This window comes from Scyliorhinus canicula, chromosome 18 (genome assembly GCF_902713615.1).
Source record: "Scyliorhinus canicula chromosome 18, sScyCan1.1, whole genome shotgun sequence".
Classification (NCBI taxonomy): Eukaryota; Metazoa; Chordata; class Chondrichthyes; order Carcharhiniformes; family Scyliorhinidae; genus Scyliorhinus; species Scyliorhinus canicula.
Genome location: NC_052163.1, coordinates 118,325,335 through 118,390,981, shown reverse-complemented (window position 1 = coordinate 118,390,981; position 65,647 = coordinate 118,325,335). Strand labels below are relative to the sequence as shown.

The following is a 65,647-nucleotide window of genomic DNA, read 5'->3' as shown; positions in this document are numbered from 1 at the left end:
CTCTTTTAGATGAAATACTAAATGTGTTCAAGCGGATGTTTGAAGATGACAAGGGAATCATATAAAGTCATTAAGGCAGAGAAATGAAAATGACTTATTGTCACGAGTAGGCTTCAATGAAGTTACTGTGAAAAGCCCCTAGTCGCCACATTCCGGCGCCTGTCCGTGGGGGCTGATACAGGAATCGAACCGTGCTGCTGGCCTGCTTTAAAAGCCAGCGATTTAGCTCAGTGAGCTAAACCAGCCCCTATAAAAAAGGACGAAGCCATTCAGCCCATTGAGTCCACCCCAGGGCTGGGAGTTTCCAGTCCTGCCCGCTGGCAGAATCTTCTATTCCCGCTGAAGTTAATAGACTTTTCACTGCATCCTGGGACTTGCTGCGGATGGCCTGGTAAATCCAGCCCTCCTCCCTGTAGAGCATTCCAATGAATCCCACTCCTAGAAATCCCCTTGAGTACGTATCTAATTTCCTTTTGAAATTATTAATTTCCCCCACTACAGAGTTCTTCAAATGCTATTGGCTGTTTAGCGCCTCAGGGTATGCTCAGAGGCATATAAAGGCCAAATTATTTTCAAAGTTAGCCAAGGGTTAATGACTCTTTAGGTTTGCATCTCATTCTCAGTGTCTGCTCACATGCGAACAATTCCAGGTCCTGTCTTGTATTCACTGGTTTTGCCTGTGAAAGGGCAGTGTCTGGAAGCGACAGTGAACGTGAGAACAATCACAGACTTCCTCCGTGGAGAGGGGCAGAATGCTGGGAAGCAAAGGGAGTTTCCTCCACACTCGCACCCTCCATGTCACAGTAAAACCTGTCTAATTGTGTCCTTTGTCAGGCTGTGAGAATTTCAGATATATCAGCTATTCAATTGTATACACATTATCCTTTGTCCTTGGAATGAATTGTTCTTTTTTCAAAACTGCTGTTTAATTATGCTTATTCTAAAATATTTGGTGCCACGGCAAGTGATCTTCCATTTAACAAAGACCCCCAGAAAGATTAGATGTTAATTAGGTCTGCTCAGTGGGTTAGCCCTGCTGCGTCACAGCGCTGAGTCCCAGGTTCGATCCTGGCTCTGGGTCACTGTCCATGTGGAGTTTGCACATTCCCCCCATGTCTGTGTGGGTTTTGCCCCCACAACCCAAAGATGTGCAGGGTAGGTGGATTGGCAACGCTTAATTGGAAAAATGAATTGGATACTCTAAATTTATAATTTAAAAAAATAAAACAAAATTTTAAAAATGGGTAGCAGGGTGGCGCAACGGTTAGCACTGCTACCTCACGGTGCCGAGGACCCGGGTTCGAATCCCGGCCCTGGGTCACTGTCCATGCGGAGTTTGCACATTCTCTCCGTGTCTGCGTGGGTCTCACCCCCACAACACAAAAAGATGTGCAGAGTAGGGGGATTGGCCATGCTAAATTGCCCCTTAATTGGAAAAAAAAGAATTGGATACTCAAAATTTATTTTTAAAAAAGGTATGCTCTAAAACAACTTCGTCAGACAAAACTATTTCACCTGTACAAACTTTGATTTAAAATTATTTTCCATGTTTGTTTTTTTTAAATAAATTTAGAGGACCCAATTCATTTTTTCCAATTAAGGGGCAATTTAGCATGGCCGATTCACCTACCCTGCACATCTTTGGGTTGGGGGGGCGAAACCCACCCAAACACGGGGAGAATGTGCAAACTCCACACGGAAAGTGACCCAGAGACAGGATTGAACCTGGGACCTTGGCGCTGTGAGGCAGCAGTGCTAACCACTGCAGCACCCTGCTGCCCATTTTCCATGTTTTTAATTCACCCTCAGCTTTGTGATGTCCTCCTGCCCAACAATTCTCCAGGATCTCTACATTCCGTCATTCTGGCCTCTTGACTATCCACCATTTCAATTACTTTGCCAATGGTGGCTGTACATAGACCCTAAGCTCTGAACTAACCATCCTAAACCTCCCTGCCTCTCTCCCGTTCCCTCCTCCTTGAAGATGCACCTCAAAAACCTACGTCTTTGATTGTTGGTCACCAGTCTAATGTCTCCTTAAGTGTTTCAAAATACAATTACTAATGTTCCTGTAAAGGACCTTGGTACATCTTACTATATTAAAGATACTATATAAATGCAAATAGTTGTTGTTGAGGATTGAGTCTGGCAGCGGGATTCTCCACCGGCATGATTCTCCATTGCGGGGGCGGCATGTGGCGCAGTGGTTAGCACTGCAACTGCGGCGCTGACGACGCGGGTTCGAATCCCGGCCCTGGATCACTGTCTGTGTGGAGGTTGCACATTCTCATTTGCACATTGCACGTGTTTGCGTGGGTTTCACCCCTACAACCCAAAGATGTGTAGGTTACATGGATTAGCCACATTAAATTGCCCCTCAATCGGAGAAAAAAATAATTGGGTACTCTAAATTTTAAAAAAAGGATTCTCCATTGCACTGGCAGCGCACCCTCATCCCCGGGTTTCCCGGCGGTGTGGGGTGTCCACAATGGGAAATCCCATTGGAAGGTGGCGGGAACGGAAAATCCCATTGCTGGCGAGGACGTGCCACCCAGAATCCCCCTGTGTCTTTCAGTGTGTGATTGGATTGGATTGGATTTGCTTATTGTCACGTGTACCGAGGTACAGTGAAAAGTATTTTTCTGCAAGCAGCTCAACAGATCATTAGAAAAGGGAATTAAACAAAATTAAAGAAAATACAAGAAAATACATGAGAATACATAATAGGGCAACACAAGATATACAATGTAACTACATAAGCATTGGCATCGGTTGAAGCATACAGGGTGTAGTGTTAATAAGGTCAGTCAATAAGAGGGTCATTTAGGAGTCTGGTGACAGTGGGGAAGAAGCTATTTTTGAGTCTGTTCGTGCGTGTTCTCAGACTTCTGAATCTCCTGCTCGATGGAAGAAGTTGGAAAAGTGAGTAAGCCGGGTGGGAGGGATCCTTGATTATGCTGTCCGCTTTCCCCCGGCAGCGGGAGGTGTAGATGGAATCAATGGATGGGAGGCAGGTTCGTGAGATGGACTGGGCGGTATTCACGACTCTCTGAAGTTCCTTGCGGTCCTGGGCCGAGCAGTTGCTATACCCAGGCTGTGATGCAGCCCGATAGGATGCTTTCTATAGTGTATCTGTAAAAGTTGGTAAGGGTTAATGTTGACATGCTGAATTTCCTTAGTTTCCGGAGGAAGTAAAGGCGCTGTTGTGCTTTCTTGGTGATAGCGTCGACGTGAGTGGACCAGGATAGATTTTTGGTGATGTGCACCCCTAGGAATTTGAAACTGCTAACCATCTCCACCTCGGCTCCGTTGATGCTGACAGGGGTGTGTACAGTACTTTGCTTCCTGAAGTCGATGACCAGCTCTTTAGTTTTGCTGGCAGTGAGGGAGAGATTGTTGTCGTTACAACACAAGCACAAGGCAGGTGGGGGAACCTTGGCAGCAATTCTGCATATTTGAGCTGAGATGATTAGCATTTTGCCAACTATTTGACTGCGGGGCATTAGACCATAACCCACAAGACAGCCAGCATGGCTCAGTGTATGGTGATCAGGTGCAGCAATCCTAGCTGAATTGCCTTCGGTGACACAGGCCAGTCCCAAAGATCACTGTTTGAGCTGCAATCAGCCAGATCAGCACCGACTAGCAATGGAACCTCAGTCCATTTTCATACACTTGGCTCATTCCCAAATCAGGCAGTGTATTTATCAAATGTGGAAGTTTTGATTTCTTTCTGAGTTTAGACTTTTGCAGGTTGTTAAACGTATGGAATAAGCTCCAAATGGCCCTGCGTTCCATAATGCTACCTCTTGTATGAGTCGCAATGATTTTGCGACGACATGGCCTGCTGTCATTTATTCTTTCAATTCTCCAACGCTAATCTTCGAAAGCGATTGTTTTCAGTGCTGATGTTTGCAAATACCAGCTGAAAGTTATCCTTGAAATTATCTTCTTAACACAGTTGTGTGAAGGTTAATGTTTAGCTGCTAGCTGCCAGTTCTATTGTTTAATGATTACCTGCAAATTGTAGAGTGCTGATATTCATGTGATGACTGTAGGACAAGGGTCACCTCAGAACTCAGCACTGACCTGAACTGGAACAGCTCTAGTGAAGCCAGCACAAAATCTCGTGACCCTTCTAATTAAATGGTCTGTCAAAGGGTGGATAAAAGAAAAAACAGAAAGTTCTGAAACTCGAATGTCCCATTTTAAGGAATGTCCGAAAGCACAAAATGAGGTAGAAAGGTGGAATGGTAAATGCTGCCAGCAACCTATCAACAAAAGCAACTTGTAATCATATATTACCACAGTGGTTAGTACTGTTGCTTCACAGCACCAGGGTCCCAGGTTTGATTACTGGGTTGGATCACTGTGCAGAGTCTGCATGTTCTTCCCGTGTCTGCGTGAGTTTCCTCTGGGTGCTCCGGTTTTCTCCCACAAGTCCCAAAAGACATGCTGTTGGGAGAATTGGACATTCTGAATTCTCCCTCAGTGTACCCAAGCAGGTGCCAGACTGTGGCAACTAGGGGATTTTCACAGTAACTTCATTGCAGTGTTAATGTGAGTCTATGTGTGACAGTACTAAAGATTATTATTATTATTAGGTCCACCTGAGATGGCAGATGTCATAATATCCACTCATGTATATAATGAGATGCAGACAGGCAGTGCTTGACACATAGGATGACCAGTAAGCACACAACTGTACAGCCAATCACCAGACAGGACACTACCACTATAAAGCCAGAGGGCACTAGGTTTCCCGCTCTTTCGGGACCCAGCTACTGAGACAGTCAGAGTCCACGAGCTAGCAAATGCAAACACCATGCGGTAGCTAGTAAGTCTGGTCAGGCTACTACAAGGTCACCAGTCAGATCAGTATAGTGTCGACCCACAGCTGAATATGTATAGCAGTTCTATAGTTGAATAAAACAATGTTGGATCTCCTCCAGTGTTAGACGACTGTTTCTAACTTCCCTGCATCGAATGCAGTCCACATCGAACCAACCTGCCTAACACATCAGCAGACAGGGTTTTGCTTTAATGTTGCATCAAAAAAGCAGCAGTTTACTGGTGGTGTCAGCTTAGATTTGGAATGGGACTTGAACCCACATCCTTCTGATTCAGAAATGGAAGTGCTACCCACTCAGCCACAGCTGAGACCAGGAAGATCCTGAGTCTGTACCGAACTGGATGATCTCAGCTGGGGGTGGCAGTAAGAATAGTGTCCTTGGGCCAGGGAAGTAACAAAGACAGCAGTTTTGTTTCACTGAAGTGTCTAGCAAAGTAAAAGGGCAGAATCATTTTGGTGTTCACTCTGAGCAAGCCAGAATTCAATCCCAGTTGACAGAATTATTTTTGTCAAATTGCAAAAAGTCAGAGCTGGGTATAATTGATCCCAGAGGGAATCCCTTTATACTTCCATTCCCCATGTGTGAGAACTTTATTGGCCCATTAATCTATCTGAAAGACTTGGGGCGAGAGTGGGATCCGGGTTAGAATTGGAAGCCACAGTGCATTGTTACCATGTTTGTGGTGACAAAGATCATCAAAGATTAGTTATCTCTCACTAACATCACTAAAATAGATGATCTGCTTATTACATATCTAATTCAATGTGGGCTCTTGCTGTGCGCAAATTGACCTCTGTTTCTCGCAAGACTGAACATTTCAAAAAGTACTTCATTGGCTTTAAAAAGTTTGCAACATCCTGAATTTGGGAAGAGCACCGAATAAATGCAAGTCTTTCATGCAGCCACAGAGGAATGCATGCTTCCCAATGTATCCATATTTCCCTGGTAACTAAGGTTACTATTCCTTTGGCAAACATCCAACTCTGCGTATTTTATCATCTGGACAATCTATTCCAAAAAAATCATTTTGTGAATCTTGACTAAAGAGTAAATTGGCAATTAGAGATTTTTTTTTCTTTCCCACTCCCATGATTTTCCCATCCACCCTGCATCTGGCTTCATGCCCAAAATGATGTGTTGCCTGAAGTCCATCAAAACAGCCTGTTCCCAGACTCTCATGACCCAGCTTTCCTGGAAGAGATCTCTAGACTTTGCACTTTCTGAAGTTTATTCAATTTCTATGTGACAGCCATTTTTTTTCAAACATTGGAAACGATTGGGAAAGTCACATAATTTTTCCTTGCTGTGCAAAATTGTGGGACCGCTGTTGATCAATGGTGTTCCTCCAAATTACACACAATCCTGGTTAGAGCAACTGTGCTTTGGGCAGCACGGTGGCGCAGTGGGTTAGCACTGCTGCCTCACGGCGCTGAGGTCCCAAGTTCAATCCTGGTTCTGGGTCACTGTCTGTATGGAGTTTGCACTCCCTGTGTTTGTGTGTGTTTTGCCCCCACAACCCAAAGATGTGCAGGTTAGGGGGATTGACCACGCTAAGTCACCCCTTAATTAGAAAAAATGAATTGGACACTCTAAATTTAAAAAAAAACAGTTTTCACTGTTGCTGGATCAGACAGACCCTGGAGATTACTACTGAACAAACTTTGAGAACACCTTCAGTAGATGAACTGCAATGGCTCACAAAGGTCTATCATCACCTTCTCAAGGAATGGGCAGCACAGTGGTGCCATAGTTATCACTGCTGCCTATTGCGCTGAGGACCCAGGTTCGATTCCAGCTTCGATTCACTGCCTGTATGAGTTTGCGCATTCTCCCCGTGTCTGTGTGTGCCTCACCCCCACAGCCCAAAGATGTGACGGGGTCGGTGGGTTGGCTACGCTAAATTGTCCCTTTATTGGAAAAGTATAATTGGGTACTCTAAATTTATTTTAAAACAAGGTAGAACGCGACCTTTTCTCAAAAAAAAACCTTCCCAAGGAAAAAGTATGCATTGGGCAATAAATCCCAGAGGCCCTAATCCTGTCAATTAGTTTTAAAATTTCTGTTTGTGCTTAATGGCTGACCATTAGGAGAAAGGTTAGGCTGCTCTGAAGATTCTGTGTTCTGTCCTATGCAAAAAAAATTAAGTCAGCTCTCCCCTGGAAACTTGTTAACAGAATAGAAACTGCCTCCACCCTCTCCATTTACAGCAGACTTTCAGATTGGAAGCCCCCTCCACACTGACGATCCCGGTCAAGAACACCCTCTGCACCAGCCCTTGAGTTTGGGAGTGTTGAAACGATGTCCCACAGGCTACATTTGGCATTCAAACTCTGGCAATGAAGGCTACGAATTGCAAACAAACTATTTTTACTTTGCTCACGTTAATTATTTCTTGATTTATGGGCCTGGATATATCCCAAATTAGAACATCAAGGTGCGCTTTAATCTGCAACTAGAAATATGCAAAGTATTGGGAGCAGGGATTTCATCGTCATATATTGCCCTCGAGGCTCCATGTGAGCAACTTATGTTGGACACTACTTTCTCTAAATAGTGCTTTGGTGCAGACAGCTCTTTGGTGGCCATTATAGCAGATTGATACCAGTATATCCTACGTATAACATTACGCTGTAGTTGTATCAACTGTCATGGTGTAACATCGTACAAGAGGTAACCAGTATATGTCTCCATGAGGCATCAGATTGTACAGTGTAGCAACAGCACATTCTCAGTGTAACACTGCACCTGATTTATACCTGTACAATATATCCCTTTGTAAAACATGAAGTCTATATCAACACAAAGTGTGTAATGTTATACCGAATTTATACCACTGCATCCTCAGTATTAACTTAACTGAGGTAACATAGTCTGTGGTAAGTGTAACATTATCCTGTACATTCTACAACTTTGCCATAATATACCAAGACACACAGTGTAAAATTCAATCATGCAAACTGAAAGTCACAGATTTGATCCCTGAGCTGAACTGGCTGATTTTAGCAGCAACAAAGGACATTATAATTGGTTTTAGTTCGCACTGGGCTGAGAAGCAAGGAAATGTGTCAGGGTTTTTCCTTCCTGATTGATTTCAGTCCCTACTGGAAAGTGTGTCATTGCTGGCACACAGCTGGACTTGATTGGACATTAAGGTTAAATAACCTGTTGATACTTAAATGTCTACATTTCCTGAAAAGCAGAAAAAGGCTGGGGCTGCTAGTGGTTGGAATTGGGAGGATGGCTTGGATAGTTGGTGGTATTGAGTTTATCAAATGAATCTGATTGCCAAGATAGAAAACAAAGCAAAGTTTAACTAACCTTGAAAGGCTCAAATTACTCATATTAATAATTTTACTGAAAATAATTCATGTGACTAAAGTGGAAAGACGCAGGGCTGGATTCTTCGACGCTGAAATCGAGTTTGGCGATCAGCCGGAGAATCCCCGTTTATTCCAGAATCGAGGGTGGCGCTATATTTGTGATGCTCCGCCCCCTCAAAAATGGCATATTCGGGGAGTACGCCGCACACCGAATAGACGGACCTGAGGCCCTCTCCTGGTGCTCCGCCCCAATGGGCCGAGTCCCCGATGGCGTCGCTCACGTGTGCTCACACCGTTCGGGGACCGCACATGGCAGCAGAGGACTAAATCCAGCGCTGCCACAGTCTGGGAGGAGCCATTCCACTAGCAGTGGGGGGGCATCTGCAGGGACTGGGGGGATTGGTCGAGGGTGGTGAGGTGCTTTAAAAGGGGGTAGTTTTTGGCAAGCCGCCACCGTGTGAATGCGTGCAGTGGGTGGCATGGTAGCACGATGGTTAGCACTGTTGCTTCATAGCTCCAGGGTCCCAGGTTCGATTCCCGGTTTGGGTCACTGTCTGTGCGGAGTCTGCACATTCTCCCCGTGTGTGTGTGGGTTTCCTCTGGGTGCTCCGGCTTCCTCCCACAGTCCAAAGATGTGCAGGTTAGGTGGATTGGCCACGCTAAATTGCCCTTAGTCTCCAAAAAGGTTGGGCGGGGTTGCGGGGATGGGGTGGACGTGTGGGCTTGGTTGGGGTGCTCTTTCCAGGAACTGGTGCAGACTCGATGGGCCGAATGGTCTCCTTCTGCACTGTAAATTCCACGATTCTATGCACGGCCACAGACCCGGCCATTCTCCGACCGTATCCGCAGGTATGTGGCATGGCTGCTAGTCCCCACCGGATGGAGGATCAGTGCAGTGGTGACGTTGACTTTCTGGTTGTAACACCAGATTGTTCCTGCGGACACTGCCGCAGGTTCGGAGAATCCAGCCCACAATATTTTAACTTAATTCCATAGAATTACCGAGGATTTTATGGCCCAGTCTTTATGCTTCAGCCTTCCCCAATTCTACTTCACCTCACCCTAACAGCAAATCCATCTGTTTCTTTCTCCCTGTTTACATAGATTCCTCTTAAATGCATCAAACTAATTACTTGAAGTATTCCATGTAGTAGCATGTTCCACATTCTCAGCACAGTCTGGGGAAATAGGTTACTCCTCAATTCTTTATGGATTTATTTACTATCTTGGGTGGGATTTTCCGTTTCTGTGACTAAGTGTTGATGCCGATGCAGAATTCGTGGACTTCCACAACAGCAAAACCGACATTGCACCTGGACCGATTCAGCTCCTATTAAGGGGCTAGCACCAGTGCCAAGTGGAACACAAACAATTCCAATGAGAAACGGTGTGGGATTTGCGATTATGCGGTTGACAGGAAGCTGACAAGCTGCAGCTGCATTTACATACTGTACTCCCCACCTACACCATCCCAGCCAACAATATGGCAGCAAGACACACGGCTCCACGTTTCGTGGTCGCAGAACTTGAGACCCTCCTGGATGTGGTGGAGGAGAAGCAGATGACCCTGTACCCTGGCCCGGGAAGGTGGCTGCCACCCGCTGCCATTCGCCATGCCTGGACGCAGGTGGCAGAGGCAGTCAGCACCGTGGATAACACGGTCCGGACCAGCAAGCAGTAACAAACAAAACTATACGATCTCCTCAGGGCAGTCAGGATGAGTAGGTAACATTGTGCCCCTGGCACTAGCCCCTGTCCCACACACCCGTAATCCGACCCCCCCCCCCCCCCCCCCCCGGCCACCGTACCGGCCATGGCCGGGTGCCCTGGCCACTGAGGCCACCAGTTAACCACACCACTCAGTTGCATGTATCGGACTGTCTAACACAGGGGTGGGCAAACTACGGCCCACGGGCCGCATGCGGCCCGCCAAAGGTCGTTATGCGGCCCACCAAGTCATTTTTTGTTTAAAAATAATTTTTAAAAAAAAAGTTTTTTCTTTTTTTTTAAGGTTAATGGGGGGGGGCTGTTGGGTTACTTACTGGTATAGGGTGGATACGTTGACTTGAGTAGGGTGATCATTGCTCGGCACAACGTCGAGGGCCGAAGGGCAGGTTCTGTGCTGTACTGTTCTATGTTCTATCTGAGGCGCCCATAATCATAACCGGGTGAAGTAATTATTTTACTTAATATACTATGCGGCCCTTTAAAATTGTGAATTTCTGAATGTGGCCCTTGCACGGAAAAGTTTGCCCACCCCTGGTCTAACAAATAGGGGCGACTGTGCGCATTGCCCTTGAGTGGGCCACTTGAGACACTGCTGGCGGGTGGTGGCCGGTTGGGGGGGGGGGGGATATGGTGGAGGGTGGGGTGCCGAGGTGGGGGCACCCATACAGCCAGTGTCACTCTGCAGAACCATAATGCAAGGTCAGCGGGGTGTGCAGCAAGATGGCAGGCTGCGGCAATGGCAGTCTATGTCTGGGCACTGCCCCAGTCCTCTGGGGCATCACCCCAGCCACTCAGCCTGATACCCCCATCACGCCCCTCCCCCGGCAGCCCCCCCCCCCCCCCGGAGAATTGTAGAAGCCCTGGAGAATACCAGGTCAGGCCCGCGAATGACATGCAAACGGTACACATGTTCCAGACCGCTTTGACACTGCTGTCGAGGAGACGGAGATTTGCGATTTGGCGTCAAATCAGCGCCCGCTGTGATTGTGGTGTCAGAACCAATTCTCCGCCCAATTTCGCTGTCAGCCATCGGAGAATCCCGCCTTATATTTAACAGTGTTTTTTAAATGTTGCTTCTAAAATTTGAGTCGACAAGAATATTCAACTTTAAGGGCTTGTTTGAGAGTTGCTATGCTTTGGCAAAATAATAATATTTTTAACTAAAATAAAATTTTATATTTACGATTCCTGGTTTTGGACTCCCCCACGAGTGGGAAACATTTCTACATCAACTCTAACCCCAGCTGGGCCAGTTTCTTTCCCCTGATAGGCCTCTCCTCACTATTATTCTCCTTCTCCTTGAACTGTGATAACAAAAAATATCGGCATAAGCAATTTCACTCTCTCTCTCTCCCCTCCCCAGCAAAGGCCTGTAATTTGTGCAACGCACACAGGGTTTAGAGGGACTGGAATCTGGCAGCAACTTTCATAACAAAGTGCTGTAAGCAATGGGGTAAAGTTCACAGGCAGGGGAGCTGGGTGTTCTGCAGAGATCAGCTGCTCCAGTCCAGTGTGGGCTGCACCCCATCTGCAATGACAGGGTGGGTGAGGGGGCGATTTCTCTGGGTCGGTGACCCCCCTGAGGAATGACGCGAGAGAATGTTTCAGCTCCCGTCAGTGTCGCTGCAGTCAAGGGCAGCTTGGTGTCTGTCCTGGGATTTTTGAGCTTTGAGTTCCCCCCAGGGACGCTGCTGATGGCCTATTACTGCTGGCACTCAGCCTCTCTCTGCAGGCATGTTTATGTTTTGTTGCCTTTGACCCAACCAGGGAATCGCCAATAAAGAAAAACAAAACAGCTTGTTCTGGCAGTTACAACACAGGGCATTGCATTCGACCCAGCAAGAACTGAACACTTTGTTAAAAGGCATTAATTTGTTATTGCAGCAGACTTATAAGATTGGTCCTAAAATTGATTTAATTATTTTCCATCTGGGTGTTATCACCCAGTCCCTTCCCCTCCCCAGCAGGGTGGGATTACAGCTCTGCAAGCTGTACCTTAGCCAGGGGGTATACTCCATGTGTGAGAGCAGCTCAGACAGTGAGTGCCGTCAGACAGACTCACTGCTGTACCAAGCTCCATCCTGCCTTTTGCAGACACGCAACTTCAGCGCGGCACAGATAAGGATCAGGAGCCGAGTTCCTCTCCCACCCTCGCCCCAGGGCCATTGGATCAGCCCCCAGCCGGGAACAGACTGCAGACTGAACCAGACGAACGCTTTGTGGGTTTGAGTGGCAAACCATTCCCATTACTGTTTTCACATTGTATAGTATTTACGGCACATACGCAGGCCTTTCGGCCCAACACGTCCATGTGTGACATGCATCACCAGTCCCTTTCTCAACCTGCGGGGTGACCAACCATTCAACCATGGGGGCGGTGGGAAGGTGAGTGCTGATGACCAAGGACGTGAGAGAGGGTGGGAGAAAGGGTCCTCTGACCATGATATGGGCGGGGTTAAATCAACTATTTTGTTGAATCACATTATCCTATTTCCCATGGTTTACTCACTCCAGTTACCCTAAATAATTCAGACTCACCCTGGAGACCACCAGCCTCCCATAGGCTGTGCTAAAAATAAGAATGTGTGGCTTAAGAGACATAGGACAAACATTCAAAATAAGGGTTACCCTGCTACCCTCTTACATCTTACTCCATTGATAAATCATTCTCTCCTTCCTCATAGAACAGTACAGCCCCTTCGGCCCTCAATGTTGTGCCGAGCCATGATCACCCTACTCAAACCCACGTATCCACCCTATACCCGTAACCCAACAACCCCCCCTTAACCTTACTTTTATTAGGACACTACGGGCAATTTAGCATGGCCAATCCACCTAACCCGCACATCTTTGGACTGTGGGAGGAAACCGGAGCACCCAGAGGAAACCCACGCACACAGGGGGAGGACGTGCAGACTCCACACAGACAGTGACCCAGCCGGGAATCGAACCTGGGACCCTGGAGCTGTGAAGCATTTATGCTAACCACCATGCTACCCTGCTGCCCCATCATCTTGCTTTCCTTTAAGAAGTGGAAGGAATTATGAGCATGAGATCTAGACGAGAGGATGTTATCTATGGTTCAGCCCTCTCACCCCGAAACCAGGTTATGTTCAAATTCTGCTCCAGAGTCTTCAGCATCTAATCCAGGCTGCCGCTGCTGGTGTAGGACTGAGGGAGGTCTGCAAAGTTGGTGATTTAGACGAGGCTGCTCATTCTTGGTCCCAGTTGTACTGGACTGAAAGGGTAGTCCACGGGTGTATTAAGGTGAAGAAAAGTGGTGCCTACAGACCAGGACGCTCATTCATTGAATCATAGAATCCCTACAGTGCAGAGAAGACCATTCAGCCCATCGAGTATGCACCAACCCTCCAAAAGAGCACCCCACCGAGGTCCAATCCCCTTACCCCATCTAAACTTTGGACACTAAGGGACAATTTAGCATGGCCAATCCACCGAACTGTACGTCTTTGGACTGTGGGAAGAAATCGGAGCACCTGGAGGAAATTATCATTATATCTACTCAGCTAACAGTTCTCAATCAAGGCAGCACCATAAGGTTGCGGCAATTTAATTGGCCTCAGTGTCCCTGAATCAGAAAGTATGTATCAAGGTAAATACCTTTCTCTGTAACAACTTAAACATCTCTCATATAATGCTTCAATGTAAGCATCTTTCCTATGTGACCTGTGAGGATTCCAGTCAATTGTCAGTATCCATAGCAAACAATTACTAAACTATATTGTTCATTCTGATAATACTATCAGTTTTTAATAATACTCTTTATTAGTGTCACAAGTGGGCGGCACGGTGGCACAGTGGTTAGCATTGCTGCCTACGGCGCTGAGGACCCGGGTTCGAATCCCGGCCCTGGGTCACTGTCTGTGAGGAGTTTGCACATTCTCCCCGTGTCTGCGTGGGTTTCACCCCCACAACCCAAAGATGTGCAGGTTAGGTGGATTGGCCACGTTAAATTGCCCCTTAATTGGAAAAAATGAATTGGATATTCTAAATTTATAAAAAAAATAAATAAATAAATAAATTAGTGTCACAAGTAGGCTTACATTAACACTACAATGAAGTTACTGTGAAAAGCCCCTAGTCTGTTCGGGTACACAGAGCGAGAATTCAGAATGTCCAATTCATCTAACAAGCACGTCTTTCGGGACTTGTGGGAGGAAACCAGAGCACCCGGAGGAAACCCACACAATCCTCATTGATTGAGCCTTGTGTCTTCCTTCCAGAATGGTGGCAGCTGGCTGTGTGGTGGAGATGTTCATACTGTGCAGGCGCGCTGCTCTATGCTAAGAGACTGGTGTGCGTGGATGTCCTACTGATGTGGGTCACTGAGGGATGTGTGCCTTTGCCGTGAGCTTGGCTGCATTGTGATGTGGAGCCTGGGTTTAACACCGAGGTTGTGGCAGGGAGTTGTTCATGTTTTCCTGGGCAGGTCCGGGATCCATGCACTCACGCTGTGCGATACCAATGGGCCACGTTTAACCTGCAGAGCCTGGAGAAATCATCTGATCCTTAGGAGTCGGTTGGCTGATAGTCTCACTAGTTCCTCTGCTGTGGAGCTATACATCTGAGCAGTGCAATGAGGTGTGCCAATACCCGGTGGTCTGCCGATTGAGCATGGCCACGCTCATTCCCCTGATCACACTGCTGATACATGAGATTTTCCAGATGGGCGGGAGAGATAGATCTCTACATCATCAGGAGAGCTCCAAGCATTTCAATGATACTTGCAGCAGTCACCAGTTTATTTATTTTTTAATTCAGAGTACCCAATTAAATTTGTTTCCAATTAAGGGGCAATTTAGCGTGGCCAATCCACCTAACCTGCACATCTTTTGGGTTGTGGGGGCGAAACCGACGCAAACACGGGGAGAATGTGCAAACTCCACACGGACAGTGACCCAGAGCCGAGATCGAACCTGGGCCCTCGGCGCCGTGAGGCCGCAGTGCTAACCACTGCGCCACCGTGCTGCCCCAAGCAGTTTAAATAGTCAAGATCCTGTAAGTAACACCTAAAGGGTGAGTTGCTCGTCTTTTACAGCAGAAATGGGAGGTTCAGCCATAGCATGCCAATTGCGAGGGGGGGGGGCACTTTGCCACCAAGTTGGCCCCCCACTAGTCCCAGAGCTCCAGGCATACATCCCTCAGAAAGCCTGAGACAGTGAAATACTTACCTCCTTGCTCCCCCTCAAAGACCAGGGGGTTGTATTCTCCGCGCCCCGCCCCGCCACATTTCTGTTTCAGCACACCGGCGGGATCTCCGTTACGCCGGCTGGTCAATGGGGTTTCCCATTGTGGAGCAGCCCCACGCTGTTGTGAAACCCCCGGGCTGCCGGCAAAATGGAGCATCCCGCCGGTGGGGAATCCAGCCCATTCCTGATCCTTAGCGGCGGGGGGGGGGAGTGGGAGGAGGTTTGGGTGGAGCACGAACACCTGCATGGGCCTTTGAGCAATCTCTGTGCCGTAAATACTTTTATAACACTGTTCAGAAAAGTAGGAAATAAAACAGTGGTGACGGGAGGTGCATTACAATAGAGGAAAAGAATTTGACAGTTGGAATGTGTGACATAGGCAAAGGAGAATGTTGGTCAGAGTCCATCATCATTTACAGTGGCATGAATCCAAATCAACACGAGAACAAAATCAGCCCCTTAGATGGGCAGTTTAAATTTTCCAAATAAAAAGATACAATGCGTTTCAGAGTTGGATTTCAGTTCAACCCCAATATCCAAAACACAAAATAAGTTATTGCCCAGTACAAGGTGACCTAACTGATCTCCAGACAGGTTGAATAACTTGCCTTGGATTTCACCATAAAGAATACAATGGAACTCAGGCAGATCTGAACTCTGAATAGTTTTTACTGCTTGTTGATATGCCAGAACCCCTTGAACAGCTTCACACAAGGTGCTTTTTAAAAATTACTTTATCAGAGTTACAAAGCCAGAGCGCAGACTGTGGACAGGGGCGAACCCCTTATCCAGCTCCTTGCCTGCTCCAAAAAACAATTCAAATTGAATCCAATCCATCGTCCCCGCAAGAGATCCCGGCGTTACACCTGACCTCACGCTCATCTTAGCCAATTGGAAGACTGCAGCCAAAGGCAGATGCTCAGTGTTTTCCATTCCTCAATATAGCACAGTCAATGCACAAGGAACCTGCATCATCGTCGACTCATTCATTTGCCATTGGCTAAATACAGGTTTGTTGACCTGTGTTTGCACACTGATTAATCTCCATATTACACTGGGAAACCGCCATAGGCCAGCACCCCACAGAACGTGGAGAATCTGCAGACATTGTTGGTTGTGGGATTTGCTGTGTACATATTGGCTTCCACCTTTCCTACGTTACAACAGTGATGGCACTTCAAGAGTACATAATAGGCTGTAACTAATTTTGAGGTGTTTTCAGGCTTTGAAAAGCGTGGCATAAATGCAGATCTTTCTTTCATTTATTGTCCAGGATCACAAGTGATTGATAAGGTCAGCAACCATTGACACCAATAAGAGTCAACATGCTCAGGAGCAGAGCGGAGAAAACTGGGGAGGGGGTGTGGGAAAAATGCAGCAATTTAATTGCAATTGCTACTCATTGTAGGTAGCTGCAGGGGACAATGCTCTCTGAAACCTCTGTTGATGATCAGGAGGAAGTTGGGGTTTGGCAAACCTTTGAGCAGTAATCTCATGCAATAAATTGAATTCTAAGACTTGGCAGCTCATACTGTCAGTTTTTCCTTGTCTTGAAATAGTGGTAGATTGCCTTGTATGTTTATGTTTGTTTGAACAGAGCTCAGTGTTTTCTGATTCAGTTACTAACATTGAAGGTTCTATGTCGAATGGAGCAGAGGTTGTCAAGTCCTCCTTTCTCCCTGTTGAACTCAAAGTACATTAAGTTCCAGAATCTTTTGTTCCTCTGTGGTCAAACAGTCTGCAATTTCTCAACAATAAATCCTGATTCTGCATCACACCGTGTGCTTAGTTATTGACATCCTCTTTAATCAACCAGACAACTTGACAGTTCTTAACATTGCTATTTTCCAACTCTGCACAGCTTTCAAATCCTAGCTTTGTTGATCTGCATCTCATCCTTTTCACTTCCAAGTTTTCTTTCTTTTTCTGCTGACTGCTTGACTGAGGTGAAATACCACTATTACTGCATCATCGTGATGACCATTATTCATTTAAGAAGCTTGGACATGGGTGCAGGCTGCTATCCAAAACCTCCTGACTCAGTCCTCTTCTGAGCCAATATCTGTACACGTACACTTCCTTATAAGAATAGAGGAGGCCATTTAGCCCCTCAAGCCTTTCCGCCATTCATGAGAACATGACTGATCTGTAACCTACCCCCACTTGCTGCATATCCTTTGATGAAAATAAATCTATTCATCTCATTTCAAAATTAACAATTGGCCCAACATCACTCGCAGTTTGTGTGAGAGAGTTCCAAACTTCTACTACCCTTTGCATGTAAAAGTGTTTCCCAACTTTGCTCCTGAAAGGTCTGGCTCTAATTTTTAGGTTATGTCCCCTCATCCTAGATTTCCCAATCAGCATATATATATGGGCTGGTTTAGCACACGGCTAAACCTGCTGGCTTTGAAAGCAGACCAAGGCAGGCCAGCAGCACGGTTCAATTCCTGTACCAGCCTATGTCTATCCTAATCTTGAAGACTCAAATTGCTCGACAGATGTAAGAGCCCTGTGAGATTTTCCCTTCTCTCCTAACTTAAGGGTGCTGTGACCCAGAAATCAACTACTTCAGCATAAACTGAGGATTAATCCTCTTTTACCATAAATACACTTTGTTCAAAAGAATTTGCAGAAGTGCATGACATAACAGTTCAAATTTGACATTGCATAAAGTGCAATACTGTTCAATTTCTTTTGTTACGTTATGTGGCGCAGTAGGGTGCCGCACTGCTACATTTGCAAAATACAATTCATGTCAAACATACATTCCGAGGAGTTTTACATGGGTTCCAACCTCTCAATGTACTACTGTGGCCTTTTCCCACTGAGCTTTGCGGTGACTGCCCCAAATCTTTGTGTGTCCCTCAGTACATAGTCCTGGACTTTGGAGCGTGTTTGTCTGCAACACTCAGTCACCGACAGCTCTTTGCTGGCAGACCAAAGAGCGCTTTTCACTAAGTTGATGGTCCTCTGACAGCAGTTGATGTTTGTCTCAGTGTCAGACTGGCAATCAAACTGACACACACCCAGTCTTCACAGCTCAGAAAGCTTCATTTCTTTTTTTTTAATTTAGAGTGCCCAATTCATTTTTTCCAATTAAGGGGCAATTTAGCATGGCCAATCCACCGACCCTGCACGTCTTTGGGTTGTGGGGGCGAAACCCACGCAAACACGGGGCGAATGTGCAAACTCTACACGGACAGTGACCCAGAGCCGGAATCGAACCTGGGACCTTGGCGCAGTGAGGCAGCAGGGCTAACCCACTGCGCCACCGTGCTGCCCACAGAAAGCTTCATTTCTAATCTGTTAGGTTAGCATGTTACATTTCATCTTTGTTGATGAAGGTCAATTCTAGGTAAATTAAAAAGCCCAAGTTTTCTATTACCTCTGTCTATAATTTCTCAATCATATAATCATATTAGCTTTCCTTTTAGCTGGTACTTTTGGGAATAAAGCCAAATGTGCCTTTTAAATTTGTTTCCTGAAAATAAAAAATGAAATGAAAATCGCTTATTGTCACAAGTAGGCTTCAATGAAGTTACTGTGAAAAGCCCCTAGTCACCACATTCCGGCGCCTGTTCGGGGAGGCTGGTACGGGAATTGAACCATGCTGCTGGCCTGCCTTGGTCTGCTTTCAAAGCCAGTGATTTAGCCCAGTGTGCTAAACCAGCCCCTTACATGCCTTCACCTATTCCATCCTTTAAAATTTGAATTTGTTCTAATTTAATACAATCCAAAACCACAATAAACAAACCATTGCAACCTAATAGTTCTGCTCCAGTTATATTTTTCTTCCGAAGATTCTTTTTGAGATTTCTGACAGCCCAACTGACCATTGTTAGTACATGAATGATTCAAGACTCTTCGATTATGGTGGATAACACCACCTATCACTTTTGTTATGTATAAGTACCTTTCCATTGATCACACATCAGTTACAGTGACACATTTGTAGAACCATTGACCGTAGAATCCCTACAATGCAGAAGGAGGTCATTTGGCCCATCAAGTCTGTACCAACCCTCTGAAAGAACACCCTACCTAGGCCCACTCCCCTGCCCTAGTCACATAATCCCACCTAACCTACTGGTCAATTTTATCATGGCCAATCCACCGAACCTGCACATCTTTGGACCTTGGGAAGAAACCGGAGCACCCAGAGGAAACCCAGGCAGACACGAGGAGAAAGTGCAGACTCCACACACACAGCCACCCGAGGTCGGAATTGAAACCGGGTCCCTGGCACTGTGAGGCAGCAGTGCTGACCACTGTGTCATCCTTGGCAGTTACCAATGTTCGACAGAGATGAAGTGGAATTTTCTTCTTTTAGAGGAACATTAGCCTTTGGGATTCTCTCCCCCGGTGAGCAGTGGAAGTTGTATCATTGAATATATTCAAGGGTGAGATAGACAGATTTTAGACTGACAAAGGAATCAAGGGTTATGGGGGGTAGACAGGAAAGTGGAATTAAGGGCACAATCAGATCAGCCATGATCCTAGTAAATGGCAGAATGGGCTCCAGGCACTGAATTACCTACTCAGGCCCCTGCTTCTGATGTTCTTATTATGATCTTTCGTAAGAACAGGGACTCCTTTACTTTTGCTAAACAACACCCTCTGTCACAAAGACCAGAACGTATGATGTTTTGACCCAAATCTTAATTTAAAACCCCTCCACCCTGCTCCATGGGCAGCATGGTAGCACAGTGGTTAGCACTGTGGCCTCACAGCACCAGGGACCCGGGTTCAATTCCCGGCTTGGGTCACTGTCTGTGTGGAGTCTGCATGTTTTCCCTGTGTCTGCGTGGGTTTCCTCCGGATGCTCCGGTTTCCTCCCACAAGTCCCGAAAGACGTGCTTGTTAGATGAATTGGACATTCTGAATTCTCCCTCTGTGTATCCGAACAGGCACCGGAGTGTGGCAACTATGGGATTTTCACAGTAACTCCATTGCAGTGTTAATGTAAGCCTACTTGTGACACTAATAAAGATTATTATTATCTTGTAAGTTACCTCTTTCTTATTACTCTTTAGGTTACATTCCCCTAGCCATCCTCTGCTCAGGAACATGGGAGAATGCAGCAAAATTGGTACACATGGCTAAATAGTGCAACTCACTGTACCACCATTTATTATTATGACCAAATTACTGTACCACCATTCACATACTATAACCAATACAACACATTGCATCACCATTCACAGATTAATGCCTGAAAAGAGTTGATGATCTCACTAACCATTGAATCATTTATGAGAAACACACTCTGCATTTCACACTTCAGTTTCTCCCATTTCCACAGTAACCAGAGGAAGTGTAACTGGTTGCATTAGAGTGAAATAAAAATGAGCTGCTATAGGATTCCTTAGATAAAATTGTATTAAACGGCCAGGTGTCCCTTCATCTTCTGCAATTCACTCCTTTTCCCCCAAAGCACAGCCTTATCTAAGTTGGCTGTTCAGTATTCAATAAGATCATGGTGATGTGGCCTGAACTCCACTTTCCTTCTCTGCTCCCCTCCCCCAACCCCCATAACCCTTGACTCCCTTTGTCTATCAAAAATCTGTCTGCCTCAGCCTTGAATATATTCATTGGCGTAGCCTCCACTGCTCCCGGAGAATTCCAAAAGACTAATGACCCTATGAGAGAAAAAAATCCTCTTCATCTCCATTTTAGACTGGTAACTGCAAGGATAATGTGTCTCCCTAACTGATCTGTGATCAATGGAAACACACCTGCACATGACAGAAATGAGCCTTTAAAGAGAGTGCTTACCTTTGATGATCATTCGGGTAAGTTTTCTGCTGTCCTGTGTAGAATCTGGAGGAGCTGGGTTGCACACCTCATGTCCCTGGGCATCACAAGAGAAGTTTAGACACAGAATACCTAACGACCGCACCTTTACCCTACCAGGACATCCCTGCCCCTCTGACACTTAGTACAGGTCAGCAGCTACTTCCAGAACTTTGGAAGTCTGACAATTACAATCGGTTCGCTAAGCCGGGCAGGTGGGATGCTAACCAAATGACCACTGAAAACTCACTTGCAGTTTAAATCTCCCCCTTGGTCTGCTGAGACAGATAGTTATCGGCTCAAGTTCCACTCCAGGGATTCGGGTACAGAAATCTAAGCTGAAAATCAGACATCGGGTAAGATGTCAAACATGCATTATAACAGTAAGAAGCCTTACAACACCAGGTTAAAGTCCAACAGGTTTGTTTCGAATCACTAGTTTTCGGAGCACTGCTCCTTCCTCAGGTGAATGAAGAGGTGGGTTCCAGCAACATATATATAGACAAAGTCAAAGATACAATACGATACTTTGAATGCAAGTCTTTGCAGGTAATTAAGTCTACAGGTCCAGATGGAGGGACTGGAGAACTCTCCCCAGTTGGTCCGTCTGGACCTGTAAACTTTTTAAAAATAAATTTAGAGTCCCAATTCATTTTTTCCAATTAAGGGGCAATGTAGCATGGCCCATCCACCTAGCCTGCACATCTTTGGGTTGTGGGGGCGAAACCCACGCAAACACAGGGAGAATGTGCAAACTCCACACAGACAGTCGCCCAGAACTGGGATTGAACCTGGGACCTCGGCGCCGTGAGGCAGCAGGGCTAACCCACTGTGCCACCGTGCTGCCCTTCATGAACCTGTTGCGAGGGTGACCCCCACGGGGACTGGGGCAGAGTCCTGGCACGGACCGCCATTGCCATGCCCTGCAAGGCACCCATCTTGCTGCACACCCCACTTCCCACCCATCTTGCTGCACACTCCACTTCCCACCCATCTTGCTGCACACCCCACTTCCCACCCATCTTGCTGCACACCCCACTTCCCACCCATCTTGCTGCACACCCCACTTCCCACCCATCTTGCTGCACACTCCACTTCCCACCCATCTTGCTGCACACCCCACTTCCCGCCCATCTTGCTGCACACTCCACTTCCCACCCATCTTGACTTTGGTACTGCAGAGTGACACCGGCCGTATGGATGCCACCAGCCCCACACCCCACCCACCGCTATCCCCCCCCCACCCACCCCCGGCCACGACCCACCAGCGGGTCATCAGGTGGCCCATCCAAGGACAATGTCCACTGCAGCCCCTACAGGGGCTCCGGATGGGTGTCACGGAGCATACCCCTGGCAAGGGTATCACCAGACGACAGTACCCCTGACAGCAGGGATGGGTGCCATGGTGTAAGGCACTGACAGGATAGGGTTGCAGGGATGGGGGGGGGACATGTGGGGGCAGATTCCACAGTGCCAACCAGGGGCACCATATAGCTCGTTGGACCTGGTTGGGCATGGGGTACCCAACATGCTAATATGTCGGCCTTTCGACCCCTGCAGACAATGGATGGTCTTCCTGATAGCCACTGCAGCCCTGGGGGATGCCCTACGGTTGTACGAGCTGGAGCTGTTCGAGGGGGAGGCGAAAGCTGCAGCAGCGGAGCGTGCAGCAGAGGCACAGGAGACAACCACTGAGGATGGAGAGCGAGCGCCCAACAGGCCGAGGAGAAGGAGGTGCATGAGGCCTTGTCGTACCAGCAACGCCTGTCACTCGAGGATCTGCCAGGCCGGACATGCCATCGAAGACTCCGACTGAGCAGGAAGACAGCACGACATAGCTGCCAGATCATGGCACACCTGGCACCGCGGGGGAATGTGGGAGGGTTATAGGTGAGGGGGAATGTGTTGCCTTCTCACCCTGGCTGCCCTGAGGAGGTTGTGCAGCTTTTTCCTGCATTGCAGGCCAGTCCGGATAGTGTTACTTGTGGCGCTGACCGCCTCTGCCACCTGCGCCCAGGCATGGCGAATGGCAGCGGCTGGCATTCTCCTTCCTGCGCCGGGGTACAGGGTGGCCCACCTCACCTCCACGGTATCCAGGAGGGTCTCCAGCTCAGCATCCGCGAAGCGTGGGGCCGACCATTCTCTACCCCTTTGCCAGGAAGTCGAGAAAGTGCTGCCACCGCCGAAAGAACCCCTGTACCGACCCCCTCAGGGCAAATTTCATCCTCTCCAACTTGATGAACCCGGCCATGACGTTGATCCAGGCCTCCGAACTTGGGGGCCGCGTATCTCTCCACTGTAACAGAATCCTGCGCCGGGCTACTAGAGACGCAAAGGCCAGAATGCCGGCCTCTCGCGCCTCCTGCGCTCCCGGCTCCGAAGCTACCCCAAAGATCGCGAGCCCCCAGCCCGGCCTGACCCTAGACCCAACCACTTCCGACAAAGTCCCCGCCACCCCCCTTCCAAAACCTCTCCAAGGCCGGACATGCCCAAAACATATGGGTGTGGTTGCCGGGCCTCCCGAACACCACCCACACCTGTCTTCCCCTCCGAAGGACCGGCTCATCCTTGCCCCCGTCATGTGAGCCGTATGCAGCACCTTCAGCTGAATTAGGCTGAGCCGTGCGCAAGAGGAGGAAGAATTCACCCTCTCCAGGGCATCCAACCACGTTCCATCTTCAATCTCTTCCCCTAACCCTTCTTCCCATTACGCTTTGAGCTCATCTACTGAGGCCTCCTCCTCCTCCTCCTGCATCAGTTGGTAAATAGCCGAGATCTTCCCTTCCCCGACCCACGTCCCCGAAAGCACCCTGTCCTGCACCCACCTTGGCGGCAGCCGCGGAAACTCCTCCACCTGCCTGTTAACAAAGTCCCTGACCTGCATATACCTAAAGGCATTCCCAGGGGGGAGGTTCCACTTCCCCACCAACTCCTCCAGAGTCGCGAACTTCCCATCCAGGAAGAGGTCCCCAAACTGTCTGATGCCTGCCCTGTGCCAACTCCCAAATCCCCCACCCGTTCTCCCCGGCGCAAAACGGTGAGTGCCCCGTATCGGGGCCCAAACTGAGGCCTTCACTTCCCCCCTATGCCGCCTCCACTGTCCCCAGATTTCAAGGGACGCAACCACCACCGGACTCGTGGAAAACTTTGCCGGGGGCGAGTGGAAGTGGGGCCATCACCAAAGCCTCCAGACTCGTACCCGCACAGGACGCCACCTCCAATCTCTTCCATGCGTCACCCTCCCCTTCCGTCACCCACCTGTGAATCATCGCCACATTGGCTGTTTATCTCACTGGCTAAATCGCTGGCTTTGAAAGCAGACCAAGGCAAGCCAGCAGCACGGTTCGATTCCCGTAACAGCCTCCCTGAACAGGCGCCGGAATGTGGCGACTAGGGGCTTTTCACAGTAACTTCATTTGAAGCCTACTCCTGACAATAAGCGAATTACATTTACATTTACATTCGCCGCCCAATAAGATCCACACAAGTTGGGCAGCGCCAGACCCCCTACCTCCCTTCTTCGCTCCAAAAATACCCTCCTTACTCTCGGGGCCTTCCGCGCCCACACGAACCCCAGAATCGACTTATTCACCCTTCTGAAAAAAGCCTTTGGGATCAATATGGGGAGGCACTGGAAAAGAAACAAAAACCTCGGGAGCACCGTCATCTTAATCGACTGGACCCTGCCCGCCAACGAAAGCGGTAGCGCGTCCCACCTCCTAAACTCCTCCTCCATCTGCCCCACCAGCCTCGAAAAGTTAAGCCTATGCATGGCCCCCCAGGTCCTAGCCACCTGGACCCAAGATACCTAAAGCTCCCCTCAGCCCTCTTCAACGGGAGTTCCCCTATCTCCCTCTCCTGATCCCCCAGGTGCAGCACAAACAGCTCACTTTTCCCCACATTGAGCTTATAGCCCGAAAAGTCCCCAAACTCCTCAAGTATCTTCAGCACCTCTGGCATCCCCCCAGCCGGATCCGCGACGTACAACAGCAGATCATCTGCATACAGCGACAACCGGTGCTCCTCCCCCCCGCACAATCCCCCTCCAACTCTTCGAGTCCCTCAGCGCCATGGCCAGGGGCTCAATCGCTAACGCGAAGAGCAGGGGAGACAAGGGGCACCCCTGCCTCGTCCCCCTGGAAAGCCGAAAGTCCGCCGACCTCCTCCCGTTCGTCACCGCACTCGCCACCGGGGAGCTGTACAGCAGCCTCACCCAGCTAATGAATCCCTCACCAAACCCAAACCTCCGCAACACCTCCCACAGGTAACTCCACTCCACCCTATCAAAAGCTTTCTCCGCATCCATGGACGCCACTATTTCTGACTCCCCAGCCGCCGGCGCCATCATCATAACATTCAGGAGCCTCCGCACGTTGGCATTCAGTTGTCTCCCCTTTACAAACCCCGTTTGATCCTCATGAATCACCGTCGGGACCACATCCTCCACCCTCCTGGACAGCACCTTTGCCAACAACTTGACATCTACGTTAAGGAGCGAGATCGGCCTATAAGACCCACACTGAAGGGGGTCCTTGTCCCGCTTCAGGAGCAAAGAAATAATTGCCCTGGACATCGTTGGGGGCAGAGCCCACCCCCCCCCCCCCCCCCCCCCCCCCCCCCCCCAGCCTCATTCAGGGTGCTCACAAGCAGAGGGCCCAGCAAATCTGAAAATTTCTTGTAAAGTTCCACCGGGAACCTGTCAGGCCCCGGCGCTTTCCCTGTCTGCATACTTCCCAACGCCTCCACCATCTCCTCCAGCTCGATTGGGACCCCCAAACCCTCCACCCGCTCGTCCCCTACTCTTGGGAACTCCAGCGTATCCAAAAAGCGGTCCATCCCGCCCGCTTCCCCGGGGGGTACCGCCTGGTACAGCCCCTCATAAAAGGATCTGAACACCCCATTGATGTTCTTTCCACCCCGCACCAAGTTCCCTCCTGCATCCGTGGCTCCCCCAATTTCTCTAGCTGCCTCCCGCTTCCGGAGCTGGTGAGCCAACATCCAACTTGCCTTCTCCCCGTACTCATACACCGCCCCCTGTGCCCTCCTCCACTGCACCTCCGCCTTCCGGGTGGTTAAAATGTCAAATTATGCTTGGAGACTGCGCCGCTCCCTCAGAAGCCCCTCCTCCGGGGTGTCTGCATATCTCCTATCCACCCTGACCATTTCCTCCACCAGCCTCTCCCTCTCGGCCCTCTCCCCCCTCTCCCTGTGCGCCTGAATAGATATCAGCTCCCCTCTGACTACTGCCTTTAGCGCTTCCCAAACCATCCCAACCTGCACCTCCCCATTATCATTGGTTTCTAGATACCCCTCTATGCCCCTACGGATCCGCCCACACACTTCCTCCTCTACCAAAAGCCCCACATCCAGCCTCCACAGCGGACGCTGATTCCTCCCCTCCCCCAGCTCCAGATCCACTAAATGTGCGCCATGATCAGAAATGGCTATCGCTGAATACTCCGCCCCCACCACTCTCGGGATCAGCGCCCTGCTAAGCACGAAAAAGTCAATCCGAGAGTACGCCTTATGAACATGGGAGAAAAAGGAGAACTCGCTACACCCCGGCTCCAAAAACCTCCAAGGGTCCACCCCCCCATCTGATCCATGAACCCCCTCAGCACCGAGGCCGCTGCCGGCCTCCTGCCCGTCTTAGACTTCGAGCGATCCAGAGCCGGATCCAGCACCGTGTTAAAGTCCCCACCCAGAATCAATCCCCCTGTCTCCAGGTCCAGGATCAGGCCCAGCATACGCCGCATGAAGCCCGCATCATCCCAGTTGGGGGCATAAACATTAACCAAGACCACCCGCTCCCCCTGAAGTCTCCCACTCACCATCACATATCGACCTGCACTATCCACCACCACTTTGGACGCGACGAACGACAGGCTCTTACCCACCAAAATTGCCACCCCACAGTTCTTCACATCAAGCCCCGAGTGAAACACCTGTCCCACCCAACTTTTTCTTAGCCTCACCTGATCCGTAACCCTGAGGTGCGTCTCCTGGAGCATAGCCACATCCGCTCCCAACCCCCTCAAGTGAGCCAAGGCCCGGGATCGCTTCACCGGACCATTCAGCCCCCTCACGTTCCATGTGACCAGCCGAACCCGGGGGGCCATCCCCCTCCCCCTACGCCGATCAGCCATAGCTCTTCCTCAACCCGCAACGCGCCCAGGAAACCCCCCAAGCCCGCTCCCCACGGTGGCAGACCCCCCCATTACCATCCATTCCCTCACAGTCCCTGCAGCAACAACCCGTACCCCCCCTTCTTCCTTCCCCCCAAACCCCCTCACCCCCCCCAAACTAGGCCCCCCCTAGCTGCGTTACCCCTAACATTGTGCTTCCGTGAGTCAGCTGACTTCTGCTGACCCCGGCTACTCCCGCCATAACCACGACCCCCCCCCCCCGACGCAACACAGCCGCCAATCCCTCCCTACCAGCGCTGGCCCCGCCCCCAATTCCTCCGGCGCGGGAAGAAAGCCCGCGCTTCCAACCCGAGCTCCGCCCACCGACCCAACACACGGGAAAAAGACGGACACATGACCCATCGGGACCCCAAACTACTCCCCAGCCCACCAGTGGACAAAACAAAAAAAACACCGCAGTAAATAAACAACAGCCCAGAAAACAACCCCGAAAAAACCAAAATAGCGAAAACGAACAGGCAACATCAATCAGCAAACACAGCCAATATAAACGACAGGATAACCAGGAGGGCAAAGCCACCAAACAAAGTACATTTTTCCCCAGCCCCCCAGCCCTCAGTTCTAGTCCAAGTTCTCAGCCTGGACAAAAGCCCAGGCCTCTCCGGAGAGTCAAAATAGAGCTGGCGGTCCTTGTAAGTGACCCAGAGGCGAGCCGGCTGTAGAAGGCCAAACTTCACCCCCTTCCTATGAAGCACTCCCTTCGCTCGATTGAAGGCAGCTCCTCTCCTCGCCACCTCCGCGCTCCAGTCCTGATGAATCCTAACGTCCGTGTTTTCCCACCTGCTGCTCCTCTCCTTCTTCGTCCACCTCAACACGCACTCCCGGTCGACCAAGTGGTGAAAACGGACCAGCACCACCCTGGGCGGCTCGTTCGGCTTCGGCTTCAGCTGCAGCACTCGATGGGCAGCTCCAGGGGACCACGAAACGGTCCCGCACCCATCAGCGAGTTCAACATTAGGACCACATAGGCCCCCAAATCCGAGCCTTCCAGCCCCTCCAAGAGGCCCAAAATCCGCAGATTCTTCCGGCGGGAGCGGTTCTCCATCTCCTCCATCCTCGCCTGCCATTTCCAGTGCAGCGCCTCGTGCGACTCCACTTTCACTGCCAGGCCCAAAAGCTCATCCTCATTCTCCGAGGCCTTTTGCTGCAGCTCCCGAATCTCCACGGCCTGGGCCGTCTGAGTCGCCACCAGCTTGTCCAGTGAGGCCTTAAACGGCTCCAAAATCTCGGCTTTGAGCTCCTTGAAGGAGCGCTGAAGCAGCTCCTGCTGCTCCCGCGCCCACAGCTGCCACGCTGCTGCTTCCCCACCCGCCGCCACCTTGCTTTTTCTGCCTCTTGCCTTCCTCTGCTGTAAAGCCGACTTTTGGACCACTCCACTGCGAGTCCAGTCCATCCACCAGCCGCTGGGCACACTGGCTGTGTTTCCCCCCGGGGGAAAAGTCGAAACAGCGCCGTTGCGGGCTCTTAAAATAGCCCGAAAGTCCAAAGAAAGCGGGAGCTGCCGAACGTGCGGCTTAGCTCCGCATTGCCGCCACCGGAAGTCAACTTGTTGCAATCTTGTTGGCTGGGATGGTGTGTGTGGGGAGTGCAGTGTGTATATACAGCTGCAGCTTGTCAGCTCCTGAGTGTCAATTGCGAATGTGGCGAATCCAGCACCGTTTCTCATTGGAATTGTTGTGTTCCACGTGGCACCGGTACTAGCCCCTTAACAGTTCCTAAATCGGTCCAGGTACGGTGCCAGTTTTGCTGTCATGAAAGTCCACAAACCCTGCCCTGTCAACACTTAGTCTCAGGAACGGAGACTCCTGACGCCTTTTTTTAAGGTCAATTTGCCTTCTCAGGTGAATGTCTCCCCATGGGTTTCACACCTTCAACCCAAAGATGTGCAGGGCAGGTGGGCTAACTTGCCCCTTAATTGGAATTTTTCTTTAATGAAGAACAAAAGTGGCATTATATAAATGCAAGTTGTTGTTCCAATCGATCAGGGAAGAAAGGAAGAACTTCCATTTATCCAGCAATTTATATATTAATACTTTACAGCCAATGGATTACCTACAAGTGCAGTCACTGCCTTAGTACAGATAAATGCAGCAGCCAATTTGCATACAGGGAGGTCACACAAACAGTAAACGACTGGCTGGATAATCTACTTTTCTTGGAAGCCGTTAAGGAAGGAATGTTGGCCAGAGAAAATCCCTGCTCTTTGAATAGTTATATCAGACTCCAAATATGCAGCACTCCCTCAGCATTATACTGAACAGTAAATTTGGATTACAGCCTACTTGTGACAATAAAGATTATTATTCTTACATGTCCAAGTCTTTAACCTACAACCTGCCAATCCTTCAACAAGGGTGCAATGCTGGTAGTTAGCACTACTGCCTCACAACACCTGAGACCTGGGTTTGATTATTGCCTTGGGTGACTGTGCGGAGTTTGCACGTTCTCCCCGTGTCTGCGTGGGTTTCCTCCCGGTGCTCCGGTTTCCTCCCACATTCTGAAAATGTGCAGGTTAAGCCTACTGGCCACGATCAATGCATGTGGTTACAGGGTTAGGACGAGGCAAAGTTAGTGCAGACCCGATGGGTTGAATGGCTTATTTCTGCGCTGCAGGCATTCCATGGATTGAGTAATAAGGTAAACAAAAGGTGGGGGAAAGCTGGGAGGTGAAACTAGTTTCTAGACAGGCAGTAAATTATTTGGATTTTGTTCCTAGGATGTCCCCAATGTTGTGTGTGCTTTTTTAAACTGCATGAATATTGGGTGAGGTTTACAGAAACTGGGAGATGGTGCATTGGAATCTGTTGGCCTTTGCACAATTATCAAACACATTGGGTGGGATTCTCCATCCCGTGGCATAGGAATCACAAATCGTGATTGGGCGGAGAATTAGACGTCAGCTGAAAATCGATGTCGCCGTCAGGCGCTCAATGGAACGCCATGCTCTGGCACCTCGATGGCGTCGTGAATGTGTTCCATGCCTTGCGCCATTAGGCATGCAAATCATACAGTAACGGCCGTTAGCATATCAGTAACGGGCTCGACCCGGTAGTGTCCAGGCAGCCTCCCATGCTGCTCTGCCTCCGCTAGGCAGAATTGATGTTGACGTGGTTCACATTTGTTTTTTTTTAAATTTAGAGTACCCAATTCATTTTTTTTTTCAATGAAGGGACAATTTAGCATGGTCAATCATCTACCCTGCATACCTTTGGATTGTGGGGGTGAGACCTACCCAGACACGGGGAGAATGTGCAAACTCCACAAGGAGTTGTTCTGGGATGCTGCCTGGCTGCACACAGTCAAAATTTAGAGGAAGCTTTAGTGGGGGATGCGGATACCCCCGTATAAACTTATAACTCCCCAAAGTACAATATACAATAACATCAATAAACAAAAGGAAAAAAAAAATCCTCTGGCAACATACAACAATCATAACCTCTGACCACTACAGATGCAACTCCTCCATCTCACACCAACTCTTAGCTCTCTCTCCCAGTTTATGGTTCCTTATAAAGTCATTAGCCTCTTCTGGTGTTTTCGAACCCGGCTTTCAAATGTGACCCACAGTTTCGCTGGGTAGAGCACCCCAAATCGGATCTGCCTTTGGTACAACACCACCTTGGGTGGCAAGGTGGCGCAATGGTTAGCATTGCTGCCTACAGCGCTGAGGACACGGGTTCAATCCTGGCCCCGGGTCACTGTCCGTGTGGAGTTTGCACATTCTCCCCGTGTCTGCGTGGGTCTCACCTCCACAACCCAAAGATGTGCAGGGTAGGTGGATAGGCCATGCTAAATTGCCCCTTCGTTGGAAAAAATAGGTAAACACCGCCTTTGCCCTGTTAAATCCTGCACGCCTCTTCGCCAGCTCAGCACCAATATCCTGATATATTCGGACACAGTTCCCCTCCCATTCGCAGTCTCGCTTCTCCCTGGCCCATGGCAAGATCTTTTCCTTCTCCACGAATTTGTGCGTCCACACAATCATCCCCCGCTCGGCCTCTGGCTTAAAGACCTGTGGGTCTTGTCCAACTCTGGCGCCTTGTGTAGCACTCCCTGCTCCACCAGCCAGGCCAATATGCTTGACACATATTTTCTGGCACTTGTTCCTTCCACACCTTCCGGCAGTCCTACAATCCATAGATTCTGCTGCCTGGACCTGTTTCCTTGCTCCTCCACCTTCACAGTCAGTGACTTGCATAGGTCCCCCTGGACCCCCACCTCCACCTCCAGGGACGATGACCCTGTCGCTCTGGTCAGACACCACCGTCTCCACCTCTCGTATCTTCGCCCCTTATGCCTCAAGGCACTTCTCCAATCAGTCCATCGACCCTTGCAGAGGTTCTGCTGCTTCCTCGATGGCCTTCGACCAGTCCCCATGCAGATACTTCCTCTGCTGCCGAAATTCGTCTTTGATGAAGGCCAGGGTAATGGTGTAGTTGTGAAAACCAGGGATGCTCAAGGACCCAGAATCAGGAGAGTGAGAGATCTGGGGATTGCAGGCAATGTCCCTCTCTAAATTTATTTTGTGGTGAGTGGCCTGTTCATTTCAATGCGCGGTAGCTTTAAAGGGGACAAGTAATTAGCAACCTGTAATCAGAACAACGATGTGTTCTGAGTTGCTACCTGGCTGCCCATGGGCAAAACTTAGAGGAAACTTTAGTTGCAGAGCTGGAGGAAACTACAGAGGTAGTAAGGTAAGACTTAACGTCTCACTAGACAGTGTATTGATCATAGAATCTACAGTGCAGAAGGAGGCCATTCGGCCCATCGAGTTTGCACTGGCTCCTGGAAAGAGCACCCTACTCAAGCACACACCTCCACCCTAACCTTGTAACCCAGTAATCCCAACTAACCTTTTTGGACACTAATGGCAATTTAGCATGGCCAATCCACCTAACCTGTGGGAGGAAACTGGAGCACCCGGAGGAAACACACGCAGACACGGAGAGAACGTGCAGACTCCGCACAGGCAGTGACCCAAGCCGGGAATCGAACCTGGGACCTGGAGCTGTGAAGCAACAGTGATAACCGCTTGTGCTACCGTGCTGCCCATTGTATCTTTGCGCCATTAGGCTTTGAAACTGAATCTCATATTTAAGTAACGCTAGAACCATCACTGCCTTCACACAGCACTAATATTGATACACCAAGACTGGGTCTGTAATGTGGAATAATCATTCATAATATATCAATAATCGGGTCCTTTTAAGTAGTTGAAGAAGGGTCTTTGAAATGATGAAAGATGCAGGTAATTCAATTGGCAGGTTAGTCAACTTGGAGATCATAGGAGAAGAATGAAACTGACAAGCCTGAAGCAAAACAGAGATTAAATACTTTTTTTTCCCACAGTGTAATTGATATGTGGAATAGGCCCCTAGCAAGCTTTGTCAATGTTGGTTCAGTTAAATTATATTTTTCTCACTACTTCTTTTCTCTGATTTTCCCATACTTGTCCTGATTCATGCTGGAGTTCCAGTTCCACAGACATCAGTAACCCATCGAGAGCCACCCCAGTGCCTTTATTTTTAATTGTAAAAAAATGTTTCTGTATTTTGAATCTGCAGCCACTTAGCCACACAGTAGAGTTGTCAGGACATCAGGAGAGGAGAGGAGGGGCTGGGACTCCAGATTTCAAATGGCTGCGGACAGTAGGATTTGACTAACAGGTGATAACAGTATTGAGGGGGTGACTGAGGTTCAGTAATTTATTAACTATTCAGGGACATTCTGATGAACATAAAATCTGCCGTGCCGCTATTTCAAGAAGAGCAGAGAATTATCCTGGTGTTCTGCGCAACACGCTTCCCTCGATTAGCATCTCCAAAAGTAAATGATCTAGTCATTCATCACATTTGTTCATCATGGGCGCCTGCTGAGTGTACATTTGGCCAAATTGCTCAGAAACCACAAATAATAATCCATTGGATGGGAAGCATTCAAGATTGTGCCCTGAGGACATGCTAAATAAAGACAATATTTATGTTTAGAAGAAGACTCACGATTTCTCCAGAGTTTCTGGGATAGAATTGTCTTTCTGGAAGTAACCCAGAGGCTCGCAGGGAAAAAGGAGTCAATTAAATCTGAACACAGGGACAGATTGCTTCATTACCTAATGACTCCAGCAAAGCTGTAACTTGGAAAATTCATCTTCACTGATTCAATTTGGAGACAATCAGTGAAGAAAAGCACATGCCAAGTAAATGTTGTATCGCCCTGGGAGATGTTTAATAAATGGATGTAATTTATTCGTGATATCAATAGTGAATGAGAAATGAATAGCCATTCTTCTCATATCTAATCCAATTACTTTTTGAATGTGAAAATTTGGCTTTACATCAAGTATTTAAAGGCCTATCGTGATGTGGACATGGAGGTCCTGTGGTGCAGTGGGTAGCAGTCCTGCGTCTGAGCCAGAAACTCTCGGTTCGAGTTCCACCCAGGACTTGATGGTCGAGGAAGGTGCGTTCATGACGCGGTCAAAGAGGTTGAGTGTCAACCTACAAAATCCCTCCACATGCATCAATGGCTGGTGGTAAGAATGGGAGAGACGGGCCGCAGGGTGACACAGTGGTTAGCACTGCTGCTTCACGGCGCCAAGGTCCCAGCTTCGATCCCGGCCCTGGGTCACTGCCCATGTGGGGTTTGCAGATTCTCCCCGTGTTTGCGTGGGAAAGCAGACCAAGGCAGGCCAGCAGCACGGTTCAATTCCCGTACCAGCCTCCCCGAACAGGCGCCGGAATGTGGCGACTAGGGGCTTTTCACAGTAACTTCATTTGAAGCCTACTTGTGACAATAAGCGATTTTCATTCCATTTCATTTTTGCCCCCACAACCCAAAGATGTAAATTGGTCACACTAAATTGCCCCTTAATTGGAAAAAAAGAATTGGTACTCTAAATTTATATTTTAAAAAAAGAGCAGGAGAGACTCCTGATCAGCCATGTTTAATGTGGAGTGGTGCCTCATCAAGCTATAAGCCTCCGGCGACAAACTAGTGACCTGTTCCAGGAATAACTAGCTAGGAAAACAGACAAAAATCTGTCTCATCGCACCACGAGGTGCAGGAAGGGAATTTAAATGGAATCCTCGTATAGGCCCTTATTAGGAAGTGGTTTGAAAGGGTTGATATAGAAAAATTGTTCTCACGTGACGAGGACCAAAACCATCAGGAGATAGTCAACATTAAATCCAGTAGGTAATTCAGGAGAAACGCGTTTACCCAGAAAGCGATAAGTGTATGGAACTTGCTACTATAAGGGGCTATTGGGGCAAAAAACATAAATTCATTTCAGGTAAAGCTACAAAGCACATGAGGAGAAAAGAATAAATAATAAGGTTCGATGAAGGGAAATTGGAGGAGGTTTATGTGAAGTGTAAATGACTGCAAGGGATAGTTCAGTGGGCTGGCCTGCTCCTGTGCTATAAAATTCTGCTAACGTTATTGAAAAAGTAACCAGCTACTGGTCTGCGTGCATGTACCATCTGTAGAGAGAGAAACAGAATTAATTGTTCAGGTCGATAACCTTTCGTCAGAAATGGAGCATGTGGGCAGCATGTGGCGCAGTGGTTGCACTGGGACTGCAGCGCTGAGGACCCGGGTTCGAATCCCGGCCCTGGGTCACTGTCCGTGTGGCGTTTGCACGTTCTCCCCATGTCTGCGAGGGTTTCACCCCCACAACCCAAAGATGTGCAGGTTAGGTGGATTGGCCATGCTAAATTGTCCCTTAATCGGAAAAAAGTGAATTGGGTACTCTAAATTTATAGAAAAAAAGAAATGGAGCATGTTGGATATGTTAACACTTTTAAGTTTTAATGGTTTAAATAGATTTCAAAGTTTAAAGAGTTTCAAGCATGTAAAAAGGCAACAATAGGAGAAGGAAAGGTGGGTGGTAATGGGACAGGTAAAAGAAACAGAAGATGGGTCTACACTAGAGGAGGTGTAAACGGTAGCAGCAGAATCATCACTAATAGCTTAACATATAGGGTGGTGGCAGAGTGTAGAATAGATTCTGAATATAGATTTACATAGAATTTACATAGAATTTACAGTGCAGAAGGAGGCTATTTAGCCTGCCTCGAGTCTGCTCCGACATTCGATCATGACTGATCTCATCCTGGCCTTAATTCCACCGTCCTACCCGTTCTCCATAACCCTTCAACCCATTACCAATTAAAGATCTGTCTAACTCCTCCTTAAATTTACCCACTGTCCCAGCATCCACCGCACCTTCCGGTAGCGAATTCCACAGATTCCCAACCCTTTGGGAGAAGTAGTTTCTCCTCAACTCCGTTTTGAGAAGGTGAAATGTTTTGCTCGTGTAAAATATGGAACGCTTCACGAATTTGCGTGTCATCCTTGCGCAGGGGCCATGCTAATCTTCTCTGCATCGTTCCAATTTTAGTATATGTGCTGCCGAAGCGAGCACTCCTCAACTCCGTTTTAAGTTTGCTATCTCTTATCCTAAGACTCTCATTCTCGAATTCTCCACAAGAGGAAGCATCCTCTCTACATCTACTTGATCCATATATTTTATCATCTTGTATACCTCAATTTGTTCTCCCCTCGTTCTTCTAAACTCGAAGGGCACCACGGTGGTGCAGTGGTTAGCATTGCTGCCTCATAATAATATTATTATAATAATCGCTTATTGTCACCAGTAGGTGTCAATTAAGTTACTGTGAAAAACCCCTAGTCGCCACATTCCGGGGCCTGTTCGGGGAGGCCGGTACGGGAATTGAACCTGCTGGCATTGTTCTGTATTACAAGCCAGCTATTTAGCCCACTGTGCTAAACCAGCCCCTTGGCTGGTCCCAGGTTCGATCTTGGCTCTGGGTTACTGTCCGTGTAGAGTTTGCACATTCTCCCCGTATTTGCATGGGTTTCTCCCCATAGCCCCAAAGATGTGCAGGGTAGGTGGATTGGCCAGGTTAAATTGCCCCTTAGTTGGAAAACAGAATTGGGTACATTAAATTATTTTTTAAATCTTCTAAATTCGAGAGAGTATAGGCCAAAACGGTTCAATCTTTCTTCATACGATAAACCCCTCGTCTCTGGAATCAACCTAGTGAACCTCCTCTGAACTGCCTCCAATGCAACTACATCTTTCCTCAAATAAGGTAGCCAAACTGTGCACAATACTCCAGGTGCGGTCTCACCAATGCCTTGTATAGTTGCGACACTTTCTTACCTTTATACTCAATTCCTTTAGCTATAAATGCCAGCATTCCATTTGCTTTCTTTATTACCTGATGTACCTGTGTGCTAGTTTTCTATAACTCATGAACGACCCTAGATATCTCTGCAAAAGAGCACCTCAAAGTCTTCCCCCATTCAGATAATAAGTTGCCTTCCCAGTTTTCTGGCCAAAATTCATAACCTCATAGATATCCACCTGCCACATTTTGGCCCACTCTCCTAACCTACCTATATCCATTTGTAAGGTTCTTATTTCCTCATTGCAACTTACTGTCCCACCTACTTTTGTGTTGTCTGCAAATTTCACTACAGAACCTTCTATCTCTGTATCCTAGTCGTTGATATAGATTGTAAATAGCTGGGGCTCAAGGACTGAGCCTTGCAGCACCCCACTAGTTACATCTTGCCAACCAGAAAAAGACCCATTTATCCCGACTCTGTCTGCTGTTCATCAGGCAGTCTTCTATTCAAGCTAATAAATTACCCCAAATCCTATGTGATCTAACCTTGTGTATTAACCTTCTGTGCGGCACCTGATCAAACACCTTCCGGAAGTCCAGATATACTACATCTACAGGATTCCTATTATCCACTTTGCCTATTATATCTTTGAAGAACTCCAGCAAATTAGTCAACGTGATTTGCCCTTCATAAAACCATGCTGACTCTGATAGAATAAAGTTTTGACTTTCCAAATGTCCTGATATTATTTTATCTTTGGGCAGCACAGTAGCACAAGTTGGTAGCACTGTGGCTTCACAGCGCCAGGATCCCAGGTTCGATTCCTCGCTGCGTCACTGTCTGTGCAGAGTCTGCACATTCTCCACGTGTTTGCGTGGGTTTTGCTCCGGGTGCTCCTGTTTCCTCCCACAGCCCAAAGATATGCAGGTTAGATGGATTGGCCATGATAAATTGCCCTTAGTGACCAAAAAGGTTAGGAGGGGTTATTGGGTTACGGGGATAGGGTGGACATGGGTCGGTGCAGACTTGATGGGCCGAATGGCTTCCTTCTGCACTGTATGTTCTATGCTGCGCTCCACCAATTGGAAAGCAAAAAAAAAGTGAATTGATTTTAACAATTTCCCAACAATAGATGTTAAACTAACTGGTCTGTAATTTCCCACATTCTGCCTCCCTCCCTTTTTGAATAAGGGCATTCTGTTAGCATTTTTCCAATCAACTAGAGCCTTTCTCATGTCCAAGGAATTCTGAAATATTATAACCAATGGATCCACTGTCTCCGCGACCACTTCCTTCAACACCCTAGGATGTAGGCCAACAGGCCCGGGGGACTTGTCTGCCCTCAATCCCAATAGTTTGTTGAGTACTGTTTCCATATTGGTGTTGATTCCCCACTATTAAATTTTACGGTTTAATCTTCCAAGGGACCAACATTCACTTTAGCAACTCTCTTCCCTGTTATGGACTTGTAGCAGCTTTTGCCATCCTTTTTGATATTTTGCGCAAGTTTTCTTTCGTAATTTACCTCAGCTTTTTTTATTATTTTTTTTTAGTATACCTTTGTTTATATTTGAAAGTTTCCCAATCTTCCAGCCTGCCACTGGTCTTTGCAATATGACATACCTTAGTTTTTGTCTTTATATTGTCCTTTACCTCCTTGCTTAGTCATGGATGTTTTTTACCCCTCTTACCATCTTTCTTCCTCACTGGGATATATTTTAGTTGTGAGGAATTGAGTATCTCCTTAAACAACTGCTACTGCTCATCAGCTGTCCGACCTGTTAGCCTTCCTGCCCAGTCTATATGGGCAAAATCTGTCCTCATGCCGATATAATTTCCTTTGTTTAATTCCAGAACTCAAGTGTGGGACTCCACTTTCTCACCCCCAAACTGAATTTTGAATTCCACCGTGCTATAGTCCCTACTCCCCAGAGGATCCTTAACTATGAACTCATTAATTAATCCCGCCTCATTACTCAATACCAAATCGAGGGTAGCCTCCTCCCTAGTTGCTTCCCCAACATATTGTCCCAAGAAACAATCTCTAATGGATTCAATGAACTCTGCCTCCAGGCTATCCTCGCCAATTTAATTATTCCAGTCTATGTGCATATTATTATCACCCATCATTATTGCCGTACCTTTCTTACAAGTATTTCCTGGTTTACACTGTGCCCCACTGCAGAACTATTGTTTGGGGATCTATAGATTACTCTTACCAAGGACTTTTTCCCTTTGCTATTTCTTAGTCTACATCTTGATCTCCAGTGCTTAAGTCATTCCTAATTACAGCACTGATCCCTTTCCTCACCAGCTGGGCTAGTGGGAAGGACACACCAGTCCCTTGTACCAGGACATTGGAGTGGACTGGGCAGAATTTAATGGGCCAAAACTGCACTGTTTAAAAGCAAGGTGCAGTTCGACAGGCTGAACCCACCTAGACTATGGGTCACAAACTGGGGCAAAGAATACTATTTTGACATACTGGAGACTTAATGCAGACTTTCACGATCCAGGTTGGAAAGGGGTACCAGTACTTGGGTACATGGTGGGGGAGGGAGGAATCAGACGGGATGGATACAAAATAATCTGTTTCCGGGGGGAGCCATTACACCAGCGAGCAAGTTGGTGCATGGGAGGAAGAAGAGGGTGGGCCACGACCCACCTCCTGGGAGGGAGGGAGCACCTGGCAGGGGGTGGGGTTTAGAGCAACAAACCAGGGAGGACAGGGGGCGAGAGTCAAGGGAACGGAGGGGGAAGGCAAGGGCGGGGAGGAAATGGAGGTGCGGGGAAAGGAAAGGGAGGGACTGCATGGGCAGAAGAGCTGATGGAGGGGCTGGGGGATGGGAAGGGGGAGGGGAGAGGGGGAAGTGTAGAATGCTGGTTACAACAGGTCGCACATGGACTTGGCTGGAAAGAGGAAGGAGGCGGCGGACATCTTGGATGGCCCATGAACAAAGGGAAACTCTGGCGTGCAGGGGAAGGTCCACGAGGTAAGTATGGCTGATCCCACAGCAGGGGGGACAGAAACCCCCATCAGAATAATCACCTGGAATGTGAGGGAACGCAACAGAACCGTGAAAAGATCCAGAGTCTCCACCCATCTTAAGAACCTAAGGGTTGACAAAGTCTTTTTACAGTAGACACATTTAAGAGCGAGGGACCGATTGAAAGTAAGGAAAAACTGGGTGGGACAGAAATTCCAGGGGTGTTTTGACAGAAGGGCAAGGGGGATGGCTATACTGTTTAACAAAGAGTAGCATGTACAGTGACAAACATGGCGATGGACCCAGGGGGACAGTACATAATGGTTAGTGGGATCCTAGAAGGGGCCCGAGTGGTAATTGAGAATATAAATGCCCCAAACTGGGACGATGCAGAGTTCGTCAACAAAAATGGCAGAAATCCTCAACCTAAATAAACAGACAAATCCAGCCCTAGAACGGAAGCCAAATAAGGAATGGCAAGAGAGTTAACCACTTTCATTGAGCAGGTGGGGTGCGTGAACCAGTGAAGATTCAGAAGGAGTTCTCCTTCTTCTCCCATGTGCACAAATTGTATTCCCACATAGAATTCTTCATAGTGAGGAAGTTGGTGCTTCCAGGAGCAGTAGGGGCAGAATACTCCGTGATAGTAATTTTGGACCATCCATCACACTACATGGATGTGAGGTTGGAGATGGACTGGACCCTGCCCCCCCCCCCCCCCCCCTTCCTGGAGGCTGGATACAGCCCTCCTCGCCAACAAGGCCTTTTAATGAGAAAAAGTCACTAACCTTGGATGGGTATGTAATCTGCAACCAAAACGGGGACGTCTCACCCACCACGCTCTGGGATGGTGATCGGGGGAAACAATAGCGTACAGGGCTCCTAGAGACAGGAAGGAAAGGGTGGCTCGGCGGTGGCTGATCGATCCCATATTGGAAGTGGCAAACACGGCAACATGATGGACCCCGTGGAACAACCGGCGTGGAGGAAAAAGCAATTGGAGCATCCAGAGCTCTTTGTGGGGAGAGGAGCCGACGCCCTGGCATTTTCCCCCTTGATTACCCGGCAGAGACAACTGCCTAGATGGAGGATGGCGGTGCCACCCGGGGACTCAGACTGGCTCTCCGACCAAGCCGAGTTTCAAAACCTAGAGGGAAAAAAAATTCAGGGTATCAGAGGAAGGGTTCCAGCACATGTGGAAACAATTCACCAGCCTCTTCGAAGATCTGTTCGTGACCAGCAGCTATGGGGGGAGTGAGCAGGGTTGGGGGGGGGGGGGGGGGCGAGAAGGGGGTGGGAGGAGGAGAAACAACCAGAGAAAGGAAGTAGGGGATGGGTACTGGGGGGGGCAAGTTAGATGGTGGGGAGGGGGGTGCAGGAGGAAGGAACACCCACACCTACAGCAAAGAGAAGGCAAAATCTACACAGCATACCAAAGGGTGCAGGTGCCCAACACAGCAATGCTGCCTTATAAAGAGTGTAACCGCCATGCCAGAGCTCATCTCCTGTTTAGCTCCATCCTGAGGTGCAGTACTCATTGGGTATCTGCCACCTCAGGCTACACATGGGCATCTTGGACCATATCTACACTCCACTGGCCACTGCAATGTAAATAGACCACTTGTCTCTTTTGCTCTCCGTTTTTGTTTGATAAACACTAATCCCTGTAAAAGAGTGTAAAAGAGTTATGATTAATGCAACTGTACAATTGCAATGTATGATGATAAGATTTACCTGTCATAAGGGGCAGCATGGTAGCATGGTGGTTAGCATCAATGCTTCACAGCTCCAGGGTCCCAGGTTCGGTTCCCGGCTGGGTCACTGTCTGTGCGGAGTCTGCACGTCCTCCCCATGTGTGCGTGGGTTTCCTCCGGGTGCTCCGGTTTCCTCCCACAGTCCAAAGATGTGCAGGTTAGGTGGATTGGCCATGCTAAATTGCCCGTAGTGTCCTAAAAAGTAAGGTTAAGGGGGAGTTGTTGGGTTACGGGTATAGGGTGGATGCGTGAGTTTGAGTAGGGTGATCATTGCTCGGCACAACATTGAGGGCCGAAGGGCCTGTGCTGTGCTGTACTGTTCTAAATTCTAAATGGAAAAACTCCAGGCATCACTGTGGCACAGTGTGTTAGCCATGCTGCCTCACGGCGCTGAGGACCCAGGTTCGATCCCGGCTCTGGGTCACTGTCTGTGCGGAGTTTGCACATTCTCCCTGTGTTTGTGTGGGTTTCGCCCCCACAACCCAAAGATGTACAGGGTAGGTGGATTGGCCCTTAATTGGAAAAAATGAATTGGGTACTCTACATTTATTTTTTAAAAAATGAAAAACTCCAATAAAAACTTTACAAATAAGATTCTATTTGTTTTGAAAACCTCAGTTATTGTCCAACTTGCATATTTATAATCAGCTGTAACCACACTTTGAAAAGTGCGCTCCATGCAATTTAAAGCACACAGAAAATTAGCAAAGAAAATGCCCAGTATTTGTAGACGCTGCTCCTGAGTCTGTCAAATGGCCTTTGCAATTTTTTTCACATTTGAAAGATGTGAACTGAGTGTGTGAGCTTGCTAGCTCAGCAGTGTGTTGGTGTGTATATCCATGTACTGCAACATAATCACTCCCAATACATTGAATTCTCCCTTCAGAATAAATGCTGCCTCAATATTGTACCGCCCCAAATCTCACTCTGCAGTTCATCTAATAGAACATAGAAAAATATAGCACAGAACAGGCCCTTCGGCCCACAATGTTGTGCTGAACTTTTGTCCTAGATTAAGAACAATGTTAAAACGTAATCCTACATCGAACCCTAACTGTAACAGTAAATCCAATTCTAATAGAGAACCTAATCCTTACTCTATCCTTCATCGTGATCCCAGTGATCTTCCCTTAACTGTAAACTTAAACCAATATCTAACCTTTATTGGAAACCTTGCTCTGAATCTAACACAAGGACCTTATATTCTGAATAAAATAAGCACCTTGACAGTGCTTGCTTATATTGGTGCAGTTGTGTAATTACAACTCTTAACTTTCTCAGAAAGGTGTGTTTGTGTGCACAAGCGCATGTCTGTGTGGATAAATGCATCCTTGTGTGTTATGCGGTTCCTGTGCATCAGTGAGCAGCCCACGACAAACAGACAGGGACATTGCTACATGTAATCACATAGTTTGCCCTGTGCATGTTTTCTAAAGCTGTCTATTCCTCTCGGTTTCAGAGTGGCCAATGTGCTGACGGTGCCTGCAAAATAAATGAATGCAAGTTGGCCCATAAAGTACAACTCAGGCTGAAGGGGAGAAGGTTGGAGGGACACAATGACACACTGAATGGGGGAGAAAAAAACTAAACTACTTCAAGCCAGCAAAAAAATAGGTTGGCCACCTAACACAATGATCACTTTAAAGCAACAGTGAATACACATATAGCCGGGCTCTTGCTCTCTGTGAATTTTTCTGTAAAATTTCTCTCACATCCTGTTCTAGTTATTTCTTCTCCTGGAGTAAATCACATCTGAAAATTCTGGCACAAATTAAAGAGCTAGAAAATAACGTTGACAAATTTCCCAACTCAGTCCCAGCTGCTTTCAAAACTGTGTACATGCTATTCATGCTCAAACCCCGTGCCCACTAGTGAATTAATAAAAATGTTAATATTTGCATCTATTTCAGTGCTCAATATAAAACACACCCAAATTTTTTTTTAAAGGCGGAGGTGTAATGGAGCTTTTGTAATTATATGGTTTTTTTTTCAGAAGAATTTCTGATAGGGGCTCCCCCATGACTCAATGAGTTTATCCAGTCAGTATCTGAAGCAACAAGTTCCCAAATAAATCAGTACTCTATTTGTCTCAGGGAAATGGTACAGGGAGTTTGCCTCAGCACCCTAATATCAAGAGAGCCGGTTAAGGAAATCGACCAGAGTCCTCACATATTATCATTTTTTAAATTTAGAGTGCCCAATTATTTTTTTTCCAATTATGGGGCAATTTAGCGTGGCCAATCCGCCTACCCTGCACATCTTTGGGTTGTGGGGATGAAACCCACGCAAACATTTTAAAAAAAAATTTAGGAAACCCAATTATTTTTTCCAATTAAGGGGCAATTTAGTGTGGCCAATCCGCCTAACCTGCACATCTTTGGGTTGTGGGGTGAAACCCACGCAGACACGGGGAGAATGTGCAAACTCCATACAGACAGCGACCCAGGGCTGGGATTCAAACCCGGGTCCTCAGAGCCGTAGGCAGCAATGCTAACCACTGTGCCACCGTGCTGTCCCTCAGCAAACCTTTCTGCTGGCATAACGTCAGGTGAGGGCAAATCATTTGACAGTGATGCTGATGCAGTCGAATAGCCTGTCAACGTTCACTATCAAGTTCACATGTGACTGCAGGGTAGGATACTGGAAAGCAGCGGCACTTGTGGAAATATCTGAAGATGAGCTATTATGCAGAAGAGGTGGAAGGAGGACAAGAAACTAGCATAAAAGGGGGAAAAAAATTGGCTGACTTTCTTTTGCATGCAATTTGATTTGGTGCTCTTATAGAGCCGGGAGCCCTGATTTACATGGGTAGGGCATGAAATAACTGGCGTTCCATTGTGCAAAATCCTTTGTAATCTGAGAGCTGGAGTATTGCACTTTTGCCATATGCTTTATTCAATCGAAATAAATGCAACAGCTGAGGTAGCTGAGCATTCCAGAAAATCATATTCTTGCAACAATTAGTAATTGCTCTTCTGCAGAATGTTAAATTGAATTAATAGCTGCTTTCTACGAAAATACCTTCCTCTAAAGGTCAGGCATACTTAGATTGGAGTAAGCTCCAAACTATTATTTGAGCAGTTTCAACTTTCATTTCTGTTATTATTTCTGTGGAATTACTGAAACGCCCACATTTCTCAGATAACCTCCTGATATATGACTCATTACATTTTAAAGAATCTCTTTTTAACAATTTATTTTGTGTGTGAAAGGTGATGTCTGTTTTTACTATTATTGTGAGAAACCTGGAGGATTTGTGCAAGTTGTGAGGGAATTATTTAGTTTCTGTGTTAAAGCTCCTTTTACGTTTTCTCCTCTCATCTCCTGAAGTTTTAAAAAATAAATTTACAGTATCCAATTTTTCTTTTTCCAATTAAGGGGCAATATAGCATGTCCAATTCACCTACCCTACACATCTCTGGGTCGTGGGAGTGAGACCCATGCAGACACAGGGGGAATGTGCGATCTCCACATGGACAATGACCCGGGGCCAGGATTGAATCTGGGACCTCGGCGCCATGAGGCAGCAGTGCTAACCCACTGCACCACCGAGCGGCCCTTCATCCCCTGACATTTCTACACATGGAAGGGTACATATGGGTTCATGGACGTCACCGATCATTCCAGTCCCTCGCCCAGTTTAATCTCTCTAAATGTGTGAGCTTGGGCACACATGTGGGTTAAAATGTGAGTTTGACAAACTGTGAACAGCATGGATCATAGATCATAGAATTTGCAGTGCAGAAGGAGGTTATTCAGCCCATCACATCTGCACTGGCTCTTGGAAAGAGCATCCCACTTAAGCCCACACCTCCACCCTAGCCCCGTAACCCAGTAACCCCACCTAATCATTTTGGACACTAAGGGGCAATTTATCATGGCCAATCAACCTAACCTGCACATCTTTGGACTGTGGGAGGAAACCGGAACACCCGGAGGAAACCTATGCAGACACGGGGAGAAAGTGCAAACTCCACACAGACAGGCTGTTTATGGGAGCTTACTGTGCGAATCTGGCTGCCATGTTTCCTACACTATAGAAGTCACTACACTTGGAAAGTACTTTGCAAGCTGTAAAGGGCTTTGGAGTATCTTGAACTCATGAAAGATGTTTCAGAAATGCATGTCTGTCTTTGTTTCTTGTTCCTGATCCACCTTTCACTCAATGTCTAGACATGCACATTTCAGCAGGCAACAGTAGGCAGCACACAAGGATATGAAACTTTTGTTGACCTGTCTAAAAAGACACATGTAAGATAGCTTATCAGACCAGAGTGGACCTTTAAAGTGCGCTTGTACACTGGCTAGACTGTGGCAATCAGTGAATAATGAGGTAATAAACTGACCTATTCAGACAAACATCTAACAAGCTGTAATCCTGTCATTTCTCTGAAGAGCTGTCTCTCAATAGCAGACATAGTGATCAGTGTCACTCAAATAGAACTGTTAATCAGCTCCACAAATTGCAGATTCCTGGTCCAATCATAGAATTCCAATTGGGAAACCATCCATTGCATAGAATTCTTGTTCAAACATATGTTTAAGAGCCTTTAATACTGGTCACCCTTTTAAGTCAGATTCTGTGAATGGAGCATTAATGATGCTCCTCTTGCAAGTTAAGTTGCTAAATCTGGTCTCTATGGGCCAGCAGCAACATTATTTTATTTTATTTTATTTTTTTTTTATAAATTTAGAGTACCCAATTATTTTTTTCCAATTAAGGGGCAATTTAGCGTGGCCAATCCACCTACTCTGCACATTTTTGGGTTGTGGGGGTGAAACCCACGCAGACACGGGGAGAATGTGCAAACTCCACACGGACAGTGACCCAGAGCCGGGATCGGACCTGGGACCTCGGCGCCGTGAGGCAGCTGTGCTAACCACTAGGCCACCGTGCTGCCTATTTTATTTTTTAAAAATAAATTTAGAGTACCTAATTCATTTTTTCCAATTAAGGGGCAATTTAGTGTGGCCAATCCACCTACCCCGCACATCTTTGGGTTGTGGGGGGCGAAACCCACGCAAACACGGGGAGAATGTGCAAACTCCACACAGACAGTGACCCAGAGCCGGGATCGAACCTGGGGCCTTGGGGCCGTGAGGCAGCAGGGCTAACCCGCTGTGCCACCGTGCTGCCCTGCAGCAACATTATTGACCCGGACTGAACCCAGTGCCTCCTTAATCCAAATAGCTCAGTTACTGCTTCCATGATTCAACAGCCTCGCTGTCAGGGATTACACACGAGGAGTGCCGCTTGCTTCAGAATTAGATTACAGTTGATTCAAATCCTACACCCAAGACTTTAGCACAAAAATCCAGACTGACACTTTAATATAGTGCACAGTGGTCTTTCACAGAGGGACAGTTAAACTAACGTTGGTTTGCTATTTTAGGTGGATGTAAAAGAGTCCACGATTTGAAGGAAAGCAGAGGACATGCTCGGGAAATTATTTCCCTTGCTGGAGAGGCCAGAATCAGGTGTTACAATCTTAGATTCAGGGGTCAACTTGAGATATTAGCTGTGAATCTTCAGGATTGTCTGCCCCATGAGTTGTGAATGCTCAGTTGTTGAATATATTCAGAACATAGATCAATAAATTTTAGGAAATTAAGGAAATCAAGAAATATGAGGATGGTGCAGGAACATGGAGTTATAGTAGAAGATCAATTATGATCATATTGAATGACCCAGTAGGCTCAAAAGGCTGGCTAGCTTAATTCTGCTCCTACTTCGTTTGTTCTTATGATGCATCTCCGACAGATTTGCAATGTTTATGCCCCCCCCCCCAAAAGAATCAAGTGGACTTGATTTACAGTTTACAGGTCAATGATCGATTCAACTGGCTGCACATCATGCAATCCTAAAGCCATCTTTGGTTGTTAGTTTGCTGCAAGTAGCAGATGGTGACTATCCCTAGGACCATTGTATATAATAAAGAAGGTAAGCTCCACTTTGCATGGCACCTGAGCCCAGAGGCTTCGCTGGTCCTGAGCATCAAGGTCACGGGACTGGAAAATAGTTTCCCACTGATCCTCCCAACTGGGACTGGCAGCTAAAGTAAAAAGGGAATTAGACACTTGCAGGGGTCTCAACCCTAATAGTCTTTTGTCTGGGCAAATAGAAATATCAAATACCAAGTGCCATAAAATGTCTTTTGATCACTGTGCCAGATTAAAGGATTGATTCCTTTGGTAATTTAACACAATGACGGAATAGAACAATCTTAAGGATGGGCGATTCTATAGCTAGCGGGTCTGACACTAGACTGAACCCTGCTTGGAGCAATTCTGAGGCAGCATAGCCAACATCTGCAAGTGGCACTTCATTGCTCTCCAGCCAAATGATGGTTAAGTTAGAATTTTGGTTAACAACCAATGGAACTCTGTTGCCATTAAAAGTTACATTTTAAAAAGTGACTCCACATTTAATGTGTTGCAATTTGTGCTGTGGAGCCAGACTAATATTATGAATACCTCCCTGAGCTGGCCTTATGCCAACTTTGTTAAGGTTCCCAAATACCATTACAAGTTCATTAACTTCAAAACCAAAATACACCATGTAGAGTTTTAGCTTCACATCAACAAGTGTGTTTTACGGGGGAACATGGATGAAATTATTGGAGCCTTATAGTTCTGCCTTCATTAAAATTTTGATTCTAATCTAAAGCGCCAAAAGCAGTTCATTGTCACGTAAAAATCCATGGCCCTCAGGATGAGCAAGCTGTTGCCATTTCCTTCAAGTGACAGGACACAAAACGGCTATGAAGTCAGGGTCACCCTGGTCAGGTTTGTCCTTATAGTGGCCTTTAACTGGAATTAAAATGGGTCTACCAAACTGGGACATTGCAGTAAGGTGTGATTCTGTACAGTTCAATTTTTGATTTATTTTTGCACTTCTTTGAACTGGGGGCTTTCTCCACTGCCAAAGGAGCAGGCAGGATGCCTGTGCTCTGGTATTGTTGCATGATGCCTGTGCTGATATTGTTGCAGGATGTCTGTGCTCTGGTATTGTTGCCAATTAAAATTCTGTGAAACCTCTGTAGGCAAAGATCAGACATGGAGTTTAGGCAGCACAAGTGGATAGCATTGTGGCTTGCCAGGGTCCCAGGTTGAATTCCCCACTGGGTCACTGTCTGCGCAGAGTCTGCACATTCTCCCCCTGTCTGTGTGGGTTTCCCGCCACAGTCCAAAGATGTGCAGGTTAGGTGGATTGGCCATGATAAATTGCCCTTAGTGACCAAAAAAGGTTAGGAGGGTTGTTGGGTTACGGGGATAGTGTGGAAGTGAGGGCTTAAGTGGGTCGGTGCAGACTTGATGGGCTAAATGGCCTCCTTCTGCACTGTATGTTCTCTGTAAACAATTAAAGCAAGCATGTAATTTAAAAGCCGGCAGTCCAATTCAGAACCAGGCAGGTACCATTCTGACTAATTGGTTTGGCTTTGCGATGTGTTGCTTGCTGGTAGAACTTATGTCACCAGGTCATTAAGTATTTTACCCTCCACCCCATGGATGTCAAGATAATACAAGTCAGACCAATGTATATTTTAAAAATTAAGGTATTTATTGTAAATATAATTTGCAATAGAAACACATTACATATATATATCGGAAAAGACAAACAAAGATCACTCAGCGTTAACAAGACACAGTGAAAAAAAAGACATTTAATAACAAGAATTTAGAATTAAATTGCACAATGCCCATAACACTCTTCACAGAAATTCCAGCATCGAAGCTAAATGCAACAGTCCACTCCTCAACAGCTACGAATGAAACAGTAACTGGTGGGGGTTGGGGGGATGACTTCCGTTCAGAAATTCAAACGGCTCCAAATGCAGTCACGCACACAGTTTCCGCCTCCAGCCTGCTTTTCATGATGTGAAACTCCATCGGTCACTGAGAGAGGCAAGGCTGGCCATCCGCTCTTTAAAAAAAACACATCAAATCCTGCCACAGTCAGGGTTACAAGCTCCACTTTGCATCCTTTCTTCCACTCTCTGATGCATCACAGTCCAGTCTATTGTTTTTTAAAAACTCTATATATTTTTTTTAATGTTCTGCTTCGAAATATCTCGCTTATTTCGTTTCCAAATCTCTTCTCCATCTCCTCCTCCTCTGCATCCGCCTTCTGGGCTCTGGGAGCGGCTGCAATCCACTTGCTGCCCTCTCTAAACCAGCCTCCGCCTGGTATGCCGCCTTCTTTACCTTCACTGTTTAAAAAAAACAAAAATGCCTCTGCAAACATGATTTTTTTTCTTCTCATCCATCCGCATCTTCTATTTTTGTTTTCAAAAAAACCCCGGCATACATTTTTTTCTCTTTATTCAATCGAAGACGCTCTTCTTCAGCTTGCGGCGTCCCTGTTCAGCGTTCTTGAAGGGAGACGGTAGGGACCCACTGATTCTTGTTTCTGCTTTCCTCGCAATAGCTTCCGACTTCCTCCAGCGCCTCACATTTCCAAACGTCGCTGTGAGAGTTCTGGAAATAGAAATTAGAAAAAAAACCATGGTTGAGAAGCGCGTCAGCAACAACAGCACGTCAATTCCCGTCAGTTTCAGCCCCCTTTCGCTTTACGACGAATTGCAACATCTTAACCCGTTAAGCACCGCGATCGGCTGGAGAGCATTGCCCAATTTGAAAGGAGAGCCAATTTCTTTCGGGAAAATGTATGGACATATTTCACATGCATTAATACGCCTGTGGCAATATATTAATAGTCTGCGCTAGAATTTTAAAAACAAAATAGTACGGTACTTGGAAAAAGCAGCTATTCTTACCGTAACAAGCATGCAGTGCATGTCCCGGGGTTCGGCAGTCTCGTCCCCAGTCTCCAGAAGCTCTTCCAGGCGCTTAACTCCTCGCAGGCGCACGATATTAATGTCGTTCTCACAGCAGAAAGCCTGGATCAGGGTGAAATGTATCTGCAGGGCGATGTCGCCTTCGTCTTCCTCATCGGCCGCCAGGAGACACAGAACTACACTGTCTGGGTCACTGCACGGGACAAGAATAGAAGGGGACGATTAGAGTTGGTATGCTATAAAAAAATGCAATTCAAAGCGATCTGAAAATCAGTTATGATAAAATAGCTAATTGCATTAAAAACATTTGCAGGTTAAAAATCCATGTATGCAATACTTACACATTCATTAGTTTCGCGGACTCGTACACTCCAACTGTTAAATAGCCCTGCTGTTGAGCTGCCACCAACAAGTCTTCTAAAGCTTGATCAATAGGCTGCATCCTGAACAGGAAAAAAAGAGATATATATTTAGAAACTATTCCGCTTCAAAAACAAATCGACTGCAAGCTAACTAGCCAATTTGTATATAATCTACGCGTGCTCCTTGCCACGACATATGTTAAAACCAACAGCACTTTTAAACTAATAATCCGGCCGCTTACTTTTTGCTGGTGTTGTCAGTTCCAGAGATATCTTCCAGAGTCATGTTGCAGTAATTAAATCCAAGGTAAAAGAGCCCGCGAGTTCAAGACTAAAGTGATAACGCTTTTTGTAGCTTTCTGCCGCTGATTGTGTAACAATCCCTCAAGGTTGCAGATCCACTTTGATACAGTATCTTCTCCAACTCTCTGGTTCGTTGTGCGGCTCCAGAGCGGAGCTCGCTGCCTTTTAAAGGTTACATATACCACCCACTGGCTCATCTACATAGTGCGCTTGCGATTGGCTGTGCCGACCGGTAATTAATATTAAACATGCTTCACCACATGGGAGCTCAGAACCAGATGTCATGTGTTTTTTTCCCCTTTATGTAGTTCTGGGAATTTCCTTGATTCTGTCTTATTTTTCTTTCTCGCTTTCTCGGTGACTCAGTTTCGCGTGCTACAAGGGATTATGAAGCTGCAAGTCGTGTCCGTATTGGAATGAAATGAACCCTCAAAAATAAAACCGCATAGCGCAATGCAAAATTATATTATGATCATGTTGACTTGCCCAGTAGGTTCCCTCATCACCAGGGCGTTGGTGTTGTTTGTTAAACATATAGATCCCTATTTATTCTCCACTTCGTGCAATGCAAAGCAAAATTATATATATTTTTTGCATTTAAGTTTTGAGCTAAAAGCGCATTGTCTGGAAACTGACAATTGAGGAAACACTTGAAACTGCCCTCAAATTGCTCCAAATGAATTGTAAACACTTGCCGGAAAAAAGTTACGGAATTATAATCGGTTTTAGATATTTGTAACATTTTGCATGTTTTGTTTGGTTGCATTTTATTGAGCGAGACTGGAATCTGAAGTTCCCCTTTGTGCACCAGACTTGCAAGTTCGGAGTGTGGATTGTACGTCAAACTAAATATTAAATTTTGCGTAACGGCTGTTGCCGACTGTCCCGGTTGGAGCCAGGAAATGCAAAGCACTTTGCTGTTCTGAATTGCAAAACATAACTAAATGTACTTTACTTCTTAATAGTACACTCAGTTCGAGATTAAAAGCAAATAGAACCAACTGGAAAGGGGATCTGTTTCTTCTCTCTGTAGTTTCCGACGGGGAATATTTAGTGCACGTAATGAGCTTTCCAATTCAGTGGAAACTCCGCCTGCCATCAGCGCTGCGCTGGAAACAAGTTGCATGCAAGCAGTGATGTCTCTGCACCAGCTAAATGCATTTTTAAAGATGGACAGAAAGAAAACAATTGGGATATTTACGAACTGCTTTGCACAAAAATTAGTTTTGCAAAGTTATAGTACACTTTTCAGTTTCATTTTCTTTACACTTTCATTTCTGTGATGATTTGCAATTAAACTGATAGTTTTTACATGTATTCCTTGCAGTCTTTTATTCAGGAAAAAGCTAATCGCTCCCCCCCTCACCAGGAAAATAAAATGTCCTAAATATCTCCGTTGTATTTGCGTTTGCAGCTCTTTTCCAAATCGATCTATTTGTAGAAATCAAGTGTGTTTATATGGAACTCTCAGATTTGCATATTTAAACACACTTGATCGGTTCTTTGTGAAATTACAGAGAACCTGAATAATGTTTTGAATTCCAAACAATGCAAGATCATTCGCCACTCCCTCCCACCCCACGATTAAATGTCGTTAAATAAAACGAACTCAGTTTGTAAACAAATTCAGATATAAATATATTTACAACGGCGTTAAACCTAATCAATTAGCGCCGTCTGGCGGATTTGTTGCCCGTTGCTTCCTCCGTTCCCAGCTCACTGGTTCCATCTGGCGATCAACTAATGGAAATCTAAAAACTGGCACCACACTATTTGTGACTTTCCGACATGGAGTTATTTTGGGGGTGAATTATGGTGGTTGAGTTATATTGCTGGTTTCAGCACCACCCCACACCGCATACGCCTGTGTCTTTCTTAGGGCAGATCCACAAGCATTCATGCAAAACTCTTACAAAATAATTACCAAAGACTGGGCATTGTGTGTGGGTGGCCAAAAACCATCTCCCTCGCCGGTTCTCAACTCTCAAATGGCCAATGTTACAGGGGAGGACGAAGAAAGCACTTCTCCCAAGCTTTCCTTGAAGTACAGCAGTATTGGCATTAATGACTGGGTGGAACATCATCAATGACCTCCCTTCCATCATGAGGTCAGATTCCTCCCACAATTCCCGGAAGACGTGCTGTTAAGTGATTTGGACATTCTGAATTCTCCCTCGGTGTACCCGAACAGGCGACTAGGGGATTTTCTCAGTAACTTCATTGCAGTGCCAATGTAAGCCAACTTGTGACACTATTATTATTACGTGGGTATGTTTGTGGATGACTGCATAATGAAGCAGTCCATCTCCAAATGCAGCAAGACTTGGAAAATATCCAGGCTTGGACTGACAAGTGGCAAGTTACATTCGCTCCACATATGTGCAAGGCAATGACCATCTCCTACAAGAGAGCATCTAACCACCGCCCCATGACATTCAATGGCATTACCATTGCTGAATCACCCACAATCAACATCCATTGATCAGAAACCGAACTGGACTATTCGGTCCATATTAAGGCATAACAGGTCAAAGGCTAGGAATTCTAGGGCGAATAACTCGCCTCCTGACTCCCCAAAGCCTGTCCACCATCTACAAGGCACATTTCAGGAATGTAAAGGAATACTCTCCACTTGCCTGGATGAGTGCAGCTCCAACAACGCTAAAGAAGCTGGTCATCATCCAGGACAAAACAGCCCGCTTGATTGCTCCCCCTTCCTCAAACATTCAAACCCTCCACCACCGATGAACAGTGGCAGCCGTGTGTGCCATCTCCAAGATGCACTGCAGTAACTCACCAAGGTTCCTTAGTCAGTAGCTTCCAAACCCACGACCACTACCATCTAGAAGGACAAGAGCAGCAGATACCTGGGAATCCCACCACCTGGAGGTTCCCCTCTAAGTCAGTCAGCACCCTGACTTGGGAATGTATCGGCTGTTCCTTCACTTTCGCTGAGGCAAAATCTTGGAACTCCCTCCCCAACAGCACAGTGAGTGTATCTGCACCTCAAGAATTGCAGCGGTTCAAGAAGGCAACTCACTACCACCTTCTGAAGGGCAACTAGGGATGGGTAATAAATGCTGGCTTAACCAGCGATGCCCACTTCCCGTAAATTAATTTTAAAAAGAACTTGCTGCCTGTCAGCTGTTCTGAATGGTGACAGCTTGCCATCAAGTTGCATCATGTGTTGAGTCATAGAGTTTTACAGCAGAGAAATAGACCCATTGTGTCGGTAGGCCACCAGACACCACCTACCCTAATCCCAATATTCAGTACTTGGCCTGTATGCTGAATGCTGTGACATTCCAAGTGGTCACCTAATTGCTTCTTAAATGTCGTGAGGGCTCCCGCTTCTACCACCCTTTCAGGCAGTGAGTTCCAGATTCCCACCATCATTTGGGTAGACCCCTCTCCTAAGCAGAAAACTTTATTCTTTCTACCTATCCACGTCCCTCATAATTTTGTTCACCTCGGCAAGGTGGGGTACCGCAGGGTTGAGTGCTGAGACCCCAGCTGTTAACAATATGCATTAATGATTTGGACGAAGGAATTGCATGCAATATCTCCAAATTTGCAGACGACACTAAGCTGGGTGGCGGTGTGTGCTGTGAGGAGGATGCAAAGAGGCTGCAGGGTGACTTGGACAGGCTGGTTGAGTGGGCAAATACTTGGCAAATGCAATATAATGTGAGTAAATGTGAGGTTATCGACTTTGGTGGCAAAAACAGAGAGGCAGATTATTATCTGAATGGTGGCAGTTTAGGAAAAGGGAAGTGCAACGAGATCTGGGTGTCAGGGTGGAACGGACGCTGAAGGTTGGGAAGCAGGTACAGCAGGCGGTGAGAGTTGGCCTGCAGGTACAGCAGGCGGTGAGAGTTGGCATGCAGGTACAGCAGGCGGTGAGAGTTGGCATGCAGGTACAGCAGGCGGTGAAGGTTGGCCTGCAGGTACAGCAGGCGGTGAAGGTTGGCCTGCAGGTACAGCAGGCGGTGAGAGTTGGCATGCAGGTACAGCAGGCGGTGAAGGTTGGCATGCAGGTACAGCAGGCGATGAAGGTTGGCATGCAAGTACAGCAGGCGGTTAAGGTTGGCCTGCAGGTACAGCAGGCGGTGAGAGTTGGCATGCAGGTACAGCAGGCGGTGAAGGTTGGCCTGCAGGTACAGCAGGCGGTGAAGGTTGGCCTGCAGGTACAGCAGGCAGTGAAGGTTGGCATGCAGGTACAGCAGGCGGTGAAGGTTAGCATGCAGGTACAGCAGGCGGTGAGAGTTGGCATGCAGGTACAGCAGGCGGTGAAGGTTGGCATGCAGGTACAGCAGGCGGTGAGAGTTGGCATGCAGGTACAGCAGGCGGTGAGGAAAGTTAATGGCATGCTGGCCTTCATAGCAAGAGGATTTGAGTATAGGAGTAGAGAAGTCTTGCTGCAGTTAAACTTGGTGAGGCCACACCTTGAGTATTGTGTGCAGTTTTGGTCTTCTAGTTTGAGTAAGGATATTTTTAAAATATATATATATATATATATATTTGAATAAATTTAGAGTACCCAATTATTTGTTTTCCAATTAAGGGACAATTTAGCATGGCCAATCCACCTAACCTGCACATCTTTGGGTTGTGGGGGTAAAATCCATGCAGACACGGGGAGAATGTACAAACTCCACACGGACAGTGACCCAGGGCCGGGATTCAAACCCGGTCCTCAGCGCTGTGAGACAGCAGTGCTAACCACTGCGCCACCATGCAGCCCGAGTAAGGACGTTGTTGCCATTGAGGGTGTCCAGGAAGATTCACCAGGCTAATTCCCGGGATGGTAGGATTAACACATGAAGGGAGACTGGATCACTGGGCTTATACTCATTGGAGTTCAGAAGAATGAGAGGGGATCTCATAGAAATGTATAAAATCCTGATGGGAAATGAAATGAAAATCGCTTATTGTCACAAGTAGGCTTCAGTGAAGTTACTGTGAAAAGCCCCTAGTCGCCACATTCCGGCGCCTGTTCGGGGAGGCTGGTACGGGAATTGAACCGTGCTGCTGGCCTGCCTTGGTCTGCTTTAAAAGCCAGCGATTTAGCCCAGTGTGCTAAACCAGCCCCTGGACTGGACTGGGACTGGACAGGCTAGAAGAATGCGGGAAAAATGTTTCCGATGTTGGGGATGATCAGAACTAGGGGTGACAGCCTAAGAATAAGGGGTAAATCATTCAGGACTGAGATGAGGAAGAACTTCTTCTCTCAGAGTTGTGAACTTGTGGAATTCTTCACCACAGAAAGCTGTCGGGGCCAGTTCGTTGGATATATTCAAGAGGGCCTTTGATGCTGAAGCGATCAAGGGGTATGGAGAGAAAGCAGGAGTGAGATACTGAATTTGCATGATCAGCCATGATCGCATTGAATGGTGGTGCAGGCTTTCAGGGCCGAATGGCCTACTCCTGCACCTATTTTATATGTTTCTATTTTTCGATGAAGTCCCCCCTCAGTCTTCTCTGCTCCAGGTAAAATAACCCCAGCCTTTCTTCATAGCTGAAATGCACCACGCAACATCCTGGTGAATCTACTCTGCACGCTTTCTAGTGCAATCACCTCCTTCCTATATGTGGTGATCAGAACTGCACACAATATTCAAGCTGTGGCAGAACCAGCGTTTTATACAACTCCAACATAACCTCCCTGCTCTTATATTCTATTTCCCTCCGCTATATAAAGCCGTGAAGTGGAGTTGCCGGCGTTGGACTGGGGTGGGCACAGTAAGAAGTCTTACCACACCAGGTTAAAGTCCAACAGGTTTGTTTTGAATCACTAGTGATTCAAAACAAACCTGTTGGACTTTAACCTGATGTTGTAACCATATGCCTTCTTAACTACCTTATCTACCTATCCTGCTGTCTTCATGCACCCCAAGATGCACCCCATTCCTCTGTACTTCCTAGCAACCTACCGTTCATTGTATACTCCCTTGCCTTGTTTTTTTTTATTTTTTTTATAAATTTAGTGTACCCAATCATTTTTCCAATTAAGGGGCAATTTAGAGTGGCCAATCCACCTAGCTTGCACATCTTTGGGTTGTGGGGGCGAAACCCACGCAAACACGGGGAGAATGTGCAAACTCCACACGGACAGTGACCCAGGGCCGGGATTCGAACCTGGGACCTCAGCGCCGTGAGGCCGCAGTGCTAACCCACTGCGCCACCATGCTGCCCCTCCCTTGCCTTGTTAGTCTTCCGAAATGCATCACCTCGCACTTTTCAGTGTTAAGGTTGAGTCAAAACACCTCAATGATGAGACAGTGTGAGAGCAGAGAAGGAGAAAATCAAAAGTAAATCCTGCACTCTGGATCCCATTAACTTGTGGGAGGTTCTGGAGAGATCCAATTGTTTTTTCTCCTCCTTAACCCAAGAATGAACCTCAACAGGTGCCCACACTACAATTAGCAAACTCAGCACAGACCAGGACCGGGATTCTCCGACCCCATGCCGGGTCGGAGAATCCCCGGGGGGACGCGAGAATCGTGCCCGCTGCCCCACCGCCGGCTTCCCAATTTTCCCCTGGCGATTTGCGGGCGCCCGCGGGATTCCCGCCGCGCCGGTCGGGGGCCGTTGAAAGCGGCTCCCCCAGCGATTCTCCGGGCCCCAATGGGCCGAGTGGCTGCCGAGTTCAGCCGAGCCCTGCCGGCGTGGGTTACTCAGGTTCCACATGGCAGGACCTGGAAGGTGTGTCTGCGGGGGCCATCCTGGAGTGGGGGCAGGGCCCCCACGATGGCCTGGCCCGCGATCGGGGCCTACTGATCGGCGGACGGGCTGGTTGCGTGAGGGCCTATGTTCCTCTGCGCCGGGCCCCTGTAGGCCTCCGCCATATTGCCCGGCGGCCGGCTTGGAGAAGGGAACACCCGCGCATGCACGGAATACCGCCGGCCGTAGCGCGCATGTGCGGAACCACGCCAGCCGTTCCATGCATGCGCGAACTCGCGCCGGCTGGAGCTGCGGGAACCCCTCCGGTGCTGTCCTAGCCCCCTAGGAAGGGGAGCATTCCCCATTATCGGGGACCGTTGACGCCGGAGTGGTTGGCACCGCTTTTTACGCCGGCATGGGGACATAGCCCCATTATTGGAGAATCCCACCCCAGGTGTTTAACCTGTCTGCTCAGAGTAACTCAATGGCACACCAGTTACCTACAAGGTCTATTGCCAAAAACCCCCAAACCCAACGTTTCAAAGTCATGAAAACTACATGGCAGAGACAGAACGGAGAATAAGAAGTAAACAAGAGATCTTAATTTAATCAGAAAGTAATATGGCATAAAGTCAAATGTTGGGCTTTTAGTGAGATACACTGTACCCAAAGAAAACCAACTTAACTAATCACGTTGGAATGTTTGAGTTTTGCTGACTTGGCGGATGTAGGATGTTGATATGGATTATCTCAATTTTAAGAAAGATTTTTTTTTCAAGTCCTTGAGAGGAAACTATTTCCTTAGATAGTACATTGATTGACAGCACATTCCTGCCCTTAGAGATAATAATTGAGTGAAACATTAACCGTTGAACTTTGCATGCGTAAATGACTGAGGTGGTAATGGCTCTAAAAACACCTGATTAGGTCACTTCCCACATGAACTGTTACGTGACCACTCTGATAGCAATTGACAATTTAGTACCGATTAAGGAACAGTTTTGTGCTTGAGCTTTTGTTTAGGAGGCACTGGACTGTGAACTGCTCAAACCTGTTGCTCATCTGTTGCTCAGTTGGTCACACTCTCTCCTCTGAGACAGAACGTGTGGATTTGAGCTTCATTCAATTTTCAAGACCTGAGCACAAAATCTAGGCTGGCCCTCCATTGCAGTACTTGGGGAGAACCAGTGCGTCAGTGATGCCACCTTTTAGATGGGATGTTAAACCAAGGTCCAGCCTGCCCTCTCAGGTGGATTTAAAGGATCTCTTTCGGAGTTCTCCTGAGTGTCCTGGCCAACATTCTCTCCTCAACTAACATCACTAAAATAAAATGAACTGACATTATCACATTGCGGGTTGCAGGAGCTTTCGGTGTGCAAATTGGCTGATGTTTCCTCCATCATAACAATAACTGCCTTTCAAAAAGACTTAATTGGCTGCTAACTGCTTTGGGATGCTGTATTAATGCGTGTTCTTTGTTTCTCTGACATTCTATTGATTTGAATAAAAGCTTTCCCCGAAAGGAAATTATAAATTTGCTTTCTGAATGTAAACATGTTGTTCTGAGTTGTGCATATTGCTGAAGAGAAATGATTTGGAAAGGGATTCAAGAGTTATGATAAGACCTTGTCTCCTGGATACAGGTTATAAGTGTTCGATTAGCTGTTGCTAGGAGATTCTGGGCTTTTATTTTCCTGGTTATAGAATGAGGGAGAAGAGAACACATCAAGTCACCAATTCTGAGCTGGTACAAGGCTATAAATGTATTTTTTCCCCATTGAAGAGAATCTCTTTTGCAGAAAGTCCTTGCGAAAGGCACAATATAAATACAAAATCTTTCTTTTTCATTAATAGATTTAGATTCTTCACTTTCGTTCTTTCATTATTTTCTGGCTTAATGTTCCCTCCATCTCTCCTGTAGGTGTTAACAATAGTTGGATACAGCAGGCACCCGATTGCCTTCTGAGAGCTCCTTGCACTGTTCACTTACCATCTGAACACTGGCAGACTATTTGACCACAGGGGCATCACAGCCAAACTCAAACCTAGCCTGGCACAAACTCCGTGCAAATAGACACATGTAAGTCGCTGAAGAGCTATCAGGAGCACTGGCTGATCTATTCTGTTCCTAAGCCAGCTGCAATGCGAATAATTGGAGAGGTGCTGCCATTCTGAGTTCATTGAATCCTGGGCCAGATCAGAGGTCAAAGTTTGTAAAGATGTTAATCAGCACAGCAAAGGAACATTAGGAATAGGAATAGACCAGGCATTCCCAAACTCGGAGGCGTGACCCGCGGGTGGGTGTCGGGAGGGTCGCAGAACCGTCCGTCGGGGCACTCCCAATCGCGCAAATCTGCGCACAACAGCCACAGCAGCCGGCTGTTAAAAACGCCGACTGCAAGCGGCCTTCAAAATGGCCACGAACATGTAAAAAAAAATGCGGCTGCACTGTGCATGTGTGCCAGATCATCGGTGAGCATGCGGCATGCGCGCCGATGATCGGGCACGCATGCGCAGTGCAGCCGCATTTTTTAAAAAACGGTTGCAGCTTTTTGTTTTACATGTTCGGGGCAGTTTTATTCATTTATTTTATTAATTTAATTTTTATTTTTTTCATTTATTTTATTCATTAAATTTTTATTTTTTTCATTTATTTTATTCATTTTATTTTTTTGTTACAAGTTCGGGGAGGGGTTTATTTGATAAAATGTTACCGGAAAAAATTCAGAACTTTGGACAGATGGAGAGTCCATACTTTCCGACACTGGAAGGCATCACCTTCATCCAACAGATTCCATTGGAGGAGCGTGTACGGGAGCCAAAGGGTCCCAAAACCATTTCCTCCATTTTTGTCAGCAGCAAACAAGGTAAGAGAAAATGGTGGGTCGCGAAGGTCGGCCGGCGTGGGTCGTGAATACTGGCCGGGTTGGGTCCCGAAGGTTTGCCGGTTGGTAAAAATGGGTCCCCGGAAGAACACTGGAGTAGACCATTCAGCCTCTTGAGCCTGCCCTGCTATTCAATTCAATCATGGCATATTGTGACCTGCCTTATCTGGGAAACCATAGAGGAGGCCATTCAGCCGACTATATGTGCTGGCACTTTGCTATAAACCTAACACATGCTGCCAGACACATTTGAGAAAAAGCATCCCTTCAGTATAAACTCAAGTTTGGAGCAAATTTATTTCATATGGCTATTCTGTGCTCCCAATCTAAAGTTAATAACTCATTAGAATCTGTTGTTGCTATTCTTTCTCAGAGTTTTATAAACCTGCATCATGGCTGCATCTCAATTACCTTTACACCATTGACAGCGCCTTTGGGTAAGCCAGTCTGTCCCCGTGATTTTCTGTAGGCCTGAAATGGAGACACCTGGGGTGGGATTCTCTGTCCCGGCTTGAGTCACTGTCCTGAGTGGAGTCTGCATATTCTCCCCTTGTGTGTGTGGATTTCCTCTGGGTGCTCCGGTTTCCTTCCTCAAGTCCCAAAAGACGTGCTTGTTAATTAAATTGGACTTCTGAATCTCATTGGTGCTCTATGTGCGGTTGCAGTAGCTTGTTTTGAGTTACACCCCTCGAGATAAATACTAGTATTTGATTATAATAATCTTTATTAGTGTTACAAGTAGGTTTACATTATCACTGCACTGTGATACATTGAGTTGTCGGGGCTTTGCATTGAGTGACAACTTTCATTTATTTGTGCAGCTGCAGTTTTAGCCATCAGAAACTTTATGTTGCAAATCAGAGTAAACTGTTCTCCCTTTGTGATGGTTTCAATCCAATCACCAATTCCTCAGCCTTCTCTGGCAGGCCATGAGTAGATATATATTCATTCATGGGATGTGGGCATCGCTGGCTGGGCCAGCATTTATTGCCCATCCCTGAGGACATTTAAGAGTCAAGCACATTGCTGTCACCATATAAGGCAAGGACGATAGATTTCCTTAAAGGGCATTAGTGAACCAGATGGGTTTTTACGGCAATCAACAATGATTTCATGGTTATCATTAGACTTTTAATTCCAGAATTCAAATTTCACCATCTGCCATGGCGGGATTCGAACCCGGTCCCCAGAGTATTACCCTGAGCCTCTGGATTACTAGTCCAATGCCAATACCACTCTGCCACTGCCTCCTCCATGGTGGCACAGTGGCTAGCACTGCTGGCTACGGCGCTGAGGACCTGGGTTCGATCCCGACCCCAGGTCACTGTTCGTGTGGAGTTTGCACATTCTTCCCGTGTCTGCGTGGGTTTCACTCCCACAACCCAAAGATGTGCAGGTTAGGTGGATTGGCCATGCTAAATTGTCCCTTAATTGTAAAAAAAAATTGGGTACTCTAAATTTTAAAAATTGCCACTGCCTCCCCATAAATATATGTTCTAATTACTCCTTTATTAATGACAGGCACCTTGAGTGGTCCTTATCGTATCTCATGAAATCAGATAAATGTTTCTGTTTTTGTGTTTTCACTGGAACTCTGGACATTAACATTGCACTGAAAAGCATATAGATCAGTAATTACTGTCATTTCTGTTTCATTCCTCATGGGTTATCTATTCCTGGGTGACCTTTTGGTGGGAGTGCCCCACAGTACAAGATTCGACGATTCTCTTGGTTGGCTGGGGTGGTTAAAGGAAGAAGAAAATATTGCAATTGTTTATCATGCTGTCCCTCTATCACGTAACTGTGAAGGGTGCAGTGAAGTTATTGGATCAGTTCATGTTGGCTGCCCCAGAGATTCCTCTCCTCTCGAAAAGCATTTTCTCCTCTTTAAAGGCGCTGTTCCGCACCAATTCAAAGGGCAACATTGACACTTCCATATATCACCCAAATGACCATTCTAGACTGTACACCTACAGTTATTTGATCACAGGAAGCCATCACAGGTGACCATGCGCCTGTTGTCTCATATCCACTTTCCAGCAGGGCTCACTGTATTGTGACCAAGAATTTAGATGGATTTTCATTTTCCAACCTCCAGGCATCGAGCCCAATTATAGCATACTTACCAGTGACCGAGCTGAGGCACACATTAAGGATGGAACTGGGGTCTTCCTCGTCAGAATGGCTCAACCTATCAAATGCTCACCATATGGTCCTATCACACCACACAGCTACTTCCTGAATGATGTTGGTTTCCACTATCTTATCCAAATATCTATTCCATGAATTAATCAATCTTTGTGCGTAGAAGGACTTCCTTGATATCATATCTGAATTTGCATATAATTAGGTTATGTGGCTAGTCTTACTACCGCACCTTAATTTAACACAGTTATCAATATTTTCAGTTTGCACTGCACCCTTCTTTCAAAACTGAATAAAATAAAAACTCATATTTAAATAGCACCTCCATGACCGCAGGAAGCCATAAATCGTTTTATAGCCAATGAAGAAATGTTGTCACATAGTCACTTTTGTAATGTGGGAAATGTAGCAGACAGTTTTCACACAAGCTCCCATAAAAAAAAGAATATGAGAATGACCAGTTTGTTTCTCTTTTTAAATGTAGTTGATTGGGGGATAAATATTACCCCAGGAAACCAGGAAGAACTCTCCTGTTCTTCGATCAGTGCCGTGGGACAGGTATGCACGTCAGAGGGCAGTCAGTTTATCTGTTTAATAACTCATCTGAAAGACAATGGGCGGGATTCTCCGAGCCTCCGTGCCGAAATCGCGATCAGTGCGGGGACGGAGAATGGGCGACGACACCAAAATCCGGCACGATGCCGCCTTCCCTGGAGAATCGCCGAGAATCGCATGCGGTCTATGCGGCGTGGGCAGGGGCCTCCGCGGCAATTCTCCAAGTGTAACTGGCTGAATTTCCGACGACGTGGTTCTCTCATGGTCCCACCCATCGGGAACTCGGAGCGGCGGCTGCGGACTTTGTCCGTGGCTGCCCTGGTTTGGGGCGAGGGAGGGATCCTTCACGTGGCGGGGGGGGGGGGGGGGGGGGGGCCTCACAGACGGCCAGTCTATCGATCGGGGCCCACCAATCCGCAGGCACGCGCCATCTCGGGGGGGCCTATCTTTTTGATGCAAGTCCGCGGTGTGGGTCCTCCATATCTTATGCAGGCCACCGCCGTGCGCATGTGCGGACCCCCGACCGGAAGTGCAGGGCACCGTGTCGGCAGCCAAAGCTGCGAGGACTACTCCGGGGCCCTGCTAGCCTCCTCCAGGTAGGAGAATCACTCTGGGCTTTCTTCAGGAAAGTCCAGAGTGATTCGCCTGCGTTTTAACGTTGCTGACACCTAGAACATAGAACATAGAACAGTACAGCACAGAACAGGCCCTTCGGCCATCAATGTTGTGCCGAGCCATGATCACCCTACTCAAACCCACGTATCCACCCTATACCGTAACCCAACAACCCCCCCCCCTTAACCTTACTTTTATTAGGACACTACGGGCAATTTAGCATGGCCAATCCACCCAACCCGCACATCTGTGGACTGTGGGAGGAAACCGGAGCACCCGGAGGAAACCCACGCACACAGGGGGAGGATGTGCAGACTCCACACAGACAGTGACCCAGCCGGGAATCGAACCTGGGACCCTGGAGCTGTGAAGCATTTATGCTAACCACCATGCTACCCTGCTGCCCCTGCTGCCCCTGAGCTACCTCTGTAGCTCAAGCTTTTTCTCATGCCTCAGTGATGTGGGGCTAGGAATTAGTCTCGTAATTTTTCTCTGCATATCCTCCAGGGCTGTAATGTCTTCCCTGTGTCTCAGTGATGAGAATGAATAATATGACTAGTCCAAATCGGCCATACACACAGCATGGCATGACATTGTGGCTGCACTATTGTTCCTACACTAATATAAAAATTCTCAAGGCTGAGAGGGTTTGAGAGATATGAATGCAGTTGAATTCTTACAATTGAGGGATATTCTTTGGCATCCGACCTCTTTATTATCAGTTATTATCAAATTTGGACTGGAAATATTATGTCCATGTAACATTACTTTCTTGAAGGAGAAAGTATTTGATCTGAATCGCAATTAGCCCCAGAAACCAATCTCTTTTGATAATTCAACCCTCAGTTACCCAGCTTCTCATATCTTTCAATCTTTTTTTCTCTTAAAAAGGCACCTACTTGGCTTTTGAGGTCATTAAACCTTAATCAGTTTCGGAGTTCCTGCTTGGGTATTTATTTTACAGCTATTACCATGTGGGCGGAGTGAATCCTTAGCTTAGTGGGAGCAGTTCCACCTCCGATTCAGAAAGTGCTGAGTGTAAACCCCATACCAGCTGCAGAGGCAGGGCTAGGATTTTCAATGGCATGTGTGGGGGGGTTTGGAACAGATGCAGGCACACTTTGAAAATAGCACTCGCAAATGGCATGACAATCCCCTAATGCCTCTGAGATGCATGCAAATTTTCAAACTGAGGGCAGAGGGGGGAGGAAGTCAGGAACCCGCTTGACCCCAGTTAATGGCTGCGGTGAGTGAGACAGAGATTTTCAATCTGTCAATCACCAAACCTAAACAGTCCGTTGTGCACTCGTGCACGGCTGACAGGATCAGTGCAGGCAAAAATTTAAAGTCAGGCCCTATCATGGTAACCATCTGCCTTCACTGCTCAAAGCCGCCTGGCAACACATGGCGTCACCAATTTGGCGGCAAGTTCACCTTTGGCAAACTTAGGGCATTTCACGGAATCACAGAATTGTTAGAACTTTCAATCCTATCTCCCTAACCCAGTAACCCCTCCTAACCATTTTGGACACTAGGGCAGTTTAGCATGGCCAATCCACCTAACCTGCACGTCTTTGGACTGTGGGAGGAAACCGGAGCACCTGGGGGAAACCCACGCACACACGGGGAGGATGTGCAAACTCCGCACAGACAGTGACCCAGGGGGGAATCGAACCTGGGACCCTGGCGCTGTGAAGCCAGAGTGCTATCCACTTGTGCTACCATGCTGCCCGTTACAGTGCAGAAGGAGGCCATTTAGCCCATCATGTCTGTGCCAGTTGTCCGAATGAATAATGCACTTTGTGCCATACCCCAAACCTCTCCCCTTGTCCTGCACATTCTCCTTTTTCAGCCAATACTCTCTTTCACTCTTGAATGCCTCAATTGAACCGGCCTCCACCACGCTCTCAGGCAGCGCATTCCAGATTTTAATCATGTGTGAAACAGTTTCTCCTCATGGCTCCATTGTTTCTATTTTCCAGTTTCCTTCAATCTGTGCCGTCTGGTTCTTGGGATGATACATTTGAAGATAGCATTGCGTGAGCAACACAGATGTGGCGTGGGGTTGGGACCCAGGAATCATCTGGCACTCATCCTCCCGATCCTGAATTGAAAACTGAGCTGCAGACCTTCTGCTCTGAATTGTGCTCAGTTGCTACAGTTGTTTGAACTCTTCCAAATCAAATATATGGGGCGGAATTTTCCGTTGGCCGACGCTAAAATCGGGAAAGGAAATTGGGCGGAGAATCGGTTCCGATGCCAAAATCACGGCAGGCGTCGATTTGACGCCAAATTGCAATGTTCTGTCATC

General features: G+C 47.3%; 1 protein-coding gene and 1 non-coding gene across 2 annotated transcripts; both read right to left on the bottom strand.

Moving 5' to 3' along the window:
* Positions 1-35,431: 35,431 nt before the first annotated feature.
* LOC119953794 lies at positions 35,432-35,538 on the bottom strand. The gene has a single exon (XR_005458109.1). It is a non-coding gene; the product is annotated as a U6 spliceosomal RNA (small nuclear RNA).
* A 13,010-nt stretch (positions 35,539-48,548) lies between these two features.
* On the bottom strand, positions 48,549-50,630 carry LOC119953456 (growth arrest and DNA damage-inducible protein GADD45 beta-like). Its single transcript, XM_038777761.1, has 4 exons — positions 50,413-50,630; positions 50,150-50,251; positions 49,788-50,001; positions 48,549-49,488 (listed from the first exon to the last, which is right to left on the bottom strand). Exons 1-4 carry the CDS (start codon positions 50,454-50,456, stop codon positions 49,375-49,377), a joined length of 474 nt encoding a protein of 157 aa, XP_038633689.1. The 5' UTR covers positions 50,457-50,630; the 3' UTR covers positions 48,549-49,374.
* Between the last annotated feature and the right edge of the window lie 15,017 nt (positions 50,631-65,647).

Coding starts and splice junctions, on each gene's coding strand:
- LOC119953456 (XM_038777761.1), bottom strand. CDS start 50,456: ATGACTCTGGAAGATATCTCTGGAACTGACAACACCAGCAAAAA. Junction 50,002..50,149: donor TCCGCGAAACTAATGAATGT/GTAAGTATTGCA, acceptor TGTCCCGTGCAG/TGACCCAGACAGTGTAGTTC. Junction 49,489..49,787: donor TGCACTGCATGCTTGTTACG/GTAAGAATAGCT, acceptor TTCTATTTCCAG/AACTCTCACAGCGACGTTTG.